This window comes from Carya illinoinensis, chromosome 14 (assembly GCF_018687715.1).
Source record: "Carya illinoinensis cultivar Pawnee chromosome 14, C.illinoinensisPawnee_v1, whole genome shotgun sequence".
NCBI classification, from domain to species: domain Eukaryota; kingdom Viridiplantae; phylum Streptophyta; class Magnoliopsida; order Fagales; family Juglandaceae; genus Carya; species Carya illinoinensis.
This window is the reverse complement of record NC_056765.1, coordinates 9,598,525-9,657,223: the sequence shown is the minus strand read 5'-3', so window position 1 is coordinate 9,657,223 and position 58,699 is coordinate 9,598,525. Positions and strand designations below refer to the sequence as shown.

The 58,699-nt window shown below is 35.8% G+C and overlaps 4 protein-coding genes and 1 long non-coding RNA gene across 16 annotated transcripts in view; 2 read left to right on the top strand and 3 right to left on the bottom strand.

The window, feature by feature from the left end:
- The first annotated feature begins 2,972 nt into the window (after positions 1–2,972).
- Positions 2,973–4,929, top strand: LOC122293320 (protein OCTOPUS-like). Its single transcript, XM_043101864.1, has one exon. The coding sequence runs from the start codon at positions 3,236–3,238 to the stop codon at positions 4,826–4,828; it is 1,593 nt and encodes a 530-aa protein (XP_042957798.1). The 5' UTR covers positions 2,973–3,235; the 3' UTR covers positions 4,829–4,929.
- Positions 4,930–7,735: 2,806 nt separating this feature from the next.
- LOC122294224 (protein NRT1/ PTR FAMILY 8.2-like) lies at positions 7,736–12,333 on the bottom strand. 6 transcript variants are annotated; one of them, XM_043102796.1, is made up of 5 exons: positions 12,125–12,333; positions 10,602–11,686; positions 10,306–10,523; positions 9,363–9,916; positions 7,736–8,814 (listed from the first exon to the last, which is right to left on the bottom strand). In XM_043102796.1, the coding sequence occupies exons 2-5, from the start codon at positions 10,708–10,710 to the stop codon at positions 7,980–7,982; spliced, it is 1,716 nt and encodes a 571-aa protein (XP_042958730.1). In that variant the 5' UTR covers positions 10,711–11,686; positions 12,125–12,333; the 3' UTR covers positions 7,736–7,979. The 6 variants fall into 6 exon arrangements, with proteins under 6 accessions (XP_042958730.1, XP_042958732.1, XP_042958728.1 ...); XM_043102798.1 differs by having other exon boundaries at positions 10,602–10,792; XM_043102794.1 differs by having other exon boundaries at positions 10,602–10,803; positions 12,125–12,332.
- Positions 12,334–21,972: 9,639 nt separating this feature from the next.
- On the bottom strand, positions 21,973–23,826 carry LOC122293374. Its single transcript, XR_006237256.1, has 4 exons — positions 23,550–23,826; positions 22,526–22,586; positions 22,349–22,441; positions 21,973–22,271 (listed from the first exon to the last, which is right to left on the bottom strand). It is a non-coding gene; the product is annotated as an uncharacterized LOC122293374 (long non-coding RNA).
- A 19,088-nt stretch (positions 23,827–42,914) lies between these two features.
- On the top strand, positions 42,915–45,467 carry LOC122294615 (transcription factor DIVARICATA-like). The gene is made up of 2 exons (XM_043103506.1): positions 42,915–44,408; positions 44,712–45,467. The coding sequence occupies exons 1-2, from the start codon at positions 43,984–43,986 to the stop codon at positions 45,226–45,228; spliced, it is 942 nt and encodes a 313-aa protein (XP_042959440.1). The 5' UTR covers positions 42,915–43,983; the 3' UTR covers positions 45,229–45,467.
- A 10,711-nt stretch (positions 45,468–56,178) lies between these two features.
- Positions 56,179–58,699, bottom strand: part of LOC122294562 (beta-glucosidase BoGH3B-like) — a 7,263-nt gene continuing 4,742 nt past the window's right edge. For all 7 annotated transcript variants that reach the window (XM_043103417.1, XM_043103416.1, XM_043103418.1 and 4 more), the window contains 2 exons: positions 57,548–57,749; positions 56,179–56,906 (listed from right to left, as the gene is read on the bottom strand). In XM_043103417.1, the coding sequence (XP_042959351.1) occupies positions 56,413–56,906; positions 57,548–57,749 (696 nt within the window). In that variant the 3' untranslated portion in view covers positions 56,179–56,412. The remainder of the gene's footprint in view (positions 56,907–57,547; positions 57,750–58,699) is intronic.

Genomic DNA, 58,699 nt, shown 5'->3' with positions numbered 1-58,699 from the left:
CATAAAATATAGGCCTTATCAGCTATTTTCTTACGAAAAAATCAATTGGATTTTGAGAAGTTTTAAGATGCCATGCTATTTTTTTCTGATTTAAGAAATATTAACTTCCAAAATTAGAACTCATTTTCAATAGAGTGGCATGCTTGTAAAATAAGTTGTAAAATAATTATAAATGAGTTGTGGGTGTATTAACACCGTTTTACTTTAAGAAAAGCTCTCAAATACGTCGGCATCATAGGCTATTTAAATATGTTTTCTTTATTTTTTAGTGTATTTTTCAATAATTGACCTATTGCTTAGTAATACTGAAAAATCATTATGGTAATCAAGATACTTAAAAATTAATCATCATCCATTACAACATTATCACATGATGATATATATATATATATATATATGAAAAGAGTAATGCTACAGTTGTAAAATACGTAAGTGTCGTGTCGTCGTTTTAAAAAAAAGTGAAATCTATTAATATTAAAAAATTAATATTCTTTTTCATATGGATTCCGTATTTATTTATTTTTTTAAATAATTGAATAATACTTATACACTTACGACTATAAGTATTATTTCTCATGCATGATAAAAAGTCATTATTTCAATTCAAATATATGAGTTGGCCAAAATTAAGCACTTTCACCTTTCAAATTCCTCCATGAGAATCATCATTCTATAAACCTCAAGGTGTATGGTTGAATTTTGTATACAATCAAAGCTAAAATGAGCAGCTGAAGGAAAGTAATTTATACTCAAAGGAACTAAAATATCAGTTTTTTGGGTTGTTGACAAAGATTCGCCTTTAACCACAATTCTTACACAAAAAACGATACCAAATACAAACTAATGTCTTGACTTCAAAATACCACAAGGCACTAACGCAATATTTAAAGAGTTTTATTACAGCTTGTAAGTAGGTGGGTGGACACATTATTTATTATAAGATCTATTACAGTAATATTAAAAATATCAATGAGTAGTATTAGATATGGTGTTAGAATGTTGAAGTTTTTAGAAAAAGTGAGTTTACCATGAAAAAGTTGGTTTTTTAACATTGTTTTCATATTTTTTTTTTAAGTAAGTGTACGAGACTTGCGTATTTAAGAATTGTATATATAATTTTTTAATATTAACATTCATTTCATATTAACTGATGTGACATATTTTAATATTGATGGTAAATTTATTATGTTAATAAAAAAATTTATATATACATTTTTTTCTAAAAGATATATGTTGAATCAAAGATGATATGGTTTTGTTACTCGGATTTACAAAATTATATAAAATTGTACCATTAAACTTGATTTAAACTTCATTATCAACATCTCTGATATATCCATATGCTCTTCTCCTCCAATCCCAATTTTATAGTTTATTATATTATTTTATAATAAGATGAAAGTGTCACATCTTTTATACTGAAATGAAAGTAGAATAAAAATGTGGTTGAAAATGGAATTTTTGGTTCTCAAATGGGCTAGGCCCAGACCCCTCGAGCCAAGACCCAAGACCACCAATGCGGAGAAGCCTAGGCAAACCTAGGGGCTCACAAAGAGGGAAGGTAGTCTGCGATTCCTCTATTCACCACACATTAATGAGAAACAAACGGGCCGGACACTATCCCCTATGGGAGTGGCTGCATTAAATACAATATCATGCCATCTGAGACTAAGACGATTATTATTGCAACAAAAAGATTTGACAAGAAATCGACGATAAATAGAGGAAGACTGACAATGGAAAGGAGGTTATATACTTGTTACGTATTTTTAAATATTAAAATTAAAAAATTTATTTTATTTAATTTCAATTCATCATTATAATTTTTTTAAATTTTAATATAAAATATAATAAATAATTTAATTTTTTTAAATTTTAATACAAAATTAATATTAAAAAAATTATATTATAATAATATTTTATTTATTATTATTTAAAATATTTTATTTCATTTTAACTTTTATCTATGTAAACAAACAGTACTTATAGTTTTCTACTGATCCCAAACCGTGAAAAAGGATTCGAGTTTGGTATCGGAGGTGACATCACCACCCCACCACCCATTTTCCTGCCCTTGCAAATACATAGAGCTGTCATTGCCTAGCGGCTACAAAATACGTATAAAGAGTAGTATATAACATTACTTTATTCATAAACGCGTTCAACCCAATCAAAATCTATACACTCAAACCCTCCATGACACTTTCCACCACCAAATCAATTGACATGATAAAAAGAAAGAAAAAACTTCATATAATCTCACCGGAATAAAATAGAAAAAGAATCGACGATTAATTTATTGAAATTTCAACCTGAAGAAAGTAGGAAAGCTTTTTCTTAGATCAATGGTTTGGCTTCCACTCAAAGTGACAATCATTAGCTTTTCCTTATTTTTCTTTTTTTTTTTTTGCTTTTTTTTTTTTTTCGAAAAATCCCAACCCCACCTAATATTAACTCTATGATAAAATCATTTACATGAGAAATTATGGATTTTATATTAGTTATATTGATAAAAATTATTATTTTTATATTCTAATTATCCTCGCATATGGAATCTATTCCTATGAACAAAAAAAGTGTGAATAAAAATAAAATAAGATTTATTATGAACTATCAATTGATAAAAAAAATGGTTATGCAAAATTTTCAAGTAAGTTTTTATTACCAATATTTCCTTAATTTAATACCTGAAATTATTAAAAAATTAATAATTATCTTAAATCAAATTATTAAAAAATGAGAAATAACGTTATTCTTATATGACTAATATTAGATATTATTTTAAGATGTATAAATTTTATACTCTCTTTTTTTTTTAAAAAAATTATTTTTTATTTTTAAAAAATAATTCTAATATAAATTTTAAATTAATTATTTTTTTTAAAAGAGAAGGAGAAATTTTACCACCAAAATCATTTATGATAAAATCTAAAACTGATAAAAGTATTATTTTTCTGAAGAAGTGAAGAAGGGTTCAAGGCAGGGTTTCCGAATTCAGCGCTGCATGTGTTTCCTTCCATTTGTCACAGTCACACTCCCCACTCTCTGCTCACTGCCCATCGCCAAGAAAAAGTAGTACCTTCTCCCCGATTCACTAGTCCCTGTCAATTCTTCTCTCTCTCTCTCTCTCTCTCTCTCTCTCTCTCTCTCTCTCTCTCTCTCTCTCTCTATATATATATATATATTCATATATATATGCAATGCACCCACTCCCCGCCGCTCTACTCCTCCGGCCATGACCTCCCAACCCAGAAGCCGTCTCTCCAGCTGCCACCGCCACCCCAGCAGACCCTTCACCGGCTTCTGCGCCTCATGCCTCCGTGAGCGCTTCGCTTCCATCCACCCCGCCCCGAGCCAGGAGATCCCCACGTCCGCTGTGCTCCGCCGCAGCAAATCTTTCTCCGCCAAGGACTCTTCCGTCGTCGCGGTGGCATTAGAGCTGCCGAGCCGGAGGTCCTGCGAAGTTAGGGCTCGGAGCACGCTGTGGGACCTTTTCAATCTTGATGATGAGCGCAAGGCCCTGATTGGGAGGTTTGAGGTGGGATTAGGGGACCTCGGATTTGGACTGAGTGAGGAGGACGAAAATGTGAATGATTGTGGAGGAGAAATTAGGGCTACGGAGAAGGTTCTTGCTGATATCGGCAATGGACTAGAGAATGACATTGTGCAGGAAGGGATGGAGCTTAAGACGATGAAAGAGTTAATAGATCTCGAATGGCGGAGCAAAAAGAGTGGAGTAAGGGATTTCAAGGATATTGCCGGGAGTTTCTGGGAGGCTGCTTCAGTGTTCAGCAAGAAATTGAGGAAACGGAGGCAAAAGCAGAAGATAAAGAAGCACAATGCTGTTAGTAGTCGTAGTTTTGTGGAGGTTGAGAAGCGGAGCGGGAGGCGGTGGAGGGAGACCCAATCAGAGATGGGCGAGTACGGAGTGGGGAGGAGATCTTGCGATACGGACCCGAGGTTATCAGTCGATGTGGAGCGGTATTCGTTCGATGAGCCGAGGGCTTCTTGGGACGGGTGTTTGATAGGAAAGGCGTATCCGAGGCTTACACCAATGGTAGCCTTGGAAGAGAGGATGAATTTGGCGAATGAGGAAGCGCAGAGGAGTCCCGGTGGTTCAGCTCAGACGAAGGATTACTATTCAGAAACTCCGTGTTCGCAGAGGTGGAGGAGCTTTGATCGTGCCAATTCGCATAGGAAAGGGATGGTATCAGAGTTTGATGACCTGAAATTGGCATCCAATGCAAATGCGAAAGAGTCTCCTGAGAGTACGGATTTCTTCTACGGGGCGAAGTTGGGCATTGCAGAGGAAACTGATGCTAGGAATGGAAACCCGAAATGTGCGAAAAATGATGATTTGGGGAGTATCGAGTATGTTCCGAAAGATGCTGCTGCGTCTGTGGCAGGTGGGATTAGTAAGAAGGGTTTGAAGAAGTTGAGCAAGTGGCCCAAAATACGGAATATTTTCGGATTGATACAGAGGCAGAGGCGAAGCCAACCTAAATGTGTTAATGAAGAAGAAAATTACGATGAAGGAAATGTGGCTGATCAGCCATTTGGGGAGTCTTGGCAGAAGCTGAGGCGGGTGGCCATTGCAGAAGCAAATGTGTGTGTGAGCCAGAAGCTTATCCGCAGCTATACCCTTAGCTGTAGGAACTCCTACAGAGTAGCGGGATTGCAGCAGAACAGGACCGCAAGACATTCTCCAAACAACCTTGATAACGGCCTGTTGAGGTTCTATTTGACACCATTGAGGAGCTATAGGAGAAGTAAATCTGGAAGGGGTAAGCTAAGGAACACGCATTCAAAAGCCAGGACCTTCTTGTAAAAGTTCATTCATCTGCTCTTGAAAGACAATTGCTTATTGTAAAAAGACATATAAACGTGTTTGTTCTTGTTCATGGAATAAAAGCCCATTACATTGCTATCTTTTTCTCGGAGTTAGAACGCTGAAAACTTTGGTTTCTGTTAGTGTTAATGATATTGAGAACTGATATGACAATGAAGCTTAGCATATCCAGCAAAAGAAATGATCGGGGGAAGGTTAGAAATCAGAATTTTTTAAAATCCAGGCTTAAATTTCTCCATTTTCAGTAATGTCGAATGTCATTAGCCATCTTCTTGAACTCAATTTTCCTTGGGAAAGTGGGGATAGAGAACAAAGAAAGAAACGAAATTGGCGAGACAACAATATTTGATTGTGACGTTCGGTCGAACAGTTGGGAGGCAAAGTCCGAAAACGCATTGCAGACTTGCAGTTCCACCAGAGATCAAAGTAATTCCTGTATTAATGTTGAGTGCTTAGTTTGGATAAAGGGTTGATCTTATGTCATGAATATAATTTTTTTAAATTTTTACGTAAAGTATAATAAATAATTTAATTTTTAAAATTTTAAAATAATAATAATATTAAAAAAATAATATTTTAATAATATTTTATTCAATTTTAACTATTATATCAATTCATCTTAACTCATATCAGAATACGTGCGAGAAAGGCTGAAATTAGGAGTGGCAATATGTTGCACGACCTGTTAGCTCAACACGAACACGACATGATAATAGCGGGTTAGAGTTTGATCTTAACGGGTTCGGATCAAAACGGGTTGACCCGTTAAGACATGATTGCTTAATGGGTTGATAACGGGTCAACCCATTTTGACCCGTTATAACCCGTTATGACACGTTAAGAAAATTAAAGTTACAATTATACCCTTCTACCCAAAAATAAAATTGTTACAATTTTAATTTCGATATTTTTATTGTTTAGATTATAATTTTGAACTTGTAGTTAATTTTATAATTTTTATAGATATTATAATTTTAACATTTATAAAAAATTATGTTAAATTTAATCAAGTCAAATATGTTAATTTCAAGCATATTCAACATATTTACATAAACAGTTTGAAATGAGTCATATTGTTTCGTGTCACCCTATTTAATAATATTCACTAATGGATTAAAATGAGTTGACACAACACGATATATTATGTTAACGGGTTGGATTAAGATTTAAAATTTTAACCCGATAAATTTAACAAATTGGATTAAAATTTATTTATATATTATAATATACATATTTTGACACTACACGAACACAATCCGTTATTACGATTTAACACCCTTCCTGATAGCTTTTGCGGGGCGGGGGGGTAGCCAGGGTCGGAGAGGTTTATCTTTTGGGTGCTGCTACAGAAACCGCTGTGTATTCCCGTTTTCCGTTCCCGCTTAATGTGGAAAAGCCACGTTGTTTTTTTATTTTATTTTAAATGCATCACTTACTTCTTCCTTCCTGGATGAAAAAATACCCCCCAATCCCCTCACCGATAGATCCCGCCCCTTACAGAGCTCCTGATTTGTGAAGGTGCTTGGCTGTCACATTTAATCGGAGTGCTTTATCGGTTATTCATATTTTCTCCACTTTTTACGCATCCAAACAGACTATGCAGAATCCAAAAATAACCGAGGAGAGAATGAAGAAGGTTCAAACTTATAGATCTTGGGTAAATTTTAGATACAAACAATATACCATACACGCAACACAGAAAAAGAACAGAAAATAAGGTGCAAGAATGAACTTTAAAAATTTCTTTTTTCATTTTTTTTTGGGTTTTTTTTGTGGCTGTTCAGGACAGCATAGTCGGCTGCATCTTCGTCACTGCTATGATTTTCGTGAGCTCCGAAATCCATCAACGTCGCATACCACCGTCGCAAGTCGCCTTCATCGACGCCGGTAAGTCTTTCCCTCGCTCTCTATCAGTCTCTGATCTAACTCCGTTGATGAAAAACCGCAACGAGACTCCAGCAAAGCTTCGGATATCCTCAACCGCCACAGACCAATTTCATTAGAGAGAGAGGATGGAGGGAGTGAGTGGAACAGAGAGGGAGCGAGAAAATGGAGAGAGAGAGAGAAGTGTCGGTGATTGAGAGGGAAAGAGAGGGTTTTTTTTCTTTAAGTCAAGAAGAAAGATAGGAAGATGCAGTCATTTTTTATTCTATTAAGTCAGCCACCTTGATGCCACGTCTAGCGGGAAGTGCAAGCGGGATGCTCAAGCGGTGGGTATAGCGTAGCATTTTCCTTATCTTTTGGGTTTCTGCTCACGTGCTTACTGGAACAGACTAATCTAATGTGGGTCTTACAGTCCTCATAAAATGCCAGTGGATCTCTACAGTTTAGCTAAATATTAATAAAATGGTTTACATTAAAATAGTTAAAATGAAGAAGCTCTACACATGAGTTATAGTATCACCAAAATTTCCTGTAAATTTAGAGATAGACTGTTCATCTTCAAGAAAATTATTTTACTCTAAAAATATGCACCAATTACATATTGAGATATTGCCCATGCCCATTTTCTTGCTATTCGGTTGGACCTTTCACATTGAGATGGTGGATAAAATATTGGGTTTTTAATTTATTAAAATATTAATTAACATATAGTTAGTGTAGTTTCAAAATATGAAAAATAAAAATAAAAATATTATTATTAAAAAATAATATTATATTATTATTTTGACTAATTCAATGTGGGGTCATATCTTTGAATGATTTTGGTTTTATGCAAAATATGTACTTTTAGTTAAATTTTAGAGACGACTTTGATGAAACCAATGCTTAGGTCTTACTACAATAACTGAGCAACTTGTTCAAAAGGCATAGCAAGAAACGAGCAATTCGTTGCCTGTAATTTGAAGTGCTTTGTCATCAAGGGAAAGCATGTTGGTTAGAAGCTTAAGAGAAAATGCTGACAATCATTGAGGCTGCAGTAAATGTTCAGATATAGTTATTGTGGTACATTGATTTATGAAGCGAGAAACATTTGCTTAATCTATTCGCTTCATTTTTGCTTTTTCTGATGAAAGAAAACATAAGATTGTTATGCTTGAATATACTTCCAACTGTGTTGCATGGATAAGGAGATGATACTCATAAAGCTGATTGTATATACAACTGTTTGGACAACCAGAGTATCCGATCACTGGAGAGTTCCTGCTGTCCTTTTGTATGTGTACCATTTTGAAATGAAGATAAAAGCTATCAAGTTCAGCCCACTCAGCACAGCCAAGAGCCAAAAGAAGTATTGGAGATGACCATAATTCAAATTATCTGGTATCCATCCAAGCTTTCCGTTTTTAGTACTCACTGTGGTAACAATGGTTACAAGCAAAGAACTCAAGTAGCTCCCCAGAGCATTAGTGGTCAATGAGAGAGCAGAGGACAGGCTCCTCATGGCATCAGGTGCTTGTTCGTAAAAGAATTCCAACTGTCCAATGAAGGTGAAAACTTCTGCACAACCTATGAGGAAATACTGAGGAACTTGCCAAAATATGGACATGGGGATGTACTTAAGTTCGTAGTAGTCGTGTCTTCTAACCATTTGAAGCCGAACAAGCTCCAAAACTGCTGCACATATCATGGAGAAGATGGATATGAAGAGGCCAATGCCCATTCTCTGGAGCTGAGTTAGGCCAGTTTTGTGACCAGTGTATTTCCTAGCTAATGGGATAATAATTCGATCATAGATTGGGACCCAAAAAATGACACTAAGGGTGTCGAAGATTGACAGAGATGCAGATGGGATTTTGAAGCTTGAGGAGCCAACATGAGGATCCATGGTCTCACCTTGCAACACGAATAAGGAGCTCATTTGACTGTAGACAGTGGAGAACATGATACCTGTGGCCCATATCGGCAGCAGCCGTATAATAGCTTTCAGCTCCTCAACTTGAGTTACTGTGCAAAGTGTCCATGGATTTGGTGAGGCCTTTATGTGATCTTTTTGTACCTCAACTGCCGCTTTGTCAAAGAAACTGAAGAATACAACATTGGACAAGGATATAGACTAACATTCAGGGAAAGCTGACAAAAATGATCAGAACTGAACCCACCCAACTAAAGAAAAAAGACTGTTTCTTACATTTGTCCAAAAGCATCGTGGGCTATTATATATAGTTTTATTTATTTATTTTTTTTTCAAGGATTCGGGTTGTAATGTGGGTAACTTTGTACAATTTAGGGATATGAAATCCTAACATATCATTTCTAATTTTATGGGATGTTATTGTGACTTTGAACCACAAATGATTACATAATAGATATTGAAATTGGGATTCTCATGCTATCAGCTTTCTTTCTTGAAGATATAATTAAAAGCTCCGGGATATTCATTAAAAGATGTTGCTTGATTCGGCTAATGAATTAAGATTAAAATCCTGTTAACCTAAAGGGATAAGCAGATTTTGCTCCCAAGTTTTGCTGATCGAGGTGGACTAGAGGTCTTTCTACAGGCCATGAAAGTGCAGAGAACTAATTCCTTTATCCTTTTCTTATTAGCTCTCATTGACAAGTAGAAACTAACCTGAGATCTTTTGTGTGATCAAGCTTGCGGCTTCCTGTGATGGTTGATTCTGCATCTGCAGTCTCATACAAGAGGGACTTGTCAGCAGGTACCTCAACTTTGCGTTTTCTGAACGATGCCACCACCACCTGACAGATGCGTGTCAGAGGGCTACCGCCAGGTTTCTGGTTCCTATACAATCGAGTACCTGAAAAGAAACTCAATACAGCGATTGCCATTGCCACTGCTGGGATGCCAAAGCCCCATCCCCAACCCACATGGTCTTGTATATAGACCAGCACAGAAGAAGCAATGAGAGCACCGATATTGATCGAAAAATAGAACCAATTGAAGAAAGAACCTTTACTTTTCTTCTCAACCTCATCATTATCATCAAATTGATCAGCTCCATAAGATGAGACACAAGGCTTAATCCCACCAGTGCCCAGTGCAATCAGGTAAAGTGCCACAAAACACACTGCAGTTTGTGCATCTGTTGCATGACAATTATCTTTTCCATAACATGTTGGCTTTAGCCCAGGGACTGATGCTGAGAGTGTCAAAAGCGTCATTCCCTGGGTAAATTACAAACAGATTTCATCACTTGATGTGCAAGAACATGCAACTCATAGATGAGCTTTTCTGGAAACTGAGGTCAAACATGTGGGGAATCTGAATTATGTATTACTAGTCACCCAAATCATGGATGACATGGCTCAAAAGGAGCAAAAATTTTGCTTCAAAAATATCACATAAATGAACGTAGACGAATGCTATAGATGAAAGAAGGCGTAGTGTTCCTGATCTTAAAAACTCTATGACAGAATTGTGTTTAGAAGTGTAATGCAGGAAGAACAAATCTATCGATTTCCTTTTTAATTGGCCATTTGTATGTGCCTCTACCAGTTTGACTCTCGGCTGCATGAACTACTGTGCTTAAGACTTTCATGTGAACCAAACTTACAATAACGTAGATAATGGAGAAATAGGCGATAGTCCGATATCTTCCAAGATAGGCATCAGCAAGAAATGCCCCAATCAAAGGGGTGAGATAGCATGTTCCGCCCCAATTCAAGTTGTTCCTAGCGGCAGTAGCGTTGTGCTGATGGAGTTGCTTCTTAAAATAAAGCACAAGGTTGGAGCTCATCCCATAGTAAGCCAATCGTTCACAACATTCATTTCCTGTTGATGAAAGCTGAAATTGATGAACATCTTATTTCCATCATGAGTTCCCACTAGTTGTGTTAGGAGATGGATTACCTAGAATGTAGGGGCAGGCCTTCCAGGTTCCAGTTTTTCTTCTTTCAGCCGGATTTCCAAGGTGATCTACTGTCCCATCTTTAGTATATTTATCATCATCTTCTGCCATGATTTTTCAGAACTTTCTTGTGTTTGCTTGTTCTTTCCAAGGGATTTGGTAAAAACTGATCAACCCAGACCTTGGATTTGAGCTAGAAGTGCACTAAACAACAACCATGAAATGCATTAATTTTCTTCACAAAAATGATAAGTTGTACAGCTTTTGTGGCTTATTAGGCTCACTTCAACAAAATTTTCTGCTTAACCATTGCACTCTGATGCATAGGCACAATTCTGCTTAGAAGGAAAGGAAGTTTGAAGCTTTTTAAGAATTTTAATTCTGACTTTTCTTGGCTTACTTGGATTCCAGAAATTTACCAAGAAACCCTTTTCACAAACTATGCAATAATGTGAGGCTAATCACAAAGATTAAGAATATACAGAGGCAAGAGATGAAACATAGACGGTGTTAGGCAGATTAAAATCCTAGAAATATGAATGTCTTAGGACATCAGCTTCACCCAAAACCTTGAAGTAAACGTGGTTTTAGCCAGTTATTTCTCACAACTTATTTCCTTCTTTCTTACTTATTTTCTCTGAACATGTTATATCAACCACTCGCTTACCAGGATTCAGGATCAGCTTGTACACTCCAAAGATGCTATTGGAAATTATTGACGAAATTTTCCAACATGGAAACAAAGATTATTCATTTACTTTTTCTTGAATTTGGGAGCAGAAGTTCAACAATGAAGCACATACAGTACTCACACAGACGAGAATATACTAGGATAAGGGGGAACCAAACCTGGGACTTCACAGTTCATTACATTTATCCAGAAGAGCAGTAGATGCCCCAAGACTAAGAGCAGAACAAGTGCTGTAGAGAGAGAGAGAGTGCCCAGAAACTCAACACACCAAAAACACTACAATTCAGGATGACAGTCAAAGCCAGGTGATGTATATGGAGTCATGAACAAAGTATATCTATAATCTATGATACTTGGTTCTTTTTTCCTCTGGCTACCGTCCTTGGAATCTTCGACCTTGGGGATAGCAATAAAGGCAGAATATCACCAAGCCAATCAAAGATGACTTTAAAATAGTGCTCTGATCCAGCAGACTAGTATATACCATTAGAAAGAGCATGTTACTTTTGAGCCCTTTGACATTTCTATGATAATAATGAGAGATATTGAAACGGAACTAGAACTCAAGAGAGTTTGGTGTGCAGTGACTACCGAGTGTGATCAAGAATATGGAATGCCAAAAAAAATTTCCCACTTCAGTAAAAGTAGCCGAAATCTGATTGTCATCAACACATCATTTTTCTCTGATTAGAAAATAAAGATAGGGCGAGTCAACATTAACTGCTATTTTCTCTTCTTTTTTGGGGTCCAAAGCTCTTACCACCATTAAATCAGTGACTATTACCATATATTATATATGCTTCATATCATTGAATGGATGAATATAATTCTTACCTTATTTATGTATAACGATGGAAGAACACACCGGACATAGTGAAGTTTGTGAGTGAGAATTCGAATGAAAAATAAGGCTTCTCAAGCAGTTTCAATCCTAAGAAGTAATTATAAGTTCTTTCAATGGAAGAATTAGGGAGGATGGGGTTGCAATGGATGGACAACTGAGGACGTTGAGTTCAAGGGGTCCCTCTCATCCTTAGCTGTATGCATGCTTTTACGAATCCCCCGCCCCCAAAAGGACAAAACTCAACATGGACACCTTCTTTCGCTATATTTAATTGCTCTCGTTTATTTAAATAAAAAAATACTACTATACTACCTGAGTTTACCTTTCATTTTTACCGTTTATATATTTATTTTTTTAATTTTTATTCTTTATTTAATAATTAAGAAACTAACTTTTAGTATATTTATATATTTATTTATTAAACTTGTACATTCCTAAAGAATAAGTACACTGTTTATCATTTATAATATATGATTTTATCTCGTTGACGTTAGGTCCAACAATTTTGGCAAAGGTCGATACATTACATTAAATAATTATGTAATAAGAAATGATATTTATAATTTTAGGGTGTATAAGTCTTGTTCTTTCTCTTTAAAAAAATAGATAAATATGAGATTTACATAAAAAAAATTATTTTTTCAATAATAAATTTCACTTTTTTTAAAAAAATTGTGTGAGATTTGCATATTTTAAGACTGTATCTATTAGTATTATTCGTATATAATTTAAATGAATAATGATATTTATACAACTATTTTACAATAATTTTGCAAATAATTAATATCGTAGTGTCACTTTATTAAAAATACTATTTATTTTTATTCGACGTTGAAATTTTACATAATTGTGTACCATTTAGAATAAATTTGTATGCGATTAAATTTGAAATTATTTCAAGGTATTATTCTTCAGTGTGAGCAAACATATTTGAAGGGACTCTACGAGCTTGCGTGGGCGAGTGTGGAAAGAAGAAAAATGCCCGCTTACGTACGTTGAATTCTTGGACCAAATGACAAAAAGAAAAGGAGCGGAACTTGTTTTCAGTTGGACTTCGATGCATTATTCGTAGTCTGAACCATGAAGTGTCTTCGACTATTAAAACAAAGACCGTTGGACAAAATGGGATGTGGAGAAAGACAGCCCGCTACTAGTGCTTGTCCCTCTGCATCAATCTCCATCTTGCCAATTGGCAAACTCCAAAAATAATTCACATTATTTCACACCACATGTCACGATAAGTTTACCGTTGTTATTGGTTATTGAATTAAACTCAATTAATTGTAAATTAATTATTAATGAGATCTATTATTTTTTTAATTTTTTATAAAAAATTAAACTCATCTTAACTTATTTTATATATTTTAACTTAAAAAGTTAAACTTATTTCAATCTAAAAAAGTTAAACTCATCTCAATTGGACTTATAAAATATTATTATTTACAACACAACTCAACTCATCTCAACATCCAAACGTAGTCAGGTTTCAAGTGAGAAAGAGAGACACAAAAGATTCAACGTCCTTGGTGATTAAGAAGAGTGTTGCTAGGGTGCTGCCCAGTAGTGACCGCTCGACGTGCTCCTTAGACAAAACTCACATTTTTAATTTTTTTCATATTTTTTTAACTTTTAAATATTTTTTAAAAAATAAAAAAAAAATATCAATACACTAATAATCACTTCCTTAATTAGTAAAAAAAAATTAAATATATTAACAATAAAATGAGGAAACAAAATAGAGGAACAAAGTAGCATTATTTGATTACGAATGACACAAAAATAGATCCTGGCAACATCCAAGATTATTTACAAATGAGAAATTCTACTCCTAATCCGGTTTGCAGATCACACACCACATGAATGTGATGTGGCAAACTTGGTCTAACTTAAATCTAGTTCTCTAATCAAAATCGAATGCCTATCTCTCCCTTTTGAATTTGAATCCCTCTCCTCCCTTTCTCTCCCCTCACCAAATACCTCTCCCCTGTCTATGACTCTCCCTCCCTCTATGTTAGTTGCCGCATGATTGTAGGGTTGGTTTGAAGGCAGATTAGGTCTGAAAGCAAACTAGGGTTTTTGAAGTTATATATATATATATATATATATTAAGGGTCATTATTTGTATTGTGAGGGGTACAATTCTATTTTTGCACTAGGTCATGGGCTGAGTTTGGTTATTCCAAGACTTAGTCAATTAGTTGGTTATTTAGTTTGAAGTCATGTTGGGCCACGTCTATTAATACGTGGGTAGTTGTTTTGGGTCATTAGGGTCAGTGTGGTTCATGACTTGTAATGGGCTACGAGTCAATTAATTTCTTTTTGAGTCCCTGCATTTAAATTCAACAACAACAATAATGAAGGTAGCTTTCAATCTATTTTATAAAATGAGAGTATGGAAATATTCTGGCCCCTCGAATTGCCAGAGTTGTGAGTTATTACAAATATTACTTTGGGAACACTTAACAGTGGTCTTAGAGTCACGTTCCTGCGACATAGCGGAGGGAACCAAACATGCCTAAATCGTTGAAGCTATCGCATCATTGAAATGGGAGAATGTGTACCTACAAGAAGAACAGGAGAAACATAAAGACGTATTAGAAACTATGCTGCAACAATTAAATAACTTGGTTTCTAGTTATGAACAACTAGCTGTGATGGCAGGGAACCACAATTCAGGTGAAGGATCTTCTAATCAGTAAACAAAGGTTAGTACCAATCCTTTATTTGAGGGGAATGTGGGTATACATGCCAGATCTCTTATATTAGAATTTCCAAGGTTTGATGGGGCTGAACCAGCTGAGTGGGTTTTAAAGGAAAACCAGTTTTTTTCATATTATGATACCCCAAATGACCAAAGGCTTCAAATAGCCTTATTTCACATGGAGGGTAAAGCCCTCTCATGGTATTGTTGGCTCATGGAGTCGAGCCAAATTCACACTTGGGATGAGTTTGTCACAGCCCTAAGGGTAAGGTTTGGACGCTCAGCATATGAGGATCTTGTGGGATAATTCACTAAGTTAAGGCAAACCAGCATAATAGAAGACTACAAAACTAAGTTTGAAGAACTGTCTAATCAAATAAAGAGGATAACAGAGGAGTTTTGGATAAGTACCTTCTTAAGTGGGTTGAGAGATGATCTTAGAGTTATAGTAACAATGTTTAAACCTCCCACATTATCTGCTGCTTTAAGTCTAGCCAGATTATAGGAAGAGGAAGTTATAAGGAGAACCCAAGGCGTTAGCACCTGAAATTACTCTACTTAGCCAACTCCAAATCAAGTTTTCAAATTACCAGCACCCCCACCTATCCTAAGACTTCCATCTCCACTACCAGACCCAATCAAAACTACCAAAACAATCTTAACAGATTCCCTAATTCCAACAGAAAACCAATATTACCCGTTAAAAGAATATCACCTGCACAAATGCAAGAAAGAAGGGAAAATGAACTTTGTTATTATTGTGATGAAAAGTTTCATTTGGGCTATAGATGTAACCAACCCAAACTCTTTTTAATGGAAGGAATGGAAGAGGATGAAGTAGCATAAGAAGAAACTGAAGGGTCTTTAGCCATAATCCAACCAGTAGGGGGGAAAGAAGGAGATGAGGAAAAAGGGGAGTTGCCAGGCATCTCATTGCATGCTGTGGCAGGGGCACTGACCCCTAAGACTATGACATTAATAGGGATCATCAATAAAACCAGTATGATAATCCTCATTGATACAGCGAGTACACATAGTTTCATGATTCAAATGTAGCAAGAAAAGCTCGACTGCCGGTGGAGGGAAGCCAACTGTCAATTCAATTGGCTAATGGAGCCAATATTCCTTACCTTGATTTATGTAGGGTTGTCCCATTCCTATTACAAAGTTTGCATACTACTTCAGATTTGTATTTGTTGATTCTAGGAGGCTGTGACATAGTGTTGGGCATAGACTAGTTAGGAGAACTGGGAACAGTAGTGTGAAACTTTATAGATTTGATTATGTCTTTTAATATTGAAAATGAGGCTATTACATTGAGAGGAATCCAGTTACCAAGCAGAATAGTGGAAAGATGATGAATATGTACAAGGGTTGAAGAAAAGTTCTGCCAGGACATTTGGCTCTAGTATTTAAAAAAGGGTCACATGGAGCCTCAAGAACCTGTTCCAGAAGGTGTATAGGGTATTATTGATAAGTTTAAGGGAGTTTTTAATGAGCCAAGTGGACTGCCCCCACCTAGGAGTCATGATCATAAGATATTGTTGCAACCTGGATCTAAACCTACTTGTGTAAGGCCTTATAAGTACCTTTATTATCAGAAAAAGGAAATTGAAAGGTTGGTAACAGAAATGTTAAAGAGTGTAATTATAAGAAGCAGCCAAAGTCCTTACTCTTCTCCAATTTTAATGGTAAGAAAAGCTGATGGGGTATGGCATATATGTGTGGGACCTACGCTCAGGGTACCATCAAAGTAGGATGAACCCTGAGAACATTCCCTGATTGCTTTTAGGACCCATGAGGGTCATTACAAGTTTTTGGTAATGTATTTTTACCTTACCAATGCTCCATCAATCTTTCAATGGTTGATGGATGAGGTGTTCTGGCCTTCTTTAAGAAAGTTTGTGTTGATTTTCTTCGATAATATTTTAATTTATAGTAAGTACTTTGCAAGAACATTTACAACATCTGCATACTATTTTGGAAGTTCTCCAATCTCACTAGGTTTTTGCAAAGGCTTCTAAGTGTCGTTTTGGGTGTAGGGCATATTATCTCAAAAGAAGGGGTTAAAGCAGATCCACAGAAGATTGAGGCAATGCAACGGTGGACAGTGCATAAGAATCTTAAGGCCCTGAGAGGGTTCCTAGGACTTACAGGCTACTATAGAAAGTTTGTTTAGGGGTATGGAAGTATTGCTATGCCACTCACAATATTGTTGAAAAAAGATGCCTTTTGTTGGACAAAGGAAGCTTTACAAGCTTTTAATAATCTAAAGAAAGTTATGGTGAGTCCCCCAGTGTTAAGATTACCAAATTTTATTAAAAATTTTAAATTTTTGAATGTGATGCATTAGGAGAAGGTCTAGGGGCAGTTTTAATGCAAGAGGGGCAACCCATTGCCTACTTAAGTCAAGCTTTGAAGCGAAAAAGTCTAACTTTATCTACTTATGAGAAGGAGTTGCTTGCCTTGGTAATGACAATTAGAAAATAGAGACACTATTTATTGGGCAAACTTTCAAGGTACGCACTGATCAACGTGCCTTGAAATATTTATTGGAGAGAAAAGTGGGGACTCCAGCCCATAGAAATTGGTATCAAAATTATTCGGGTATGATTTTGTGGTGGAATACAAAAGTGGAAAGACAAATACAATGGCAGATGCACTCTCAAGATTATTAAGTCCAGAAAGCCCAAACATAGAACTAGAAATAACCAAATTCCCATCCAATCCAGTCCCAACCACCAATCCACAAAACCAAAACCAGACCATAACCATGACCACCCAAACAATTAGTATGATGTAAGCTAAATGGATAGAAGAGTTAAGTAAATTTTACCACCAAGATCCCATGTTGCAAAAGCTAATTAGCCTCTACCATCAAGGGACCTTGGATTAAGCCTTATACCAATTCCACAATGATCTATTCTTTTACAAGGGTAGATTGCACTTGGGAATTCTCGTGCCCTTCCAGCAACAGATCTTGCAGCAATTCCATAATAGCCCATTAGGGGGTTACATGGGAGTACATAAAACATATGCAAGAATAAAGAGGGAATTTTTCTAGCCTGGTCAGTACAATAATGTTAGAGCCTTCATTAGGGAGTGTGATGCGTGTAAGAGAAATAAGGTTGAAACCCTCCACCCAGTAGGGTTGCTCCAACCCCTACCAGAAACCAATTGGGTGGACATTAGCATGGATTTCATCGAGGGACTGCCACCTTGAGGGGGGAAAACTGTTGTTATGGTGGTAGTTGACAGATTAAGCAAGTATGCCTATTTTATGTCACTTAACTATCCATACACAGCATTAACAGTGGCTAAACTCTTCATGGATAATGTATTCAAGTTACACGGGATGCCATATACACTTGTGAGTGACAGAGACCCCATTTTCACAAGCCAGTTTTGGATGGAAATAGCAAAACCCTAGAATGTTATTTAAGGTGTTTTTTTGGTGACAGACCTAGAGACTGGTCAAGGTGGCTATCAATGGCAGAATATGTCTACAACACATCAAGGCATAGTTCAATACAGATCTCACATACGAGGTTGTATAGGGGTAGCCCCCACCCCACTTGCTACCATACGGGCTAGGAATCTAGGATCTACCCATGTACAGGCAGTAGAGGCGGAGTTAAGGAGTAGGGATTTCATAGCCAAATTGATTCGAGAAAACTTGCAAGAATCACAAAACAAAATGAAGATATTCGCATATCAACACAAAACCAATAAAGAACTTCAAGAGGGAGAATGGGTTTACCTAAGGCTAAAACCCTATCGGCAAATGTCAGTAGTGATGAGGAAGAATCCGAAATTATCCCCCAATGTATTGTGGACCCTTCAAAAAGTGGGAAAAGTAGCATACATGTTAGATCTACCCCTCAAATCTCAAATCCATCCCACATTTCATGTATCATGCCTTAAGAGAAAACTTGGAGCACAAGTCCAACCGATACCACAGCTTCCACAAGTCACCCTAATTCCTAAATTAGAAATAGTGTTACAGCAACGACTTGCAAAAAGAGGGGAGCATGTCGAAGCTGAGCTTTTAATAAAATGGAAGGGTGCCATGCTGGAAGACGCAACGTGGGAAGATATAGAGGAGATGCAGCAGAGGTTCCCTGATCTTGTGGACAAGATCTTTTGAAAGAGGAGGCATTGTTAGGTGCCGCATGATTATAAGGTTGGTCTGAAGGCAGATTAGGGTTTTTGAAGTTATATACAGTAGGGGTCATTATTTGTATTGTAAGGGGTACAATTGTATTTCTTTACTAGGTCATGGGCTGGATTCGGTTATTCCAAAACTTAGTCAACTAGTTGGTTATTTTGTTTGAAGTCATGTTGGGCCACGTCTGTTAATACGTGGGTAGTTGTTTTGGGTCATTAGGGTCAGTGTGGTTCATGACCTGTAGGGGGCTATGAGTTAGTTAATTTCTTTCTAAGTCCATGTATTTAAATTCACCAACAACAACAATTAAAGTAACTTTGAATCTATTTTACAAAACGAGAGTGTGGAGGTATTTTGGCTCCTCGAATTGCCAGATTTGTGAGTTATTACAAATATTATTTTGGGAACACTTAACACTCTGAATCCATTTCCCTCGTGATGGACGTTTCATCTTCTCCCATCTTAGACCTTGCTCTCCCCATGGGTACCCAAATGCAAATTCTATATGAGAAACCTCTCTCCCCTACAAGATTGAAGAAGAATCCATCCAAAAGATTGAAAAATGTGATTCCGTCGATGCTTCCCCTTTGTGCCAACTGAAGAAGAACCCTAGGTTTCTAGCTTCACTTGTTAGAGGTTATTTCTCGTTTGTTGTCATTCAATATGATCACCAACTAGAACCCTAGATCTATATTATTGCATGATTGTAATAGTTCTTAGTTTCTTTTTTTTTTTGTTAGATTCGATTTATTAATCGTACTTTTACATATTTTTTTCTTGGTTTGATATATGTATGATGTTGTTAAGTGTGGTATTAGATCGTGTATTTTCTTTTCTGAAATATCTTGGGGATCTTTGATTTGGTTGAATATTGCTTTGTCTGCTTCTGGAAACACGTTGTTATATGATAAAGATAGAGTAGCACACTATCATTGGGTCTTAGTGTCCTTTAGGTTAGCCGTTTTCAGGTTGATTCGGGTGGAGCCAAATTTTGACGTTTCTAAAACAGTGCCTCATGCCTATGCTGCTCTATTTCAATTTTTCTCATTTAAGGAAAAACTGGAAAGCCTCATGCCTTGAGATCATAAAGGCTCATAATTAAAGCTATAATCTACACAAAAGAAGAAAAAAACTATCCATGCAAAAGAATTATCACCTGTTATTTCTGCTCCATCTCTCTGTTCCTTTACATCATTTAATTCATGTGCATCCTTCAAAAATTTAATCAAAGGTTTGATGCAATTGTTGGAAATTGTAGTATGACATGGGTGTTTATTTTCCTAAAGTGTTTTGTTCACATCTCTAATTGGCTTGCACTGTGATTCTCATGAAAGTGCAGCAAGTTTGGAAAGAGAAGCCAACATGTTTCCATAACTCTCTGGAGGGGAGGAATCTGATCATAGTAAAAGTGGAAATGAGAAAGAGGTAAACCATTTGTATTTATATTTTATTTGCAAGTGTTTTAAGGGGATTATCATTAGGTTTTCTTTGGTTACTCTTTTGTTGATAAGCATTTTTTTCTTTCTATGTTTACTCACATCAAATGAGTGCCAAATTTCAAAAGCCTACAAAAAAGGAAATCAGAAAAGATACTTCATCTTCCAAAGCAACTTCTTCTAAGAAGAAATCTAGAGATGGAGATGAAGATGGTACAAAAAAGAAAAAACAAAAAAAGAAAAAGGATCTGAATGCCCCCAAAGAGGCAATGACAAGTTTCATGTTCTTCTCACAAATGGAAAGAGAGGTGAGTTGGGTTTGATAACATTAAGCAAGTTCAAGAAATGTATACTTTTTTGCGTCCTTGACCATGTATCTATGCCCAATATTTTGTCAGAAGTTTCTCCCCCGTTTCCTTGATTGGCTAAATGGAGTATTGAATTCCACTTCTAGTTACTTATGCGACTTCATAAAAGTCGGAAGTTGGCTCGAAGAAAGAAAAAACACTACATTTTTTTAGAGGAATTTTCATCAATGATAAAACAGTCATCTACATTGTGCTTTATTTTCGTATGATTGACATTATTGAATACATCAGTTAGATTGGATTTCTGGTCTCAAAGAAGATGGCTTGAAGAGAATAAAGCACGAGATTTCTTTTTGGGTAAAATGTCACATTTCAAAAGCAATTCACACAACCAAATTCTACAAAAACTCTTCCTTACCACAATTATAAATCAGTTCTCTTATTACTTATGTTGCAATTCACTCTCTATTCCTCCTTGTTATTTCAAACCTCAAAAAAGAAAGAAGAAACACGATCGAAATCATAAGTTCAAATACGTATGCTAGTATAATCCTAAAAGAATATTAGTGAAATGACAAAGGTATGCACCATGCATGATCAAAACAAGGGAAGCTTAAACAAGAAATGCTAAATGTAAGGAAAAATCTAAAGCCTGACTGGCAAGATCTCAACTCCTTCTCAGCCTATAGATTTCTCTTGTGCCTAAAGAACCATGCACCACTGAACCTAAGGAACAAGAGCATATGAATATGGAATCAACCTTTTAATTCATAATTACAAATATGCCTTGGATGTTAATATTTGTAGTTGTGTCCATCATTGACACTAACAATCAGAACCGACAAAGAAATATATGCCAAAAGTACTTTAAAGAATACATCACAAGGCAAACACAACAATTTAAAGTAACCTATATAAAACGGCAGTAACTATGCTCGCATCCTGGCACAAATATTGACAACTTAAAGGCTTTATAGTGAATAAGAGAACTTTTGAGGAAGCTTATGCAAAAACAGGAATTCTCACCTTAACTTTTCACGGTTTAACAAAGCATTGAAGATTACATAAAAAATCCTATATCACCCAGAAATCATTTCCAACAAATCATTTGTCAGAATTACAATCACTAAGTATCATGATTTCTCTTGCCGATGTTTATCATGTTGTGGAAGCCACAAATCTGTACACTCTTTACAACCACAGCCACCAAAAGAAAGCCTCTAGATTTTCACAAAATACTTCAAGAAAGCCATCAAAATAGAATAATGATTTTCATACAAGTAGAACGCCCACAAATCTGTACATTTTTACAACCACAACCTTCAAAAGAAAGCCTCTGGATTTTCACAAAATACTTCAAGAAATTCATAAAAAAATAGAATAATGATTTCAACCACAACCTCACATCTTATCATTGCCTGATGGTGTTTGTTGGGTGGAATGTATGTTGAACTCGTGTAGACTCATCCGAATTACTTGATGGAGGGTAGGGCATCATTGGTCCAAAGGTGGCACCGATGGATGCTGTAGTTAGGCACGATGTTAAAACATCCCAAATGCATATAAGGAAAAAAAACTAAAAAAGTTTAAAAAGAATCTACCTGACTACCCCAAGTATATGTATATGGATTTGAATATGCATTTCGAGGTATGATAAATGGTGGGTAGTACGGGTTTCCAGGACCATAATATCCCTATAATACACAAATGAAAAATACATTAATTAAATGGCAATATTGGACACAATGATATTTTCAAATGACCAATATTTTTCATACCTGAGTCGGTGAAATCAACGTAGAAGGCGTAGGTGGCGTTTTATCCTCCTCTTTGTCCATCCTGCTATTTGAATTGAGTTTTTAGGACAAAGTTACCAAATAGAAAGGTATAAATCATTCCACAATTGAGCTAAAAGCATGGAAATTAAATTGTTACCCAACTCAAAAAAAAAAAAAAAAACAAAAAAGAAAAAACATGGTTACCCAATTCAAACTAATATTCTACATACGGCTTTGATCATTCAATTTTGGACTTGAATTTGTTCTATATTAGAGTTCTGATGTCACTATCTTCTTCACTGTAAACTTAATTATTTAACCAATATTATTGTTGCATTTCATGTTTGTGTCAAAATTGTTTTCCCCGAATTAGATATTACAATTAGATTAACCATTATTCGAAAAACTTGCAAGAATAGAATTGGGCTTGGGCAAGTAACATTCTATTCTCTTGATACATTTTTAAGCTCACCAAAAGGGAATCAATTGCAAAAGTTAACCCAAAAAATAATCACAACTCTCATGGGTGCCATTTTCTTCAAAAGTGGCCAAGGCCGGAGAAAATAAAAAGGGCACCGTTTAAGTGTTTGTCCCTATTTCCCAAAAGAGATCTCTCCTCCTTCCTCTCTGTGTTTCTCTTTCTCAAAAAATTAATTCTGCGTTCTCTCCCTCGACTCCCATTTCCCTAGATCCGATGACTCCTAATGGTAGCTCCTGTAAGTTGACAAAGTAAGTGCGTGGGGGTTTGGTTTGCAGTTTGATTGAAATTATCCCGAACGAAACAGAAGAAGAAATAGTCAAATAGAAATGAAAAGGAAAACTCTATCACAGCTTCAATCCCTTGAACGGCTGTACTCAGGTATTCTTACCATACCCGCCATTTCATTATCATAACCTCTCTCTCTCTTCTCATTTTTTGGTGCTTCTGTGATTTTCCTACTCTGAGATGTCTAATACTCCCAACATAATTTTTTTTTGACGCAGATGATAAGTGTCATACTAAAGAGGTAATGTAAGACTATACCAAGGCTTTGGGATTGGCATACAAGCAGGTCCAAGAATGGTTTGTTGAGAAGGGCAGGAGGATAAAAGAGAATGGATTTATTATACTATCTCATTCAGATTTGATTAAGAAACATCCTATTCTTAGTAGAAGGAATGGGTTTGGTAGCATTGCTGCTACAAAGGTTTCTAAAGGAGATCTCTTGATGCTTATGGCGGAGACTCCTGCATCTTTCATATGCAGGCGCCCATCTACGACGAAGAACAAGGGTGCAAAGAGAGAGAAACAAGCTTTTCTTCTTCAGAACCTAAGCCAAGCGAAACCCACATTTCATTTTTCTCTCATTAGTTCCTTTTTTGTTTTTAATATATCTGCTGACATGTAAGGCCCGACTGTCTGCCATTTACAATGGCTGACTACCCCAAGAAGAATTGTTACTATTTAGGGTGTTTAATTAAAAAAAAAAAACCATGTAAGCAGTTTCGTGTGGTGTATGTGGAAAGGAGGCAAATGAGCAAAACTACACAAAAAGCCAACTACCATTTCAATTTTCCATCTCTAGTTTTCTCGCAGCACCAAACGTATGAAAAATTAGCCAACTCTCCTTATTCTCTAAAAAAATTCAACTATATATTTAGTACTAGAAGGTCACTCACTAATATAGATTTGCACATTTTGAGTCATGATATAATTTGTCATACATGTAACTCCCTCTGAATCATAGAAAATGTTTAGGTAAAAAAAAAATAGTAAACTCTCTCGTTTGGGGTCAAATCAACAACCTATAATTTAGTTATAAGATAAAACTGAAAATCAAGCCAGTACTATTGGCCCCGGGATCTCAAAGACGCCAAGGAAGCCCTAGCAACTATAACCGCAAGTGCTATCACAAGGTTCCTATGGAAATCTGTAGTTTGTCGGTTTGGCATCCCGATGAGACTCATCTTGGAAATTGGATAACAGTTCAATTCTCTCCACTACTATGATTGGTGCACGAAATTACGAATAAAATTCAAATACTCTTCCCCAGGCCTCCCACAATGTAGACGTCAAGATAAAGTCTCTTGACTTGATTCCCCGACCCTCACGCCAATGAAGTTGAGTCCCTTGGCTCGCCAAGATGCAGAAGTCGGGATCAAGTCCCGACCCTAGCACAACTTGAGTCCCTGGACTCATTGTGATGCAAAAGTCGAGATCAAGTCCCTTGTCTTGACTCCCCGACCCTCGCACAGACCAAGTCGAGTCCCTTGACTCACCACAAAGTAGAAGTCAAGATCAAGTCTCTTGACTTGACTCCCTGACCCTTGCGCAAATGAACTCGAGTCTCTTGACTCACTATGAGGCAAAAGTCAGGACCAAGACCCTTGGCTTGACTCCCTAACCCTCGTGCAACTAAGTCCCTTGAATCTCCACGATGCAGAAGTTGGGATCAAGTCCCTTAACTTGACTCCCCAACCCTCACGCAACTCGAGTCGTTGGACTCGCTACGATGTAGGGATCGGGATCTAGTCCCCTAACTTGGCTTTGTGACCCTCACGCCAACGAAGTTGAGTTGCTGTGCTTGTCACGATGTAGAGTCGGGTTCTTGACTTGACTCCACGACTCTCGCCGAGCCAAGTCGAGTCCCTTGACTCGCCGCAATGCAGAAGTCAGGATCAAGTCCCTTGACTATCTGCGATGCAGAAGTTGAGATCGAGTCAAGGGACTTGATCCCCCTCCCCTAACTGCATATAAGCGAAGGCTAGTTCCCAGACCCATCGCAAAGACAACAACAAGGCACCCAGAGTTAGATACAAGACACCAAATGAAACGAAGGGCAAACAATGAACAAGCTCAGTAACATTCCACGCAAAAGCGAAAGTGTACGAGAGATTAAAAAAAAAAACATGACAAAAACATTCAAGAGCAAGGAGGCTTGTCACCAAAAACAATGCATCACGTCTTTTCCCAGGGACTTGGCAAAATGGAGGGCTCACCGATCAGGTGAGAGGGAAGCTAGGTCAAGGGTCCTCAGGTTGGTCCCAAGATTCTTCAACAAATGGTCTCTCAATTGATCGTGCCCCTCTTTATAAGCATAACCCCAAGCCATGTTACAAACTTCTTTGGCATGCGATGTCTACACCAACATATCTTCCAAGGATGTGCAGGTAGCTTCCCAACTGGATTTCTGAACTTGAATCTACAAGTGGTGGGATTAGATTTGTGTCACGGGCCAAAGTCAACTCAAACTCAAGGGAGCGGATACTTCTTCCACCTGATGTGAAGTGCAGACGAGAGCAAGGACACGCCAGCATTTAAAGCGACGACGTGGCCACTAAGGTGGTCACCCTCTAGGAAAATGGTGTTCAATACGACCTACAAACAACTGGGCCATAGTAAGGAGGGGACCACCACAACTGAGTATATAAGCCTATCTTATTCTTTGGAATCTTTGGAGATCTCTTTGGGGATCTCTTTGGACTCTCTCTTATTCTTCTGATCCCTCATTCCTTTTTCCTATCATCACACCCAACACTAACTTTGGCATCGGAGGTGTCGCACACACCCCTCAAGCCCCAACTGCTGTTGTTCCGTAGGGCACCACCACAAGAGGCGAGGAACGTGGCTGGTAAGAAACACACCGCCAACAATATGGACTCCATTGTATTAAATGTTAAAACCCATATTGCTTGTTGGTAGTATTTAATGCAATTAAGTACTCCACATGTTGTATTTGCTTTATCTAAATAGTAAACAATGCTTGAATGAGAAAATTGTCAGAAATCTCAATTTCGTGTTATGTCAACATAATTCTCTAATTTCAATTTGTTTTTTCAACTTGTAGGTGAATAGTTATCACTAATGAAACTTTAAAATCTGGCTCCAATGCTCACACCATTAATGTCATCCAAGACCTCTCTCAAGTTGCCCTTCAAGGCTTCAAAGGCTAAAAGACCTATGCTATAAACAGCACATACTAACTAACACAAATTCGGGCAAGACATACATGCTACAATCAACAATGTTGCTACACTTAATGAAGAGCTTTTCTTCAAGGTCGCTGGCCACCAAGACCAACTCACTGTCATTGAGGTTGATGTTGCGTACACAAAACCCTTGAAAACTGACAATAGCATTCTCATTGCACCAAGATAGACCATAGACGCCTTGCTAATCACTCATCTTGGAGTTGGTAATTACATGGTTGTAGCATCACCTTTCATGGATGCACCCATTGTTGTGGACAACACCACCGCCATTGCCACATTACACTATTCAAGCAGTAGTAGTACTCTAAAATCTACCGCCACAATCTCACCACCCGACCACCTCCCCAAAATGCATCCTAATCGCTGCTAACTTCATCAGCTTCCTCCAAAGCTTGAGCTCAAAGAAGTATCTTGCTCGAGTCCTTTCAAAGATTGATCATCTTGGCGTAAGCCCTTGCTCTACTTGCATGAATGGCAGCCTTACGTGTGGTGGCTAATATAAGCAATGGTATGTTTAGGATGCCCTCCATCTCACTACTTCAAGCTCATATCTTCAATATAAGTGGAGTTTTCACATATGATTTCCCTGGCGACCATCTAATGAAGTATAACTATATTGGTATGCAGCCCACGAACCTCTAAATCGAACATGATAATCCCAAAAACCATATTGGGGAAGCTAGTTGTTAAAAATGATAAGAAAAAGTAAAGCGAAAAATGAAATCAAACTGTTAAGAATATGATTAAAATAATAAAACCTATTTCTTCCAATCAACTTAAATTTTTGGAATAAGTTGTGATTTCATATAGTATCAGAACAGAGGTTTTAAGTTCAAACCTTGACTTTGCACTCTATCCCTTTTAATTAAATATTCCACATGTTGAGCCTATTCATTAAGGAGAGTCTAACCCATACATGAGGGAGAGTGTTAAAAAATATGATACAAATAATAAAATTTATATTTTCCCATTAACTTTATGGAGCAACACAATCTCTCTCTCTCTCTCTCTCTCTCTCTCTCTCTCTCTCTCTCTCTCTCTCTCTCTCTCTCTCTCTCTCTCTCTCTCTCTCTCTCTCTGTGCACGTGCGCGCGTGTTATACAGGTTGCCTCTATTTCAATCTCGTGGTCGTATACAATACAAACATATAACATATATGTGTGCGTGCATGTATAATCTCGACAATTTGCCAAAAAATATAGAAATAAAATTTAAAAACACAACTTAATTTCTGTTTTAGATTTTTGGCGACAATATTTAATAGAATAATATTCATCCATATTGTTTTTGTAAATATGAAATATTTAGAAATTATTTTTTTCGTAGAAACTATCAAGTGATTTTTTAGAATGTCATATTTTATTCTAATATTTAAACTAATTTATCAAATTTCATGTAAAATATATCTATTTTGGTGTCACATTAAGTATAGAATACTACAATTAAGACCTTTAATAAACTTTTCTTTGCTCAATGAAGTTTAGAGGATAAATCATCTCCACTATTTTTCATATTAATCATCAATCTGAAATGATTTTTCTAGTATTTTCACTTTGAATTTTATATTAAGAAACTTAATATTGTATAATAAAAAACTTTGGGGTCAATGCTAATAGTTTATTATTTCTCCTAGTCTTAGTTTTAATTTAATTTTAGTGTTGACACATCCTTGAAAATAGGTAATATATAGAAATTATACAAAATCTTGGGGTTATAGGAAAAAAAATTAAAGAGAGGCATTTCCATGTATAATGAAATTTTACAAAATTTTAGAAAGTATATGGGAATAAAGAAATTATAAATTTTTTTTTGGGGGGGGGGGGATTTCTATATACATGGAATTGTGAATAAAATTTAGGGACTATTTTAAAATTTGAAAAAATTTTGGGAGGCCACGACCCCTCTCAAGCTCTATATAGATTCGCCACTGTATTTAGCAAACTTTCTATTTGTTTTGAATAAGTATAAAATGAACTCTTTGTCTAACGTTCGCTCGAGCCAACTGTCGAGCTAACTTTCTACTTAAAGTTTGCTCGAGCTACCTATCCAACAAACTTTCTATTTCTTTTCACTCGAGTCCTAAATATTGAGGCTCCACAAAACCCAGCAAACCATCCCCTCCATCTACATGGATTCAATTTCTTTGAGGTTGGAAGGGGAGTAAGTAACTTTAACCCAAAGAATGATCCGAAGAAATTCAATCTTGTTGATCCACAGGAGAGAAACAGGATTGGAGTACCATCTGGGGGATGGACGCGGCTGTCAGATTCAGGACTAATAATCCAGGCACGTGTATATATATATATATATATCTTATTGTTTGGTGTGTTTCCCAGTTAAACCTCTCTGTTTGCAGATTTCTTAGTTTGATCCTGCGAAGTTTCGTTTGGTTTGGTTGGGTTTATGCATTGCCATTTGGAAGTAGTGCACACGACATGGGGCCGGGCTTAAGATGGCATTTGTGGTGGACAACAGCAAAGGCCCTTACGAGTCTCTTCTACCTCCTCCAACTGACCTTCCCAATAGTGCTAATAATAGATCGCCATGGTACCTCAATTCAAACCTGTTCATGGGCCTTCGCATCCATAAACAAATAATGATGATTGGGGACAACAAAACACATACCTAAAAGGAAGAAATTCTCAGCTAGATTATTGGAACGTTCACCAAGTTTTAATCTTGTTTATTCCTATCTATATTATACTCCTGAGACTTTTTCAGTACCGCTTGTAATTAATTAAGATAGTATAAAGAGTTGTGCATGTATCATTACTCAATCTTAATATTTTCTTTAGAAGTAATGCTACACATATAACCTTGTTAGACAACCTTATTTTAAATTGAGGGCATTTCTATAAAACGACAATACTTTTAAGTTATTTTACAAAAATACTCATCATTTAAGATACAATTGTGTAAAGAATTACGAAAATAGTGTATATGTATAATTTCCTATTAAGGCCTGGTTTAGATAGTGAAACCATCTTAACTCATCTCATCTTATTTAATTATTATAAATTTCTTAAACTTCCAAATAAAATACAATAAAAAAATTCATATTTTTCAAAATTTTTAAATTTTTAAATAAAAATAATATTTTAATAATATTTTATTTAATTTTTAATTTTTATCTTATTTCAACTCACTATTCGAATCAGACTTAAATTACTCCGTTATATTATCTGACTAGATCAAAATAACATGATGATGGATAAAAATCATCACATATGTACCCCATAATTTCAACCATAAGATTTTAATAAAAGGTAGGTAGATTGTAATTTATTTTTATAGTTTTAAAAGTGAGGTGGTTAAATACACAAAAAAAAATCTCATAAATTAAATGGATAAGTATAATGCGAAAGCCAACGTGAAGGAAATAAAAGCGTTCGAATATCTGCCCGTGAAAACGTACGCGTTGTCGGAAATGCACGCGTGCACGTGACTGGATGCACACAATGTCCGACAATTTGACCATTATTGGAAAGGAAAGGAGACAACGCGTAAAACGGCATCTTTCCATTAATGGAAACAACTAGTCTGGTGTGGGTGGCGTCCGCCCCCACACTTCTTTAATTCATTATTTTATTTTATTTTATTTAAAATACACTATTTTTATGTATGCATATGCCTCGTTATCATCTCCCATAACTCTCTCTTCCTCTCTCTGCCCCCACAAGGGTATCAAAGGCCAAGACGCACGTCTATTTCAACCAAAACAAAAGCCAAACTACAAATTATAGAATTCCATATAATATATTCTCAACTTTGATTTGAATGATTTTAATATTGAATAATGTTAAATATAATCGTATAATATATAAATTTTACACATTTTTTTTAAGATTAAGATATTAGAAAATAAACAATAATTTGATTCGTACACTGTGATGACGGATCATAATTCAAACTATTTTTTTATATAAAAAACGTAAGAAATATATATATTTATATATGTATGTGTGTGATTGGATTAGTTTGAATCCTCACACTTGGGATATATTCTCTAATTGGCTTTCTTATCTTTAAAGTTTCATCTAAAATTTAGTCAAAGGAGAGTTGTATAATAGAGCATATTAATACCCAATCAAATATATATAATCAACAGCTACAAAGAGCATTTGCTGATGTTACCTTCGGGTATCTTTAGGTCGAAGTTGCCACATCCAAACCATTTGCTGCATTTTATTTTTTTTAATGGAAGAGAGGGCCAACCACTTGCCCAATTTCTTGATATTTGTTTGCTATGTTTCTTTCTGAAAATCATGACTAAAGCAACTACTTCCAATAAGATTATTGTTCAAAGGCATGTTCAACAAAATAGAGTTATCCACGATTCCATTCTACATGGCGGTGCTACCTAATTATTTCATTTGATAGCTGTAATTTTCAATGTCAAGTAATTTCTTTTTACAATTTAAAAATAGATTAAGATATCATGCAAATAAGTCGTCATGAATGCTTATTTTTCTTGTAGTGTGTGTATATATATTGTGCTACTCAGACTGATAATTTAATCAATGAAGTAGACTTATAAGTGCAAATGAATTTTTTTATTTTTTTTCCTTTTCTTTTAATAATTTTTTATACATCTTTAAAAATTTTTTTAAAAAATAAATATTAATTCACTAATAGTTACTTTCTTAATTATTAAATAAAAAAATCAAAAATAAAAAATTTAATCAGTCACTTTTATCAGTTCAATTAATATTTTCCTATATATATTGTTAGGAAAACCTAATATGGCAGGAGTCATAACTATGCATGAGAATTATAATAAGAGTCAAATGTAAAAACACATTAATTATCTTAATTATCCATAAAGTTATTAATAAAATCATGGGTATTTGGACCTCAAAACCTCTATACATTGCTCATGAAAAAGAACGTACGTACGTCCTTGTCCATCTTAGGTGCTTGCAGTTTCAACCATACGTACCATCGAGAGCTAAATAAAACTTGTGGGATTCTCTCTCTTAGGTATAAGAAAAGTTCAAAACTTCAAACTCCATGTTGGAATCAATTCTTTATTATTATTATTATTATTATTATTATTATTTTGCTTCTTTCATTGACCAAATGCAATGCATCTCTTTTCTATTCATGCATTTTGATATCTCTTCCACGGACGGTGCTATGTTAAATAGTGGTGGTCCTGCCAAAAATTTAAAGGATAATATTAATTACAGTCTTATATTGTCGTATTTAGATATTGAATTGAGCATTTTATAAATAATAATAAGTTGAGTTAGTAAAGTGAGTTATGTGAGATCTATTAAAAATATATTTAGATGTTAAGATGAGTTTAAAAATATTTATAAGAAGTTAAAAAAAATTGTTAGTCTTACGTATAAAGAGGTGTTGAGTTGAAAAAAGTTGTGAGTCCTACGTGTAAGGAGGTTTTGAGTTGGAGTAATACTATGTACAATCACTTTTGTATATTCTTTACACATTCCATTTATATGATTGGCTGTATCAATTTTTTTAATATGCATCTAATTATATTAGTAGAATGCGTAAAAGAGTACGTAAAAATAATTATATATAGAATTTTTATTTAAGATGAGATAAGTTTAGTAATTTCAGAGTTAAATGTTTAGATATTAAACTTAGATTAAAATTAGACTAAATTAAATTTATTTTAATTGAGTTTAACAACCAAACGAGAGTTAATCATGTACAAAGCCAACGCACTCTTTGAAGGAAAGGGGATTTGCCATTATAAAATAAAATTTTCATATAGTTATTAGATTTATCCACTTCTTTTAAGAAAATGCACGAAGCTTAGAAATATTAAAATTGTAAATATTATTTTTTATATATAATTATATATTAAATTTACATGTGCTTGGCCATAAATACAAGTTTCAAAGGCTCAGCCGCCCCTCAAAAAGAATAAATTAGACCTTACAAAATTAAAGAATCATGAGGTGGCCCTCCAATGACTTTTATAGATTTTTTAAGAAGACAATAAATTTAATAGAAATAATTGAATTTACTGGCATATTACATTAATCTTGTGAAACCACATTGTTTGAAATTTGGATTGAATTGAGATTAACTCAATTCAATTTAATTTTAAGTTAAATCTAAAATTTAAAAACTTAACTCTCAAATCACTAAATTTATCTTAATTCAAAATCTCTTTATAGATAGGACCTATAATATTTTTTTAATTTAATACCTCTTTATATATTGGACCCACAATCTTGTCAACCTCTCATAAATATATATAAATTCATTTTAATATCTAAACATATTTAAACTTATTTAAGATGGGCTCCACAAAACTCACCTTACCATCTTAACTCATTACTATTTATAAAGAACTCGACATATTTCAACTCAGTTCATCATCCAAATGGGACAGAAATATTTTTAAAACATAAATAATTTAAAATTGAGTTGGTCTTCCAAAGAGTGCAAATTCATTAAAACTGACAAAGATATTAGGTTCACTTCTAAAATTGTTTTTTAAATCTTAACTTTTCTTATCACACGTACGCATTTATCTATGTCTATATTCTTTGAGTTTATCTTAATTAAATGGTGCATCAATAAGATTAAGGAGCCATTTAGATAGTGAATTAAGATAAAATAAATTAAGATAAAAGTTGAATAAAATATTATTAGAATATTATTTTTTAATATTATTATTATTTTAAAATTTGAAAAAATAGAATTATTTATTATATTTTGTGTGATAATTTAAAAAAATTATAATAATTAAATAAGATAAATTGAAATCAACTCTAAATCCAAATACACCTTAGGTGCATCACCATGTATATAATATTAGCTTAGCACCCAAATAAATAAAAATAAATAATGGACCCATCCCTGCCCTTACATTGATGTAACACTAAAGTGATGAACTTAAACAGAAGGCTGTTAAGAAATAAATTTAAAGATAAGTATTAGGTATGCACATAAATTTTATACAAATAATATAAAAAGTTTTATATACTAAAATGACTTAATATAATGAAAAATGCTATTAGTAATTAAAATTTTTCATGTATAATAATAAATATTAACATGTCAGTTATTAATAAACTGAAAATCACATTAAACTCTATTATACATAAATTTTATTGCGTTAAATTTCTATTTACACGTGTCATTTCTTAAATTTAGGCATTCATTAAGTATTCCCATCCGGTTCTCTAAAAGTTTTCATAAATTTTAGTAAGAAATCACACTTCTAATAATTTTCTCTTAAATTTTAATTATCTTAAAAACACTTTATACATATAATTTTCTATCATTTCTCTATTTTTATTAAAATAATCATTTTTTATTATTTATTTATTTTTATTTTTATTACTTTAATTGTATATCTTTAACTACTTCTTATAAAATATATATAAAAAGTAATTTATGGGATGAATAGTATCTCTCTAAGAGCATTAATAGTGGCCTCAATAAATTTTAGCTAAAATTTGATTAGAAAATTCACTTTTACAAATTTTAACTAGTCACTTTTTACAAACAGCAAATAATAGAATCAACAAATCTTTTACTATTTTATTAAAATATTAATTTTTAACTTTTCATTATTTTAATTCTAAAATTTCATTTTCACATAAAACCGAATTCTGGATGGAAAAGTGGAATTATGAAATTCTCGAAAGGAACCGAATCCTTTTTACATAACAATAGATTTCGATACGAAAACTTAAAAACAGTTGCATATTTCACCAACAAAAGTAAAGAATTATCAATGACCCTGCAGATATGAAAATCTAATAAAAACAAATTTATACATTATACAAGAAACTAAAATGGAAGAGATATTTTCAGCAACAATAAGGTTTTGTGGCCAGAAAATAGAAAACAGATCTTGAAAGAGCATCCCATGAAAGAAATCAACAAGAACATCATTTTTTACCTTGAGAATAATATTTGATCAGTCCCTTCAACTCAATAAATTTAGCCAACTATATAATCTGAAGTTAAAAATACTGTTCATTTATTGATCCCACTACTTTACTTTATTTGACATTTTAGTTATTATTTGACTAAAATTTAACTTTAACTAACCCACTACTAGTGCTCTAAATATAAAGAATCACTATTTATATTTTAAATCTTTACTTTAGCTAACTCACTATTAGTACTTTAAATATAAAAAATTACTATCTACATTTTAAATCTTTACTTTAAAATAGGGAATCAGGTGTTTATTTTATTAAAAAGTTAAATTTATTTTTTAAAATTTATAGATTTTGAGAACTCAGAGAACGGGCTTAACTGGTCCCCGCTAAAAAAAGGCAGGTTTCAAAAGACAAATTTTTAATAAAATATTTTAGAACATATTAGTTTTTATTAATTTAATTTTTTGTTTTACCCATCACTGTTTAGATTCTGCTCAGAAAATGACACCTCATACCAGCAAGAAGGGCAATGGCGACATTTCGGGACCTCGGTTTATTAATGGCACACATTGTCTCCATCGAATGGAGGAGGGTGAGAGATTCGAGGTGGCAGTTAAAGAAAGAGGTAAATGATTGAGATTTGGATAATGGGTGTCGAATATTTTTTTATAGTATTTTTTAAAATTTGTTATTAATAATTAAATAAATAAATATTTTTTTATTGATACTGTAAATTTCTTTAAAATAAAATTTTAAAATTGTAAAATAAGTGTATGAAAAAAAATATACAATTTACCTTATCGAGAGAATGGTGGCTGTAGTGCCAACTGTGCCATGGTTGGTGGAGACCAAGCTTTCTATGAATAAATTTTATCTTACTTATTTTTCTCTTTAGTATAAAATATAAAATAATTTTATTGTTGTATTAAGTGATGAGACCGTATTATTAAGCTTTAGAGTAAAAAATAAACGAGTATCTAAAATTTGAATTTTGTTAAATACAAATAAAGTCACGTATTAATTTATATAATAATATTAATTTTTTTATATTTAAAATTTAAATTAATATTATTTTTAATAAAATCCACTTTTTAATTAATTACATTATATTGTTACATATATTATGACGCATTTTTACTTACAACTAAATTTTTTCTTAAAACTTACAATTTATATGATATTCTTGACGTGACATGTTTTATTAAATATTCTTACATTAAAAAAAGGAAATTAAAATCTTAAATTTCAGCTATTACTTTTATGTTTATATTTTCTTATTTACTTTTTTTTTTTAATAAACTACATAGTAGTGCCACATTAAGAAGATAATTTGAATGGTAAGTTCAAATGGTTAAGTAGCATTATTAAAAACAAGAGCGGTGCTACCCTGCCATTTGAGTAGCACCACTCCATTTGATCGCTAGCAAATTTTAGAATTTTTATATTTTGGTTATTTTTTTTATATCTTCTAATATATTGAAATATTTTTAAAATATAAAAAAATACATCAATATATTAAAAATTATTTTCTTAATTATTAAATAAAAATATTTTTTTAAAATAATAAATAATCAACTGAAACGGTAATAATAGAGCGGCATAGTAGAGTCTCTCTTAAAATAAAGATAGACATAAAAAAATATGTATTATTATATATACCAAGGCTAAAATCACTCCCTTAAGTAAAACCCTTAAGTGATTTTAGCGATCCTCTTATATGTAAGAAAACCCAACTTATTTATCAAGGGTTTTCTTTTTCAAATTTTAAAGTTTAGAATATAATTAGGAGATATTTAAATAGTGAGTTGAGATGAAATAAAAGTTAAAAGTTGAATAAAATCTTATTAGAATATTATTTTTATTTTAAATTTTTAAAAAATTAAATTATTTATTATATTTTGTATTAGAGTTTGAAAATTTTATAATAATTAGATGAGATTACAAGAGATAGACTAGATGCTCCAAAAAAAAAAAAAAACATGTATTCTCTTCAACTATTCACATTAATAACAACTTTTTTAGTCTCTCCCCCTTCCCCCCTTCCCTTCTCACCAACCATCCCATTTTCCATCCATTTCACTTTTACTATTTTTTTGTCCTTTGAATGGATGAAATTAGACCTACTGATTTTGGAAACCCACCAAATTAGATGTGTCTCGCCATTGCATTCCTTGACCATTGATCTACAACTGATCTCACTCGTCAGTGGCTCATTTTTACTAGTTCTTGAGACTCACACACCACTTAAAAAGAGTAATTCGAACTCTTCATCAAACTACTAAAAAACTAATCTCCTTAGGTACTGTTTGGCCACACAAAATTTTAATTTTAAACGTAAAATTTTTATCTTATCATTACAACTTTCTTAAATTCTCATATAAAATATAATAAACAATTTAACTATTTTCCTACTTTTTCAAATTCTAAAATATTAATAATATTAAAATATAATATTTTAATATTTAATCTTAAAACTTAAAATTCTCATCTGAAAATTCTCAGTAGTCAAGCAGAACTAATCATCTTAATTCAAGTCCCGACCTTTTTTTTTTTTTAGATTACCAATGGATCGTTTGTTTATATATATATAAAAGTATTGACAATAGTATAAAAATTTAAAAGCTCATTTTTTGGTGTGTGAACGCATTTTGGACTTCATTTTTATTTTCTTTTATTTTTCATAACTATCTTTATATCGCAACCACATTGTTTAAGCTATTTGAATTTTGAGTGTATAATTGTAGAGCAATCAATTATAATTTAAATTCCTCAATAAAAAAATATATAAATTAAATTGAATATACATATATATGTAATGAGACAACATTTTGGTTTTTTCTTCACGCCATCTTCGATCACTATGTTCTCTCTTCCAAAAATAAACTTGTATTTTTTTTTTTTAATCTTCTTTCTATCCATATATATTTTTTATCTCTCATCCCACCTACTAGCATTCAACAATATTCAAAAACAAAGTTTTGAATACCATTTCAGTGGCTGTTTTGGTTAAAGTATTAAAATAAAATATTACAGTATCGGTACAATTTCAAGATAGTCTATATATAATAAATTAATTATATATGTATAAATTATATTTTAAAATAATATCAATGTAAGTTTTAAAAAGTCAAAACCCATATTTATAAAACTCAACAATACTTCTAAATTCACAATCCAACTATTTAAAAAAAAAAAAAAAAACTCATCTTCATCACAAAAAGAGGAGAAGAGATTTGATTTTCAATCCTCGAGAAAAGAAGATTAAAAAAAAGTTAAAAAAATGATTTCAGATGTGAGAATTTGAGTGAAATTTACAAAAAAGTCAAAATTTTTATATTAATTATAAAAATTCACTAGTTTTGGCAAGTACACAGAAAATAGGCCAATATTGACCGAAACGCATTGGTACTGTCGATATTTGATGTAGTACAAAATCTATAAATTTCCTGTATTGGTTACTACATTGGTATATTATATACCGACTGTACGACACGAAATTTAAAACACTGGTCCAAAGTTTAACCCCATGTTAAAACTTAGAGTTATGCTACTCTGTTGCCCATGTCATCGTTGGGCGTGCCTCACAAGCTAAATGCCACTTTTTAATTTTTTTCTTTTTCCTTTCCACATTTTTTAAATATATTTTAATATTTAAAAAAATCACATCAATACACTAATATTCAATTTCTTAATCATTATATAAAAAAATCATAATATTAAAAAATTAAAATTCATAAACAATAGGGGTGGACAGGGGGTGCCCGCCACCCCCTGCACCGCACCGTAACTGCGGAGGCAGGGGATGGAGGTGGCTCAACCCCGCTCTGTAAATCCCCCGCCTCGCCCCTGCATATATAAGGCCCCCTTCGTCCCCCTCCATCCCCCTGCATAGATAAGGCCCCTTCCATATGCACTGTTTCGATGTCCCATATGAAATGTCCAATTCTTTTTCTGTGTCTCATTTGCCCTAGCTCTTCAATATCCTTTTTCCCTAATCAAACTTCCACCTTTTCTTCTTCTTCTATCACGGTAAATTAGATGTAACCTGAAATTAACAACAGCTCAAACCAGAAAACCAGAGAGTTTTCGAGCGGCGGCTTACAGAGATGGAGAAAGGTGGCGGCTGGAAGCTAGTTACGGTGGCACAAAGATGCTCGTGCGGCAGTGCACTAGAGCGGAGCGAGCAGAGAAGGGAGACACAGTGTGGCTAGAAGCGACGGAAGGCAGTGCGGTGGCTATCGGTTTCACGTTGGCTGGCAGTGGGCTAGTTGGAGGTTGGTGATCTGTACGGTGGTGCCTAAGCTCTTTTCTTAGTGTCTGAAGGAGCGGAGGAGTGTTGGGTGCAGCTAGTGAAAGGAGGCTTACGGTGATTCTGAGATGGAGGGGGCGCTCAAGGTGGAAAGCCAATTCCTCTGTTTAGGAAACCATAAAATAGAGTGTTTCCGTGTGGTTAACAAGGTAGTGATTCGGCGTGGAAGCGAGGTGGAAGAGTACATGCACGACGTGAAAGTTACGAATTGGGGTGCTGTGCATGGAGGTGGTTTTCGAAGTTGTGCCGAGACTGGTGGGCGACGTGAAGGACATAATGGTTCGAGTGGTTTCCGTTGTGCAAGGCTCTGAGATGTTGGTGATTCGCCAAAAAATATAAAAAGAAAGAGAGAACAACAAATACGGAGAGAGATAGGAGTGTATGTTGGCGAGGGGAGAGGAAGAGCAAAGGGCGGACGACTAGAGGTCCACCCTCGCACCCCCGTTAGCGGACGGGGTACCCCGCCCCTGCATGGACGGGGGCGGAGTCCGGGGAAAAAATCCCATCCCCCGTTCATGCGGGGGCGGGGGGCGGAGAAGGGGTGGCCCCGCCCCGTAGGGGGCGGGTAGCACCCCTAATAAACAATCAAAATATGTAGATAAATTTACAGGACACACTAACATTTTCCTAAAACTTAAGAGAACTAGCCTTGGAATTCTAAAATCTTATTCATATTCATAATGTCGGTCCAAACATAGAAGCTGAACATTGGAATGGTTGGTATCGGCATAAATGGTATCACTTTGTGGGTGAAAAAAGGGGCACCGATAATGGCACCACCATGTAGTGATTGGGCGTTAATCAAGGGGGGAAAATTAAGTGTTTTTTTTTTTATGTGCGATTGAGAGTCGGGATTCGACTCTATGTTCTATATGGCCAAAATAAAATTAAAAAAAAAAATATTTATAATCGTAGAATGAGTAAATGCTGTATAATGTTTTTTTTAAAAAAGTAAGTAAATACAAAATGCATGAAATAAAACTAAATTTTTTATAATAGATCCTATTTTTTTTAAGAAAAAATTGTATAATGCTTACGTAAACACTTCACGAGTGTATCTACCATTATTGAAAGAAAAATGAAACAAAAAACGTTGTTATTTGCATTACTCATGAAATGAAAATGAGCTGATGTTTAGTCAATCTTTGATTAAAGATACTTAGGTTCTACTTGGCCACTAATATTTCTCAGATGAAAATTTTGAGTTTTAAGATTAAATATTAAAATATTATATTTTAATATTATTATTATTTTAGGATTTGAAAAAGTATGAAAAAGGTTAAATTGTTTATTATATTTTGTATGGTCATTTAAAAAAGTTATAATGATGAGATGATAATTTTATATTTGAGATGAAAATTCTTTGTGGCCAAACAATACCTTAATCTTATTATTAAGTTGCTCTCATTATGTTTAATTTACTTAGGCTTACTTATGCATGAGGTATGGTCTCCAAAACTGGAAGGAGAAGCAAAACTAAGTGGGTACAAGTTAGCAACTAAAGGGAAATGTTAATACCAGTTTAGGATGTCCAAGTTTCATCCATGTTTTTTAAAAAAGTGAACGACCCATCCTAAAAAATTAATTTTATTTTATTTTCGTGTATAGATACGTTTTAAAAATATTTATTGAGATTTATACACATTAAAAAGAGTAATAATATATAATTATAGAATATAAGTCTCCATATATTACTTTCTTTAAAAAAATAGTTAAAATATTTTAAATAGTAATGTTAGATACTGTAAAAGGTCTATACTTCATTTAAAAAAAATAAAATTTATGATTAAAAATGAGTTTTATCAAGTAAATTTTATACTTATTTATTTTTTAAAGAGAGTACGTGTTTGCATACCTTTATAATAAAAAAAAGTGTTACAAATATAAAAAAAAAATTTATAAATTAATATAATTTTATATCATGTAATTTTATATTCTAATCTATTATATCAAATTATGTGAATTTATTTATAATCAAAGCATTTATTTTAGAGATCGGAAGGGAGAGTAGCAACGGAGTAGTGTCACATCGGAAGGCGACTGCTAGATTGTATTGCTTTGGTTGAGAAGAGGGACGGCGGAGGACGGCCTAAAAGTATGTTCATGGATGTACGGGCAGGTTAAAGTGTGACAGATGTACGAATAAGGTCGATATTGAGATAACCTCAAATATTTTATAAATAAAAAATAATATAATAATAAAAAAAATAATAATTTACTGAAAATAATCCACCACACAAACCTACCTAAATGAATTTGGACAAAGCAAACGGTGTGGTACCTATGAGTTTGTGAGTCCCTTATTGGAGTGTGTTACACACGCGCATATGATGAGAGTGAAGAACGAGATCGTTCTCCTACTCAAAACCACTGACCAACAAGGTGACAAAAAAAAAAGGAAGTGAAAGGCGGTGGTTGGCTGGCCAGAAAGGTCCACGAATAGTTTGTAACCATGTGTGGGTTGCTCCAATAATTAAGGGTTAAATATACCCTGTGACGTGGGTCCAGCTAATTGGAGGGTTTCCCTGGTTGGCGGCTTCTGCCTTGGACTGCACACTGCACCTTGTTACCACCAATCATTAAACTCCACGTGTTAAGTTCCAATCTTCTTTTCAAACGGACCCCTGCTTCCTTCCTCGAGATCACAGCCGCTATAATTATAATTAAAATTTTTTAGATATAAATAAAATCACATATTAATCTGTATGTAAATATTAAATTTTTTATATTAAAAAATTAAATTAATATTATTTTTAATAAAATTTATTTTTTAATTAATTATAATAAATTAATACACATATTAATATAAAAATATATTTATAAATATACTTTTCCTTATAATTATGTCTTAGGAACTTAGGGTTTCAGGACGAGCTTTAAGATTCATCTCTATGTATTATTTTCTTCAAATACAATAATACAACATTTGAATCTAATTAAAATTAAAACTTATTTTATGAGTAGAGTTAGTTTTATAAAAAAAATCTCATTAAAATTAAATTCACAGATGAGAAATCTTTAATCACAAAAATTTCATAAAAATAAATTTATATAATTTAAGATGATATATTAAATTATAAAATTATTTTTATTATAAAATAAATTTAGAGTATCACATAATTTACTTTACAAGACTTTTTTTTATAATTGTAACATTTATTTTTATAAATTAATATAATTAAATGTGATATACTACGATTTCATTTAAATATTTGAATGAGTTTAGTTCATTTTAATTGGTTTTATTTTAAACGTATCTCAACATTTAAATCTTAAATAAACTAAACATCAAGCTGACAGTGTAGATATTGAGATAGATTTAAAATAAAATCCAACTAAAATGAACTAAACACATTCAAATATCCAACGAAATTGTAATGTATCACCTTTAATTATATTAATTTATAAAAATAGATGTTACATTTATAAAGAAGTCCGGTAAAAGTAAATTATGTGATATACTAATGAGATCAAAGAGTAACAATTTTTTTCAACTGGCATCATTTAAGTCAAAATCTCTTTATACGTGAAATTTATAATTTTTTTTAATTTTTTATAAATATATTTAAATATATTTTAATATTTAAATATATTTAAATTCATATTAACATTTAAATTCATCTTAAATAATTTTTATAAAATTTATTTCACCATCTCAATCCAATATTATTTATAAAAAATTCAAATAATCTCAACTAACTTATCTTATAGACCGACCCACATCTATTTACAGTTAAAATAATTTTATAACGAATATATGTGATCAGAGAGTAACAGCCTAGTGAGAACCCTAATTAATTGTGACAGTGTGGATGTGGGGGTCCTCACAGCATCAAGCTGACAAGAGTGTATGGAAAAAACAGAAAAAGAAAAAGTCTTTACCATTGATCTAGACCGTCCTTTTTGGCGGCTACTCTATTTTTGCACCCATAAGGAAAAAAAAAAAAAAACATAATTAATTATCTGATCACATATGGTCCATCTCTGGTTATCAAACGGTTGAGAGCAATGAGCTTGAGCCTCCAATGACTAGTGCAGTACAGATGAACTTCCATCTTTGATCACTACTTGCCAGGCCCCTACATGCCCTTTTAAGGCTTAAACAGATTGAATTTAGAAAATCAAAAAGGAAAATAAAAAGGGAATTTAATTATTTTTTTATCTTAAATTCTTTTTTTTTTTTTGAGAAAATGGGTCTTCCCTGAGAATCATGTTATTTTTGAAAGTGAAACAGATACGGAAGAAGGGGGAGTGTATTATTATAAGGAAGAACTTTTCCATGAGTTGCACTGTCCACAAACATCATCTCCTCCAATCACAGCCCACCACCTTCAACCTCAGCTACTCTCTCTCTCTCTCTCTCTGTGCCTACAGAAGTTTAAGCAAAACTTTAGATTCATTCCTTGAAGTCTTGGTTTTCAGCTTCCCTTAATTTTCTCTCCTTTTCATTCCAGTTTCACGTACTTTTTTGTTTTGTTTTTCTTTCTTTCCTTCCTTTTCTCTGTTGCTGAGGCCACGAGAAAAGGAAGAAAGAACAGATCTTTACCAGCCTTTTCACTGCTCCAAATCCCAGAGTTTAGTGTTTCTTTTGTTTTTCCAATTGGGTTTTTATTTCCTGCCTTTTATTTGTGTTTCCTCTATTCTTCTTAGTTCCTTTCTAGAGTCCTCAGCTTCTTTTCCTGTCGCAATTGGGATATCTACTGGTAGCTGCTGGAGATTCAAATGCTAGTTTCCTCTAAAGCTCATTGCTTTTTTTTTTTTTTGGAAATCTTCCCTAGAAGCTCTACTCTCTTAGAATTCTGAGCATTTCAGGTCTATTTTCTTGAATTTTTTCCTGGGCCTTTGCTTTTTGCTCCTTGATTCTGTTTCTCTGTTTGTTTTTATTGGATATCCACTGGGGTCAGATCTCAGGGGTGTTTCTAGGGTTCCATTATGGAGCTGCTAAATTATTTTCCTTTTTAATTTATTCTGTGAAATTTTGTTTGTTTTTCAAAAAGGTGGGTCTTTTTTCTAGATTCCTCGGGGGTAAATGCCTATGCGCAAAAAGGTATTCTGATTCCTTTCAAAATGTTTATTGATTTAACATTGATATTACTGCTTTGAAACCTCCACCACTGTGCATTTTCCTCCCTGGGTCCTTCCCCTATCTCCCTGTCTTTCCTCTGTTCAACAAAATCGAAATCTTGCGCCAAATCTTAAATTCGCTTTCTCATAAAGTACGGAAAGAGCAATTCCAGAACAGTAAATTCGTTCATATTTTCGTCGTACGCTACTAATAATTCGCATGGTAGTTCGAGACGATGAAGTGGGAAACGGAAATTACCTCCCCTGCATCGTATATTCCAAACGCAAATTGGTTTCTGGAAGAGAGCAAGAGCGCGAAATGGACTCCGGCCGAGAACAAGATGTTCGAAAACGCGCTGGCGGTGTACGACAAGGAATCACCGGACAGATGGCAGAAAGTGGCGGCGATGATTCCGGGAAAGACTGTTATCGATGTGATGAGGCAGTACAAGGAATTGGAAGTTGATGTTGGCAAGATAGAGGCTGGGCTAGTACCCGTTCCTGGATATTCCACCTCGCCATTCACCTTGGACTGGCCGAACAGCCATGGCTATGACGGGTTTAGACAATCCTACGGCATCGGCGGAAAGAGATCATCTTCAACTCGACCTGCGGAGCAGGAGAGAAAGAAAGGAGTTCCATGGACTGAGGAGGAGCACAAGTGAGTTTTGCTCATAAATTATTGTTCTGCTTAAATTTTACGTAATGGTAGAGTTTACTGTGTACGACAGAAAACCCAAGTACTTCAACTACGATAAGATCTACACATGGATGTTGTGATGTAACAAAAGACCATATTTATTTGAATTCTATGAATATATGTATGAAACTTTTGAGTGTTTCTACAGGAACATGTATCAAAAACCTAGTTTTCTTATATCTTCGTTGTTAAGAGGTGAGTTTTTAAGTTTTTTTTTTTTTTTAACTATTCAGGCTAATCTAATCTCTCGTCTCATCTTGGCAGATTGTTTCTGATGGGGCTGAAGAAGTACGGGAAAGGCGACTGGAGAAATATCTCTCGCAACTTCGTTATCACGAGGACACCTACTCAAGTGGCAAGCCATGCTCAGAAGTACTTCATCAGGCAGCTTTCCGGAGGGAAAGATAAGCGGAGGGCTAGCATTCATGACATAACTACTGTCAATCTCGCTGACATGAAAATGCCTTCACCGGAAGATAAAGCACCCTCCTCCCCGGAGCACTCCTCAGTGCTTCAGCATCAGCAGCAACGGCAGCAGAGAAATTCCACGGCCACGGCTAGAACACCACCTTTTCATTGGAATCAGCCAAATGGAGGAGGAGCAACCATGTCTTTTAGCCCAACGCAGGAAAATTTGTTCATGGCCTCTCCCTATGGGATTGTTGGCTCTAATTATGGGCACAAGATACAAGGCCAAAATCTGCCCAGAGGTGCTTCTCATGAATCTTACACAGGACAAGCTCAAAATATGGTTTTCCAAATGCACTACCCCCATGGATGAGATGCCAGTTGTTTTTGTATTTCAATGACTTGGCTCGCCATATATCTTTTTCTGTTCGCTAGTTACCTGTGTTTGTTCTTCTTCCTGGTTCTATGTGAATATGTTATTCAGAACTTGGGGTTTAGTCCATGGTACAAAACTTAAAGTGGACGAAGATTGTGTTCCATCTCTCAGTTTCTCTTGTGGAACTTCCATTTCTAAGCTATGAAATTGAGTGGAAAGAGTCTCAAATTAACCTACGGTTCTTTGTTTAAGTTTTAGCGTTCAGGTTTCTGCCATTATCATGTCTTGTTATGGGCATGGTTTATGACTCTGATGGGAGACTTGCGACGTTCGATACCTTATGAATTGTCCCTCAGATAAGATTAGAATGCAGAAATGCATTATGCATCAATAAACTAAAACAATGGAAGTCTAAGCTTGCATGGGGCATGAAACAAAGGCATCATTACTGAGATCAAAGTTTCTCCACTCATACCCACCAAATTACAAGTAGCTGGATTAAAGGTCGAAATCTGCAGCAGTACCTAAATTAAAAAAAAAAAGAAAAAAAGAAAATATAGTCTACTGAAGTTGATGAAGCAATGTGGGCATCCTAAGTGGTGGCTTTGTACACTTTAGGGGTATGGTTGGAGAAAAGCTAACCGAGTCACTGAGCACTCAGTTTGGTTTTCCGTAGCATCTCTTATAACCAACTTTTCTTTACAACCCTTTTTAAGACTATTTCAATTTTCACCACTCCATTTTCCTCAGACCTAAAATGGCCAAGTTGACTGTGCTTAACGTCCTTAACCCTAGTCGATGCTGACTCTGCATGCACTAAATGAAGTTATCATATAAATGCTTCAACCCCACCTTTTTTTTTCTTTTCTTTGGTGATTTGTCTTTCATAGAGACATCTTTTTCAAGAGATCCCTATTAGAGAGAAGAAGATCCCACCCTACAAGCATTAATTAATGATTAAATAATAATAGTTATGTAATACAAAGTAGGATTCACATTGGATTACTCCAAGAAACTTTTACTCTCTCTCTCTCTCTCTCACAGAGGTTTTGTCATTGGCAAAACTGTGGGCCTGTGGCCACCAGCAAGCATGAGGCAACTCTTTGAGTCTGTCCAAGAAAAAATAAAAAGCAGTGTGGTTGGTTTTGTGATTCTAAAGTGTACTACGGGACCGACCAACTAATCAAAATTTTTAATGGTTTCACTGTTCTCTAAATCTAGAGACAAGTTGTGATCCCTTTCATGGAGACAAGCCATCTTAGCTTTTCACTAGGCAGGAAAACAGTAGTTCTTCACCTTTACTTAATCAGTGTAGATATTACACTTTAAAATATCTCTCTACATCAGGGCTTTGAGATTCTCTTTCTTGTGGGGGAAATTTCACTGATCTCACATTTCCTTTAGATTTTTGTTTTTTTTTTTGTTTTTGTTTTTTTTGTTTTTTATAAAGTTATATGACCAAGAATCTTCTTCCTTATTTGCTATGTTGAGCTAATCATGATGATCTAATACGGCTAACAATTATTATCCAATATTAATTCTGTGAAGTTGTAGTGCACACTGAATCCTGCCGCACCTAATTGATATACATATGCGTAAAAGATGTGTCCCACCATATATTGTGATCATTAATCTACAAGTCGTTATGTAGGTAGCATAGTGTGCCTGTGACAACTCCGATACTTAAATCAGTAATAAGTAAGAGATAATAATTCAAGAATGTTTCAAGAGTTACTAGAGGCACAAAAGATCCCATATACTGATGTGACAAACTAGTAGTGTGACACGGTTTTTTTTTTTTTTTTTTTTAAATCTATCTCCCTCTTTCTCCCCCTCTCTATGCTCTCCCCTCCTTTCCTTCACTTCGTCGGCTAGCACACTGACCACCAGTAACCTGCTGGTGGTTTGCACTTGGACTGCTGGCGGTTTATGACGGTAACCATGACGGCCCCCTCCCGCGGGGGCCGTGAACAAAGCTCTCCTATGTGCACCTCTCCTTGCACAAGTGATGGAAGTCTTGCCCAGCCATGGCGCGACCAAGGAGGGGCACTAGCGGCCACCTTGTGGTCCACCGACATCGCCTGTTTCCCTAGAGAATGTCCTCGATTGCTTAGCCACGGTGGGGACCTAGCTGCACGACCATGTGCATGAGAATGCATGTGGCCATTAACTCATTGACCCAGTAGTAGGGGTGTTGACGGCCACGATGTGGACCGCCGGTATTTTCTGTTCTCAGAGCAATGCCCCAAAGCACCATGGCGTACGTACAACGAGAAACAGTGGCCTTCGACCAGGAAATCCATGCATGATGCACCGCCCCCTCCCACGGTAGTTGCACTCAAGCTCCCACCAGCGATCAATACCATCACCATCGGTGTCCTCTGCTAGGTCAAGGGTGGTCCTAGACCAAGTCGCACGGTAGTTGCTCTGTTGCTTCGATCATGTGCGTGAGATTGCACATGGCCGAGAGCCTTGGCCCATTCCCACCGTGGCATGGCATGGCCTCCAGTAGCCACCTAATGACCTGCCAAAGTTGTCTGCCCCTCCTAGGTTTCGAACCACCCCAGCCACATGTGCAGTGCACAAAATGTGCCAAACCTAAGAAGCAAACAGATATATACTTAGAATAAGAAAAGACATGTGGCACATTAGTAGTATACTACATCAGTGTGTGTGATTCTTTTGTATGTATAGCGTTTTCCTATATATAAGCATAGAGACTCATTGGATGAGTACTGTTTATGGTACACAGATTAATTTTATGCAATGCTTAGCTATTAAAAGGCTTATCCTTGATGTATCGGGATTATGTAATCGCCACGTCATTCACATTCATAGGCTAAGGGTTCATCTCTCCTAATCAATAGGATGGCTAGGCTTGTATTAGACTACATGGCTCCCTTGAGTAGTTATCCTTTATGGATGATGGGCCTTTGGCTCTGATTTAGGCCAGAGCAATATTAACCTCTTCGATTACCCTGCTAGTTCTTTTTGCATGAAAGTGTGGGAAATTTATCAATGCAGGATCTGTAAATATATTGATTTATTTTACTAAGGACATTTGAAATTCTAGGTTACCCTGTTGGAGGTTTTAGACCTATGGGCTACCCCGTAGCCCATTTATTGTTTTACTTGACCGTTTCCACTTATCAAGAGGCGGGAATTTCAAACTTCAACAGATGTGCATATGTTACTCAGTAATCATCACCGAGTTCTCTTTCAATTGCATCATTCAGTAAGAAAATGATGAGATCAGTCGTTATCCCATGCCCTTACATTTCCTTGCTCCATTTTATTTTCCCTTTTCTTCCTATTATCTTTACTTTCTGAAACCTCACTATCTCAACTTTTTGCCTTTTCACTCTCTCATGGCCCAATGAAACACATCCCATATTGTTCATTCGTTATGGGGTGTCTCTTCCTAACCAAAGCTGTGGCGCCATCTCTCCCACCAAAGCCTTCCTCCGAGTCTACTCCAAAGGTTTCACGAAAACGTTCTTGCCCTGCTAACATAGATACACATTTTCCTGTGGTGAAGAGGGTGGCTTTGGGCATAAGCGTTGGCTCTTCCCTTGTGGCTAGCCAATCTCAAGGTACCCCACCTTCTACTCCCAAACTTTTGTGCCAGTGTGCGTGCCTTCTCCAGGCCTTGAAGACATTGAGGGCTTGATGGGCCAAGCCCTTTCTGACCTGGCGACCGCCTTTGATTTTGATCTTCCTTCTCAAAATCTTGATTCGGCGTCTAGCTCGATTTTTAATTCCCTACATTCAAAGATTCTATTTTGCCTAGGGAAAGCGGCGAGGTCAATGTGGAAGTTGACGCCACCTTTTCATTGAATCTTGTTGACCAGGAGCCCTTAGGCGGTGAACTTGGTGCCTTGGACGGCCATGATGGCCAGGGTAAAGAGAAGGATGTCGCTCAGGGCAATGAGGTTCTCGTTATAGAAGAGGTTGAAGAAGAGGGTGAGGGAAGAAGTTCCATTCCCCACTCTTTGCTCACTACTATCTCAGATGGAGAGACGCCTCTACTTGACCTCGGTGTTGGTGGCGACTAGGTTTCTATTCCCTCTTCTTTCCCCTCCTCCTTTGGAGATGACGTTGGGTCATCTCTCTTAGGGGATAATGTTCCTCTGGGCGGTCTTGTGAGTGAGGAAATCTACCTAGGGGATGTGGAACTTGCCAACGGTGACGCTGCTTGCCCTATGGAAAATTTTGGTGAGGCTCCTAGGATTGGTGTAGGCTTGGCAGTGGCGTCTCTTGAAGCTTTTTTCCTTGGTCCTCACTATAGTCTAGAGGCAAGGGGTAATGAGGAGGTGCTAGGATGTGCTTCCTCCTCTTTTCTCCTGCTAGAAATGAAGCCTTCAATAACATGGCTAACCGGCTAAGAAATTTTCTCTCTGGAGTACTTCAGATTTTTCTTCTCTTTTCTTTCTTTGTAGGGTGTTGACGACTTAGCAGCCTGGATTATGGCATACTGTGTTGAACTGGAAAACAAAGTTCGCTCTAGGCGTTTCTTCTCTTTTTACACTAATAGGGAATTTGAAAAATGGAAGGTTGAGAGGGCGGAGCTGAAGATCCTACTTGAGCAAGATGATAGTTATGCACACGCTCTGGTGGGCGACCTGGAAATTCTTTGTGACGAAGTTTTCTACCTTTGGGATGAAGTCTGTTGCACCAATGAGGTGAAGGTCCAGGGAAACTTTCTCTTGGGGCTACTGGAGTCAAAGCGGTGTTCCACTAGAGCTCAACTTTCCCTTGCCTAGGGAGAATTAGCGTCAGAGTGAGGTTGTGCTCACACTAAACTCTTCGCCCTCAAGAAGGAGCTCAATTCTGTCTGCCAAGAATTGTCTGACTCCAAGCAGCGTTGCTCTGAACTTGGGGAAGCGTTGGTGGGTTCAGAGGAAAAAAAGCGGCACGTTAGCATTGGTCTCTCTGAGGCACGTGGCACTCTAGGCACGTTGACCAAACAGCACAAGAAATATAAGAAAAGTCGCATTGACGCCAATGAGTAGCAGAGGAAGATCCATGACCCAGTCATTCACAAGGATGCACTACTGAAGGAAAAAACCCATGAGGTGAAGACATTGGAGTCTGACTTGTTGGCTACAAGGGATGAGGTTGTCCTTCTTCACCTTCAACTGGTGTTGGTGCATGGCATGAAGGACCACACCTTTGGTTATGGTTATGGGGCTGGTGTGATGCAGCTTAGATCGCACGTAAAGGCCAATCCCCATAACAATTTGAGGCGCTTAGATCTGGAGGTGTTCAAACCTGATGCGGTCTCGCGTCAGTTTGTTGATGCCTTTGGTCAGGACACTATGCCTGACGCCCTTGATAGTCCTCATCAACCCCTAGCTTTCGGAGGCCCAAGTGAACAATCTTTCATAATATCCATCATCTATTGTATAAATTTCTGTAAATAATACAAACATTTTTGTACTTGTGTATTTAGCTGGTTTTGGCTCTTATCATGTTACACTTTAGCTCTTTCTTTCTAAGCTTGGTAATTGGCTTATTTTTTTCTTGTCACTGTTTTCTTTTATGCCAATTTCCTTGGCACTGTGAGTCTTTGGACTCATCATTGGTGTTTAAGGGTTGCGTGGTCTGTGGACCTCCATACCCTTTTTCCTTGTCACCACTAGTCTTTGAACTCATCGTTGGTGTTTAAGGGTCAAGCGGTCTATAAATCTCCGTGCTCTTTTTACTTGACACCGTGAGTCTTTGGATTCATCATTGGTGATTAAGGGTCTTGTGGTCTTTTGACTTCTATGCCCTTTTTACTTGGCACTGCCAGCCTTTGGACTCGTCATTGGTGTTTAAAGATTGCGTGGTCTGTGGACCTCCTTGCCTTTTTTCCTTGGCGCTGCACATTTTTGGACTCATCATTAGTGTTTAAGGGTTGCATGGTCTATTGACCTCTATGCCCCTTTTCCATCGGTAAGTCAGTACTGGTTTGGAATGGAAACTTTATTTATCATGAAAAGAAATCAATAGTGGAGTTCTAACAGAGATTCCAAAAGGAAAAAAAAAAAAAACACATCATCAAGGGTAGAATTTCTTCAAGTGTTCCACATTCCAGGGGTGTTGCAGTTCTTTATCTTGGCTATCTCTCAATCAGTATGACCCTGGCTTGTGGTTGGCCACCACCACATATGGTCCCCCCCAATTGGGGTCCGAACTTGCCCTCTTCTTTGGTGGTGACTCTGCTTTCTCTTAGGACTAGGTCTTCTATTTTCAATGTCCTGGGTTTGACCTTTTTGTTGGGTATTGTTCTGCCTTTTTCTTGTCATGTATCATCCTAACTTCAGCTGCCTCTCTCTTTCTTTCTCCAGAAGGTCAAGGTGCTATTCCATAGCTTCATTATTCTTGGGCATCAAGAAATGGCAAGTTCAAAAACTTGGTAGACCAACCTCCGCTAGGTGTACTGCTTCGCTCCCGTATGCCAAAGTGAATGGGATCTCCCCTGTGGGGGTCTTCACCGTGGTCTCGTAGGCCCACAGTACTCCTGGTAGTTTTTCTACCAATTCTCCACTTTTCATTTGCTTTCTTTACCAAGACACATTAGATAGCCATTAGGGATAATGTGCTTTCCTGATGAAACTTGCAACAAGCAGGTGTTCTACTTCCTTGGCAATGACTTTATACTTCTTCGTGCTGAACGACCTTCCCCTTTAATGCACCTTCTTGTGCATGTGGTCCATGCACAGCTGGTGCTTGATAATGTTGTTGTTGATGCTGGCCATATCTTTATGAGTCCAGGTGAATACATCCTGGTGCTCTACTAGCAGTCGCTCTAGGCCTTTTGGTCTTCTGGGGGAATTTGGATACCAATTCATGTTGTTGCATTGGGGTGATTTGGGTACAATGTCACAATCTCCAAAGACTCATTAGCTTCTACTTGCTGTAGGTTTTGCTCTTTCCTTACGTTCACGTCCCTATCCAGAAAGATTATGGAAGGAGGGTGGGGACTGTGTATTCTGGCCACCTTTGTGAGTAATTTGGTCTTCATTTTCTGTTATAGTGCATACTTTTTCCCCCTTTCTCAATTCTTGCACATAACATTTTTACATTAAGGCCTACTCACCTTGTGCTTCTCCCACTCCACTTTCAGTTGGGAACTTCTTTTTGAGGTAGTATATGGACGTAATCATCCTGAGATTGTTCAGTGTCTGTTGCCCTAATATAGCATTATATAAGGAGGGTGCCTTGACCACCAAAAAGTCATGGTCGTCATAGTATGCGTCCCTCTTCTCGTCATGATCGGGAGGGTAATGGCACCCACCAATTGAATCAAATCTCTAGAGAAGCCTTTCAATGGCGTTAGAGAGGATCTCAACTTAGTGGGATTTATGTCCATTTTTATGAAAGCCTTCCAAAATGATATGTTTGCCGAGCTTCCATTGTTAATAAGGATGCACCTGGTGGTGTAATTAGCAACCAGAAGGGTTACCACTAGCTTATCATCATGGGGGTACAACACCCTTTACAATCTTCTTCCGCAAAAGATATAGTTACCAAGATGTTAAGCTTTTGATGCTTGGGAGACCTGTCCGCTACATAAATTTCTTCATATCTGGTCCTTTAGGTGTGCGCCCTCCTACTAGATGAGTATGTGCCGCTTCTAGCAAATCTACCCGCTATTATCCTTATTTATCCTAGAAGCGCCTTATTTCTATCATTGTTTTGAGGTGCCCTATGCTTGTCATTACCAAAAGCATCTTCCCTTGATGGGCGCCGCTTATCTAGGCTGTTGCTTCTACGTGAGTTGAGTCACTTTTTGAATCGCCTTTTTGGCTTGGAACGCTCCATGACCATTCGTTCAAGGTCCCCCCAATGCCCGCTAGTTTAGTCACCCCTTTCCTCATGGTTGTACAATCCTTTGTCCAATATGAGTTCATTTGATGATACTTATAGTAGCGGTTGTCGATTCTAGGCTAGCAGCATTCTCTTTCTGTATCCTCCTTCTCTTTTACATTCAAATTATTTTGTATGAGTTAGACATTATGCTCTTGTCGCCTTTCGCATATCTTGTCTTAGTGGTTTGACGCAACTTTCTTGTCCCCTAAATTGCTTTTGCATTTCGTCTTCGGTTCCCCTTTCTTTGGTTTCACAAGAGCTAGTAATGTATCCTCGACATTGATGAAATCATCTGCCCTATTCATAAACTCCCTCAAGTTAGAGGGGGTCTTCTTGGCCAACTCAGCGATAAACAGGCTGCACGGCCAAATCCTGCCTAACAGGGTTGTTAGAGTAATATTTTTGTTTTGGTCATCTGTCATCAACCTTTCTTTATTAAAGTGTGTGAGATTTGACTTTAGGCTCTCATCTTCCCTTTGTTTGATGATCAGGAGGTACGCTGCTTGCGCCTACGCCTCTTGCTAGGTATAAATTGTGTCAAGAATTGTTTGGCTAATTCTTCAAAACTATCAATCGATCATGGTTAGAGTGTTTCGAACCATCCTTTTGCCATTCCCCTCAGGGTCAAGGGAAAAGACTGGTAAGCAATTTCTCCTAGGAATCCATAGAGTGTGATATGTGCCTTGATATTCTCCAAGTGATCTACTGAGTCCTTGGACTCGTCGTACATCTTTATTTGCGGCACTTTAAACTTTGGTGGAAGCGGCATAGCCATTATTTCCCTGCTATAGGGAAAATTCGTCCTACTCAATAGTTGCTCCATCGAGGAAGATCCTCCCATCTTTTTTGCCATCTCCTCATACTTTCTGGTGAGGCTATCCTGCTCTTCTTGCAACTTTTCTTCTTTATATCCTCCACATTCACTCCCTTGTTGCTATGCACTTCTCATTCTCCCTGCTCGTTGTGGCTGGACATGGTAGCGTCACTGAGCTCGATGTTGCGGTGCTTTAACTCCTCGTTCTCTTTCCTCAGATTTTCCATGGTGTCTAACGCCATACTCAGCTTTTTTTCTGTCTCTGTTAATCGTGTCTCCAAATTAGTGAGTGTTGCTTCCGGTTCACAAGTTGCTTGAGAACTTGTCATGGTAGGCATGAGGGAACCATGTTAACGTCCAATGACAGATTGAAATTACATATAAGAAAATCCCACAGACGGCGCAACTTTAAGGACGTTTCCCACCACCAATCATGATCGTTAACCTGCAAGTTTTTATGTAGGCATAGATGCTTATTGAATGAGTACCATAAACAGATCAACTTTATGCAATGCTTATCCATTAAGAGGCTTATTCATGATGTATTGGGATTATCTAATTGTCATATCGTTCATATTCATAGGTTGAGGGTTCATCCCTCCTAATAAACAGGGTGTCTGGTCCTGTATTAGACTACATAGCTCTCTTGAATAATTATCCTTTAGCGATGATGGGTCTTAGGCTCTGATATAGACTAGATCAATATTAACCCCTCCAATATATATGTATGTATGTATGTATATATGTATGTATGTATGTATGTATGTATGTACACATAGCTATCTTTTGTACGCATGTCTCATGCACATAATACAGAGAGAAAGATATGTGCGAATTCCTCGTGACCATTTTGTCAGAGGAGGCGGGAGGGGGAATCTTGTGCCATCTTCAAATTAATGAATGGATGGATATTATTTGATTGCAATTCATGTGCCTTTTCTCTTTGGTTGTCATTGTTTTCCTTTTCTCCTTTTCGTTTCCTATTATATTTCTATCATAATACTAGAGTCAAGTTAGAAATAAATAGACATATGAAATAGATCCGATAGCATATATTAAATATTTAAATGCTGCTCGAAAGATAGACATGACACTCTGACACCTATAAATATCATGGGACAAATTCTATGTGTTTATCTCTCTCATTCTAAATCAGACAGACAAATCCGTTTTTTACAACCAGAAACTTATATATATTTTGGAGATTATGTAACTAGGCACATAAAGCAAAGAATTGAGGGCAAGATCATGAAAAGCTTAGTAACCATCCATGTGGCCTGAATTTACTATATTCATGCCCATCCATGAAGCAAAGAATTGAGGGTAAGATGATTAGCAATATGGTGATCATTCCAACATGTTTTTTCTACCGTAGTTGACAAACTAACCGCCATCTTTACAGAAAGGGGGAGCATTTCTGCAAGTTGCAGAAGGAAAAAGCACCAAGCTAGGCCACTTTATTCGTAACTTGATCAATATCTTAACAAGTTGTTGTCACTATATACCTGATAGTTTCACAACTACCCACTTTCCGTCATCTAGTTTCCTCAAATTATTGAACACTAATGTTCTGATTCCCTAAAATCTACTTTTAGTAGCTTGAAACTGATGTATTGGAGTGGAGCTCTAAGTTTTGGTTAGGGAAAAGCAACTGATGCAAAGTTTGGTGAAAGACTAAATAGTGAAACATCTCCTGCAGGGGATCTTACACATCCTGGAAATGAAAAATGAGGGATGGGAAGCAGAAGGTTATCAGGATTTTCTGATAGAAATGATCTTGGTGGTGTTTCAGGAGGGGCCTCTGACAGTCAATTAAAATATCTTTGTTGAAGGAGATTGGAAATGTATTCTAGAATCTGCTGTGTATGTGAATTCAAGGAGGCCACCTGTTGTGAGTAAATATTTCCATGGCTGCGTGTCGTGACAAGATTGATTTGACGATGGGAAGGAAATGACTCTTTTTTGTCTTGGACGAAGATATCCCTTGACATTGACAATTCCAAAGAAATTCTCGTTTCATTTGCACACGTTGCTCCTAAAAGAATACCTCAAGTTGAGACCTCGAGACCTTTGATATTTATCTCCCTTAGGCATTGTCAATATGTTTAGAGTTCATATCTAGAAATTTAAAGTCAAGTGAGAATAGAAGACAGCAGTTCATGAGAACCAATAAAATGCCTACACGTTTTACAAAAACATAATAGCAATAACAACTGTAATGACGAAAATGTTATACGCTGTACTCTCATTTTATGCCATACCACATCTTATACCTATTCAGCTGAACATGGCGGGAACTACTTTTATTCAACAAATCATAATACATTTGCATAGAAAGGCATACATGGGTCCAGTACACTATTTGCAGGACAATGGCTAGAAAGCCAGTGGAAATGGAACTGTGATAGAATAAGAGTTTAAATGGAAAACAAACAACTTTGATACCAGCTGTTTGTACATAAATGGTTTGAGAAACCTTATTTTTTGAACTGACCTTAGGACACAACTCATCAGTTCAGAGATTTCTCTTTATTGCATGTCAACCCAAAACCTAGGGGGAATAACGGGTCGTATGAATTGACTCCAATATGCAAAGGCAGTTGCTCGACTCGTTTAAACCATGTCACTGGTAGTCGGCCCTTGAAGTCGTGATCCCCAAAGATAACATCGGCAATTCCCCCTCCTTCACTTCCAGGCAACCAAGCAGCAATCAGAGCATCCATCTTTTCCAAAAGCCATGGCTCCAAAACCAAGGGTCTTCCGGATACCAAAATCACCAATGTGGGGATATGGTCAGCAACTGCACTTATTATGTCGTCTCCATTCAAGTGGATTACAAGCTTGGAATCATCACCAGGGGTCTCTGCATAGGGTTTCTCACCAACAGCTACAATTGCATAAGAGAAATCCCGACGTGCTAAAGTGTCTGCTGATGGATATTGCTCATAAACTACTTCTGTTTCATCTCCCACTGCTTCTTTAATTGCATCCAAGATGGTTGTGCCTAAAATGCAATGATATCATTAGTTCTGTGCCAATGTGCACCCAAGACATTATGGCCAAATACACACACACACACACAAAATCTTAGTCCATATACGTATTATTGCTAAAAGTTTCCAGAAAAAGATCAAACTATGTTACAACAAAATAAAGAGATCTTGACAAGACATATCAAAATACATTTCATTCTTTAGTTAACATATTATTTCTTATTCCATAGACTAACTTATTATTGAATGGGTCTATTCACAACTGAAGAAAGAAGTATGGATAATACAAAAGAACTGAATAGCCATATTGGGATAGTCTTCCTAAATGGATTGCATTTTGGTCAAATTAACTTAAGACAGTCAAAGTGGACACTGAACACGTGCATTCTGTGAAGAGCACTCTGTACATGGCAAAAGTCAAATGGCTTCAGTGATAAACTTGAATGCAGAGATGAAAAATCAGTCTTACAAAGGAGAACAAAAAGTAAAATGAACTGCAACGAAAATATAAGCAAGTTGCAAAATGAATGTGACAAATCAGCCTTAAAGAGAAGAAAAAATCAGTCTTAAATATGATAAATGTTGTTTGCTTTGGTTGTGAATTAACCTATTGCTCGATATAAATAAAAAATAGAATGGTGTAAATGTGTACCGATTGTGATCCTTCCGCTGCCTCCATACCATGTTTCTGTCCACCCTCCACACTGATATCCAAGATCATCAGCATGTGTTCCAACAACAAGAATTCTTTTTGCAATTTTGTCTAATGGAAGAAAAGGTTTCTTAGGATCCTTTCCATTTTTCAAAAGAACCAAGGACTTGCGGACTGCTTCACGTGCTAGATCTCTATGCAACTGCAGAAAATTCCAAAGCTAATACTTTACTTGACCTTTGGAGCAATAAATCAGTGGGGTTGCAGTCTTATAGTTCAATGGTGACTTTTTTAACTAAAGCGTTCTTTTTTTCCCTTAACATTAAACAAAAGCATGCAATTATCTCTAACAGGCATTATAAAATTATAATATGATATATTGTAAATTTAAGAAGTAAAAATGCAACAGTTTCTATTCCTTTATCAGTGTCTACTCATTTCTGAGGACTCTAAAACGATTCAAGGCCTTTAGAAGTCTTTCTTCCTCTAGCCAGACTCCTCTCCCTTTGTGTCTCTTCATTCTAGATTATCCATCTTTCTTTTTGTAATTGCCAGTGATTCATTCCTCTAACAAAATGGTAAGTCATTTTCTTTTGGGGTAGTTGGATTTTGTACCCCAAAATACCACCCCTTTGCAACATACACCGCTATGAAAATATGCCGTTAAGATTATGCCACGTGACGTCGTGACCCATATATCATTCCTCTTAATACTTCTATCTTAACTAAGGGTGCAAATTGGAATTTACTGTTAGTTTAGGGTGCACATGACACCTTTTTATAGTTGAGGGTACACATTGCAAGAGGGAAGGTAGTTTAGGGTTGCAAAGTGTAATTTTTCCTTTTTGTTTCCTAATTACTATGGTGCAATAAAAGGGTTTCAGGTGATAGTAAAGTTAGAATTTGTGGCAGTAATAACCATCTATTTTAAGCCACAGGTTGAGGCCATCCCACCATTCTCCAAAAGGGACGGTGTTGATTCATTAGAATTGCAGAAAAAGAACGTTGAAAAAAAAAAAAAATCTTTTTTCCCCTTATTTATGGTAAAAGATCATCTACTTACTGGTTGAGAAATTGTTTCTCTCCTGGTAATTACTAATTATAATAGACAGAAGATGACGGATCACATTTGAGGGAGAGATGACTAAGTCA

What these genes read in the sequence shown, in the direction of transcription:
- LOC122293320 (XM_043101864.1), top strand. Translation starts at nt 3,236, where the DNA reads ATGACCTCCCAACCCAGAAGCCGTCTCTCCAGCTGCCACCGCCACCCC.
- LOC122294224 (XM_043102796.1), bottom strand. Translation starts at nt 10,710, where the DNA reads ATGGCAGAAGATGATGATAAATATACTAAAGATGGGACAGTAGATCAC. An exon ending in GGCCTGCCCCTACATTCTAG is followed by an intron (nt 10,524 to 10,601) that starts GTAATCCATCTC and finishes TTTCATCAACAG; the next exon opens with GAAATGAATGTTGTGAACGA. An exon ending in GATCACACAAAAGATCTCAG is followed by an intron (nt 8,815 to 9,362) that starts GTTAGTTTCTAC and finishes TGTATTCTTCAG; the next exon opens with TTTCTTTGACAAAGCGGCAG.
- LOC122294615 (XM_043103506.1), top strand. Translation starts at nt 43,984, where the DNA reads ATGAAGTGGGAAACGGAAATTACCTCCCCTGCATCGTATATTCCAAAC. An exon ending in TGGACTGAGGAGGAGCACAA is followed by an intron (nt 44,409 to 44,711) that starts GTGAGTTTTGCT and finishes TCATCTTGGCAG; the next exon opens with ATTGTTTCTGATGGGGCTGA.